Source organism: Prionailurus bengalensis, chromosome F2 (assembly GCF_016509475.1).
Source record: "Prionailurus bengalensis isolate Pbe53 chromosome F2, Fcat_Pben_1.1_paternal_pri, whole genome shotgun sequence".
NCBI classification, from domain to species: domain Eukaryota; kingdom Metazoa; phylum Chordata; class Mammalia; order Carnivora; family Felidae; genus Prionailurus; species Prionailurus bengalensis.
The window spans coordinates 53,835,499-53,907,587 of NC_057353.1; positions in this window are offsets into that span (position 1 = coordinate 53,835,499).

Genomic DNA, 72,089 nt, shown 5'->3' on the forward strand with positions numbered 1-72,089 from the left:
ATTCCAAGATTCTTAAATCAGTGGCAAAAAGAATTGTTGGCCAAAGTTACTGCCTCCCTTATACAAATGGTCTTTTCAAATTATGTGACTTTCATTTAAAACTGGCTCTATGCAGCCATGATGTTTTCAGTTTGCAATTGTGCAAGACCTGTTTTGTGATTTTTGCCACTGGACCTGGTCTGTTCTTTCTCCTTTCTTGCAACTCTTGTCTTTTCTCTTTGCTAAGGTGATTTGAGAAACATGGAGAGGCTTATAGGTAATTGCACGTTGGTCTTTTTATTTTCAGTTTAACATTGACTCTTTCAAAGATAGATTGGCATGGATTACTGCTTATTGTATAGAATTTCAGTAGTCATTGGACAAACATTATACAGCAGTGTCTATGAGCCAGATATCAAAGATACCTATGTGTTCATATACTCTAGGAGTCATGTCTTATAGAGAAGACATTTAAGCCTGTTAACATTTCCTGATCAGAGTGATGAGTGCCATAATAGTAAGCACAGGGGCCTTCTGAAATACTGAGGGACATCTAATTTCACAGTGAAGGGAGTGGCATACTTTCTGGGTGGGTGACACAATCCTTAGAATAAGAATGAGAGTGTAGTGCTTGGGTGACTCAGCCTGGTTAAGCATCCAACTTTGGCCCAGGTCATGATCTCACAGTTTGTGAGTTCAAGCCCTGTGTCAGGCTCTGTGCTGACAGCTCAGAGCCTGGAGCCTGCTTCATATTCTCTCTCTCTCTCTCTCTCTCTCTCTCTCTCTCTCTGCCCCTTCCCCACTCATGCTCTGTCTCTCTCTCTCTCAAAAATAAATAAACATTAATAAAATGTTTTTAAATGAATAAGAGTGAGAGTTATTCAGGGAAGAGGAGGGAGAAGTAAGACAGACAAGATGGACAAGGCCTTCTGAAGAAGCAGAAGTTTGGGAAACTGCAAGAAATTCTGTGTAGCCCATAACGAGAGTGAAAAGGAGCAAGTCATGAAATGAAGCTGGTGGAGAAAAAAAGAGATGTTAAATTATAAGCATTTACCATTTTTCATCTCCAATCTTCTATGCAATGTGGATACCAAAGATAATAGTTCTTATTTCCTAGGTGAGTGAGAGAGATGGTTATGGCAAGTGAAAGAAGTTAAGGATTGCTTCATATACTAAAAATGATGGATAAACCCATAGGGAGAACAGAGGATTTGGGATATAGGGCCTAGAGTCTCAAATAGTCTGGATGGAGAAAGAAGCATATGGACAAGTTGAGGAGATGATGGAGGAGATAGAGGGAAAGGGAGAAACCAAGAGAGAAAGACATATACACGTACAAATACACATATAACACAGGGACACTGAGAGGCACACAACAGAGTGAGGTAGAGACACTTAAACAAAAGAACATATGTCCATCAGTGAGTGAATGGATAAGGATGTCACACACACACACACACACACACACACACACACACACACACAGAGGAATATTATTTAGTCATGAGAAATAATAAAACACTGCCATTTGCAACAGCATGGATGGACCTTGAGGGCATTATGCTAAGTGAGACAAGTCAGAGTAAGACAAATACTGTATGATCTCACTCATATGTGAAATCTAAAAAAGCTGGACTCGTAGAAAGATGAGAATGGCAGTTACCAAGATCTGGGGGATGGAATAAGTAAGATGCCATCTAAGAGTACAAATTTGCAACTTGTAGATAAGTAAGTCCTGAAGATCTAATGCACAGCGTAGTGATTATAGTCAACAGTACTGTATCACAAATGTCAAAGTTGCTAAGAGACTAGGCCATAAATGTTCTTACCACAAAAAAAGAAATAATGACATAATAGAGGTGTTACCTAATGCTAGGGTGGTAATCTTATTGCAATATATTAATGTATGAAATCAACACGTTAAGCTTACACAATGTTATATGACAATTGTCTTAATTAGAAAAGAAAAGAAAAGAAAAGAAAAGAAAAGAAAAGAAAAGGAAAGAAAAGAATGCACACCAAGAAATATGAGATAGAGGTAATGAGACAACAGAGAAATAGATATAGAGACACATTTAAAAAGACAGATATTAAATAGAGCTATAGAGAGCAAAAGGTGAAGCAGCTACCACAGAAGCTAGAACTTTGGGGCAAGAGGGCTACTTACAGAGGTTTTTAAGGAAGGTTTTTAAGGAAGAGAACCTTTACTGTGTCATGTAATGCTCTTTGTTTCTCCACAGAAAGTTTAGTAAAACTGCCCTACTTATAAACATTTTTAGAATTTGTGTTTTCACTTTAGGATGTATAAACATGGCCAGACTGGCCCCATAGGTGCCCAGTGATGTACCACAGTGGTGAAACAGCGATGGGAACAGGGCAGGCATGTGTGCTGCATTACAGGGTTGGAGTTCCTCACTGTGATTCATGTGGCCAGAATGTGACTTTTCTCTGTTCTGAACCCAGTGATCATGCAGAGAGAGCTCTGAGGAGTCAGGCTGCACCTCAGAAAGACAGTTGGACATCATCTTGACTGGGAAGTCTTCCTAGATGTCAGAGATCTGATTAGATGCCCTCTTCTGTGTTCCTACAGCACCCTGCTTCACCCCATTCATCACAGGCAGAATATAGGTGAACTCTAGTGACATAGTCACATGGGGCTGTATATCCTCATTCTCCACATGTATTTTTCAATAGACAGCATGAAATTTGATATCAGTAGAAACACTGGATTCTGACTTTTTATAGTGAATGGGTACAGTATATGCTGGGAAACAGCCCATTTATTCATGGACATGTTTTTACACATGAATCCTGGAGAATAGCTCAAATGGAGAGAAAGTCTCAATTATTCACCTCAACCAGCCAAGCTGGGACAAATTCTCTGTTATCTTTTTGCTCTTCTAACTTACCAAAGTCAAGTCTTAAAGGTTCAATGCTAATGAATATTATTATTCCCATATTTCCTAGGAGAAACAGCTAGGCTATGTTAAGAGAGACTGCTCAAGGTGAGATTAATAGTAGATGGCAAATAGATGTCCAGATCATAGATTCTCTGTTTATGTCACTGTTATTTCCACTCTACAGTATTACTTCTTACTTCAAGGGAGTTCAATGATTTGGAAGAAGGATATAGATGCCTCAACTAGTTCACATACTTATGACATCTCTGAATTATCAGGAGGTCAGATGGAAATTATAGGTGGTTGGATCCAACTCCACACATTCTTTTCTTGATAAACTACAGATTCTCACTACTACTAATGGTCAAATACCTTGACATTCTTGTTTACTTCCTTATATTAGGCACACCTAACTGTGAGTAGTGAATTACAGTGGACAGGCCAGGTAGAAAGGGTCGAGGACTTGGAAATGGTTTCTCCCACTGTGATAGGAATTTTCTGTGATAGAAAGAGATCCATCTACAGGCAGAAGGATAACTCCAGTTCAGCAAGTGGAACATGGATGTCAGTGAGTGAATTACTCTATAGAAGATAGTAGCTAGGGCGGCAGTCTGCCATCGTGGGAATGAGACAGGAGGAGTCTAATTCTAATTCTTTCAACTAGAGGAATAAGGAGTGTGAAGCAACCATAGCTGAAAACAGGCCCCACACCTTGGTACAAGGGCAAGATATCCTGTTCAAAGAGGACAGTAGAAGACTAAAACAATGCAAGAAAGGTTTCAGTCCCTAAGATTTCTGAGTGCATTAGTAGCCTAGGACCTAACATGTGAGAAGAATGTAAGGGCTTGTCTAGCAGGAAGAATAATGATATCAAGTCAAAAAATGGTGAATGGGGATGCATAAAGCCCATTTACCTAAAGTCTAGATTTGTCCTAGAAAATGTGGTTGGCTAAGTGCGCATATTGGGGTCAAGATATATAACAGAAGAGAAGGAGTGCAGAGTCTAGGAAACAGTAAAGTCTTAATACTTGTTTATTGAATAGATAGCAGTACTATTTTGGAGCATCTGACTCAGCTGCTGATGCAGAGATGTGTAACAAGATGGAAAAGTCACTCTAAAAGATGCTTGGTTCAAAACAATATGCTTGCAGGACAAAAACAATAATGTAAAATGTCTGTTGAAATTTGAAGTATCAGGGTAGTGCTAAGAATATATCATTTGATTAGGACTATGCATAAAGAATAAGTAAACACTTGAATCACTTTCATTTGAAAAACAAAAACAAAAACAAAAAAATGTCTGTTTTTATTGCCTTGCTGTCAAATAGAATACTGTGGAGGAAGAAAAACTCACCACATGATATACCATTAAAATAATAAAAAACATTTTTAGGCACAAGTTTCATTTATTTGGACTGAATGAATTCAGAGTTTCCAGTTGGATGCTCTTCTAAGAAAGAGCCCTTTAATACATCCTTTCAAGGAGCCCCCCATCTTCAAAAACAGATTCCATTTATTATCTATTTAATCAGATGGCAGCATAGGTGTTTACCTACATTTGATCTGGTACACATTATTTGCTTAATACCTAAATCACTGTGTAGAAACCATGGTAACTACAAGCTGAATGTCAGTATACATGTTGGCAATGATCCTTAAAATATTTTAAAAGCATCACAGCCATGAATTAGGTCTAAAGGAACTGATAATTATTTTCTGGAGTGTAGGCTAAATATTAGTCTTGCTGGGTCATCCCTATTACCCACTGTAAGGTGAAGGTTATCGTCAAGTTTAACCACAGCTTTTGGACACAGTAGTGGATGTAGAGGAGAACTTTCTTTTACCTGTTGTATTATATAAAATCAAGTGAATGGACCCTTGTCTGGCCTTCTACTGTGGCTACTTCTATTCTTCATTATCTCAGTGTTGAAAGGTGGGAGATTGGACAACAGAAGGAGGTGAATTATATAGACTTTACAGGACATATTGTGGTCACATCCTATCTCTTGGCTCAGATTTAAAGGCATCACAGTTTTGAAGATCCAGTGGCTTAAAACCAGCAACCAACTGAACTGAATACTACCTAAACACTGCATTATATTTACCACATCATGCAGCATTATAAATAATTCAGCACAAGTGGCACTTCTAGTGCAAATGAACTTAGGCCATTTTGTAGCATTAACTCTGATGATTTTGTTCACATTTATTTTCTAATCCAATCTTGGCTCATCTATAATGGATTTCTTAGGTCACCCATTTAGAATAGCCAGGTTTATTCTGCACTCACACAGAAACAATGGCTAGCTTAAGTTGATAGTTGTAAAGAGAGATCTAATTTCCCAGTATGGATAGATTTTTTTTAGGTGCAATACAGAGGATCTCTGCTTTTCAAAGTAGCCAGTGCCACTGTGGCTGGAATCTGGTTGGTCTAGATTAGAAAGATATTTGTGTCCTGGAGTGCTGAGTACAAGTCCTGTCTGTGTGACAATTCTACTTCTTTGAGAAGGCAAGCAAGACTTACCAGTCTCTCAGGGTGCAGACAGGATAAATTAACATAATATTGTCAAGCATTTTTGGTCAAGATAGACTATTATAGTAAAATGATATATTTTCCTTTATGATGTTTGATGAGCAGCTATAACCATAGATTTTCTAAGGAAAACTGTCCTCTAAGAAGGTAGTTTCAGGCAACCGTGCTGTGTAACATGCAACCCTGTGGCATATGATTGGTTGCCCCCAGGTGATAAGACTCAATAGGCAACTGAACCAAGGTTAGCCAATACATACCATGAACAGCAGCCCATAATGTGATGTTATCCAAAAGTTCTGTTCCTAAAAGGATGAAAGGTTATTAGTTGTGCCCATTAGATTACTTCTCTTAGGACTTTGCACTGCCAAATATAAAAAGAATAAACCAGAGGGTATCAGGAAGAGAAATAGAGAACAAGAAGAATACAGAGAATAGCTGAGTCAGTTGAAAAGTATATATTTAGACTGAAAACCCCTGGGCTTTTGCTGCTACAGCTGCCTTAGATTCTGCATGACTCTCATTCTAACCCCTATGATCTCTATCCCAGTTTCTGCTCTTCCTGATATCTGGCTTTTCAGTCTCCTTTGTCTTCTAGGAAGAAACTCTAAAGATAAAAAAAGGGACTTGTTTACTTATTTCCATATAATAAAATCCCTATTACATAACATCAATTTAAGTTAGTATCTGTCCTTATGGCAATGACAATGATAAAAGTAAAGTAAATAGAGGCTGTGAACAGAGAAGTTCTGAAAAATGTTTTAAATTGGAGTCACTTTCTGCTGTCCTGTCTAATAAGGAGAACAAATGGTGTGCCTAGATTTTAAGCCACAGTAGCAAGTATCTCAGTGTTAATAGGGTCAGGACTCTCATTCTGTAGTTCTGAAATTTTGAATTTTGTCTGCTACCCGCCCCCCCCCTCCGCCCCTGCAGAGTACAAACCTCAGTTTGGTTTCAGTCTTTTAAATAGGGGAGTGTGTGCTGGTTGTTTCCCTGTTTGCTCTCAGATTATTCTCCTGCCTTTTTCTTTTTCTGTGTTATACAGCAAGAAACTACATTTCCCAGACTTCTTTGCCAACTAGCTTCAGATAGGTTGGAGAGCAGAAGGAAGGCTGAAGCTAGAGTAGCTGTCCCTTTCTTGGTCAGCGGCGGATGGAACTCCAGCAACACCCTCATTTGCTCTAGCTGCCACCAAACAGGTCTGCCCTCTGTGGTACAGACTCCTGGCAGGTCTGGTAAGCCTTCTGTTCTTCCAGCTTTCATTGGGTGACACTGGATTCTGGGCTCTAGGAAGACCACGCCTCCCCTTCTCTCCCACCCTAGGGGCCACAGAGGCTTCTTGCTGTTGCTCAACTCTCTCTTTTATTTATAGCTTACTTGATATTCCTTTACATCTGTTTTGATTCCTTTACATCTGTTCTCTTACTACTATAACCAGTTTCCTGACCTGGATCAGTTGTTTAACGGAGCATCCATCCATATCTGTAAAGTGGAGAAAATAAGACCCAGTGCAAAATGTTGTTGAAGGAATCCTATACTGTCCCACAGTGCTCTCAAGTGGCTATATGGGACTGACTAAACACTGAAAGATCCAGGCTTCTGAGGTAGAATCTATTTTGTTAATACACAGCAGTTAATTCTTCAGCGCTATGGACCAGCCCCAGGCTAATGAGTACCTACAGTTTAAAAACAGTGGATGTGATTAAATTAAGCCATTTTGCAGAAAGGAAGCATGAGTTGGTCCTCAAGGAGAGGTATATGTAGGTGACTGGATACTTCCTATCACAATGACTCTGAATATATGGCCTAGCACATTACCATATTAAAGTTTACAAGAATGTCAAAGGAAAAAAGAAACAATTAACTTTTTCTACATGGCAGAAAACTTGGCTACCCCAGCAGTTTTACACTGTACAACTTTAGCTCCTGGAGGGAAATTATGTCATCTTCTTATTGATCTACAAGTCTAAACACCCCAGACAAAAGACTGTGTTGACCACTTGCTGATCAATAAGCCATGGCTGGGGCTAGTAGGTATGACTCATGCTGTATTGAGGAGGCAGCTCCTAAGGAAACATTTGGAAAGAGTGGGAAGGCCAGCCAGTTCCTAGAGAAGGGAAAGGGATACTGGAACAGGAAATTTCATAAGTGTTCATTAAAAAGTATGGATGAGGTAAACAATAGAGTCTGCAAGTATAAAGATAATGACCTAGCCTAGTAGAGTACACAAATTGGGGAAAAAAAAGAAGGTGGTGTTGCAGCAGAAATAGAATTTTCAGTGAATGGCAGATAGAGAAGAGGAAGAGTCAAAGACAACCAGAAGGTTTAAAATCTGAGTGATGGGAGCTCCTGGGTGGCTCAGTGGGTTAAGTGTATGACTTTGGCTCAGGTCATGATCTTACGGCTCTTGGGTTTGAGCCCCGTGTGGGGCTCAGTGGTGACAGTTCAGAGCCTGGAGTCTGCTTCAGATTGTGTCTCCCTCTCTCTCTCTCTCTGCCCCTCCCCCACTTGTGCATGTGTGGGTGCGTGCTCTCTCTGTGTCTCTCAAAAATGAATAAACATTAAGAAAAAGAAGAATCCCTTTCTTTGGAAAAAAAGTTAAAATCTGAGTGATGAAAGGAAATTTTGCTTAAACACTTATGTAGTATTTATGACATGCCTAGAACTATTTTTAGGTACTTTATAGAAATTAACTGATTTAATTCTTTTTTTTTCTGATTTAATTCTTAATAACAACCTACTGTGGTAAGGAAAAAAAGGCGCAAGGAGGTTAAGCAACTTGTCCAAGACCACAGTTAGGTGGCAGAGTAGGACTTCAGACCTAGCAGGCCTGTTATAGAGTAACAAAACAGCAGTGGCAGTCAGACTTATATGCCAAACCATCCAGGGGCTGAGACACAGCTTCTGATGATTGCTGCCATAGAAGATAGAACAAGCATCTTTTCATGACTCATTTACCTTGAATGGGTTACAGGTCCATTCCTGAATGGGTCATTGTAACCAGTATGATAGGCTATATACATGATTAGCTAATATATATCAGGACTGGGACAATCCTACATAAGCAACAAGGACTGACAAGGGATGAGAAGGAATTCCCACAAAATAAAAATTTAGTTGCTATTGATAGACGATGAGGAAATAGAGGTTGGTGACAAAAATAACAAATGTAATACCACAAAAAAGGAAACAAAGTAGAGGATTTTACTCTTAGAAGGGACAATAGAAGCTACTGAATCAGAAGAAGAGGAAATAAGAGAGTACAGGATGGACAAGAAAAAAAATGAAAGCATGATTTGGGGTCTTGCTGAATTTGCTGGGGAGATTTCACCAGGGCCAAGTGTTCTCCACTGCGATTGTTGGACCAAGACAGAAAAACCCTGATCTATCACTGTTCTGTGGCCCTGTTTTTTACCTCTGTGTTGTTGACTTGGAGGACATACAAGTTGACCCTGAAGGTGAACCCTGTATCTCTTATGTTGAAACGTCTTTTCCTTCTGGCTGTCTTTTTATCAGTGCTGTGTTTAAGTGGATTTATTTTTACCTCCATGCTTCCTTTCATCCTCACTTTGAGCAGGAAATCAAGAAGTAGGATTTTCATAGATAATTTAATCCCATATCTTTATTTCAACTTAAAAAGAGCAACTCTTCTACCAGAGTGACTTTATCAAGGTTAAACAAAGATAATGTGAGAAAAGACCTCTATTTAACTGTTTGCGAATTTTTGCCCCTCATCTCTATTCTTTGAGGTGTGGTCAATCTTAGTTCAGCCTCAACATAGTTATTCTTTTGGGTGGAAAGTGTTGAAGCCAAGATCTGAACCTTGAGAGGAGAGGAAATATATAATACATAAACATTAACATGCTGTGGCTCATATGTCTCTCAAAAATATGTGGTTGTACAAAAGGGCCCTTTCATTCAACAGAACAAGTAAATAAGGAAGAAAAGTTACTTGTGGATTTTAATTAGAATGGCCATTGAATACTAAGTAATTTTTGCTGAGTCACTCTTTTTAGAGAAATAAGAACTTCAAAGATCATGGAAGTATCTCCCTGCTACACTGATACACAGATTTCTAGATTACTGTTAAGTGGCAGCTGACTTACTGGTTGGGCAGTGCTTAAACTGGAGAGGAACCACTTACTGAATTGTCTCATTTCCACAATAATCTGATTATGATAAAGAAAATATCAATTTATAGTCTGGTAAATCTCATAGGTACAGTTTAATAGTTTCATTCATTTCCCCTTTATATGCATAATTTATAAAAGTAACATTCCTAGATGTCATTCATCTTTGGAATGAACAGTGTGGAGTATACTCCTCCTTTGCTTCCTCCTCACTACCCCCCAGATTTCAGCATATGTACATTCCCCTCTTTAAATTGAAAGAAATTACATGTTGAGTACCTCCTCCCATAATACTAAGAAGCAGAGCAACACTGTCATCTGCTTCATTTTATGGACACTAGTGATTTTCCTGTAGAGGGATAACTGTTGATTAAATATTTTCCATGCTCCTTCCACATTTCCTGGTTCTGCAGCTCTTGTTTCCCTGACTTAAAGCAAAAATATTGCTTGGTTAAGACACCATGCTCTATTTCAAATCAGTTTGCCACCAACATTTAGTTATTGGGATATCATTTAAAATACAGTCTACTCATATTTAAGTATTACTCATATGACCAAAAACAAATCAGGACACCTTCTTAGTCAGTTCATTAATTTAATAAATGGATTTTTAAAGAGCTCTTTATAATTGTACTGCTTTTAGAAATATAATCTCTAAGCTTATATATAGCTATTATTTAATAAATTTATCAAAGCATGTACAAATGCATAAAAGCATATTTATATATCTACAACGTTTATTTACATTTACCAGCTGGAGGAATTATAACGTCTGCCAATCGCCGTATTGGCAGCAGTCATTGGTGGATCTTATTAGAGAAACTGTACCATTTTCAAAACATACCATAGCAAAACAAACAACAATAGCATCAACTCTTACCATTGGTACCACTACAACACACATTACTGACTTTATGAGGTAAGCCTGACAGCTACATTTATTCTCATCTTAAAGGAGGAACCTGAAGCTGAGCATATTTCAGTGACTTATTCAAGGTCAGAGGACATACCCAAGGCAGAAGCAGGGAATGAAATAAGGTTTTCTGACTTGCAAGAATACATACTTTGGTATCTGGTATTTTGTCATATTGATATCTAATCTATCAAGAAAATTTGCATTGGTATTAAAAAATCCACCATGAGCCTTGTTGGATCCTGATACTAACAAATTATAGAAGAAAAAAAAGAAAGAAAATTTGCCTCTCATCAAAGTAAAATCAATAAACACATTTATACTAATATCTCACATTAAAATATTTTCACATCAATAGTGAGAATCCAAACTTCTTGGTCATTATGGCTGGCTTTCCTTATCCTCCAAAACTTTATGATTTTACTTGGTGTTAAAGCACTGGGGAAGCATGTTTGGATATCAATCAATAGTCTACCATAATTGAACTGCTATTACAACATTAATCCAGTTTACATTACCACTTCAGGTCTGGAACTCTGCTGTTTATGTGTTATCCTTGGGTACAAAGCATTATCTTTTATGACCTAGGAATCTCAGTGTCTACAATCCTGGCTCCTTAGACACATGATGCAACCATTCCCTTCTAAAGTCTTGCCACCTTCTGAGGTTGCTGTCACAGAGCATATGTGGATACTGCTCAGACGGCTCACAGATCTCCTTCCCTTTTCAGGCTCTTCAGCTTATTAAATTGTACCACCTCTCCCTTCTTCCTAGACTTCCTGGACCTCAAAGTATCATTTCCTCTCTGCTTCTCGACCTTGCCAAAATCTCTGGAGGCCGGGGTACAAAAGACTGATATTTTGCTTGAGGAGGGGCTCTAGGGAGGACACACACATGTTATCCTGCCAAACACATTACTATAAAAAGGTAATCATCTTTGCTCTTTTTAGTTATTTTAAAAAATCTACTAAGCCCCAAAGCTTTCATCTTCTATTCTGGGCTGAAATACAGAGAAATTTTGGCTGGTGACATTTGTATTGGCCTTGGGAAAGGGTAGAAGGAAAAGATCTATCCACCAGTTCTTGGTAGTAAGTGGAAATTTCTTGTGACTCTGGGCAGACTCTTATTTGGAGCAATAATATATTATTTTTATTTTTCTCATTTTAATAAGGTTAAGTATAAGATTTTCAAAAGCAGAAAGCAGAGGAAAATACACCCATTTGTATGCTTTTCTGTTATCAGCTTATCATATTTATCCACAAAGCAGAAAGAAGTGCCATTTCTCTCCAAAATGAAAGAATGGAACATTCTCCAGAAGAAGTAAGCAGACTCATCTCCTTTTCTCATATCTATTTTTCTTGCACTCAGAAAAAATACTGACATTGAAAGTGTAACTAAGATGTTAACTCTGGATTTGAATAAATTATTTGATCTGTTATCAAAAGTCCTTTCTTTGCTCCATGACAAAATATATTTATACCTTAGTTTCGTTCCAGTTTAAGTTCCTCTCTGAACAAACGGCCAACAACTATTGTCATTCTGGTGCTGTGTTCAACATTTACTGGAGTCAGAAGCACTGTCTGCTTCTGGAATGGTTTACCCTGCAAGGTCTTCATGCAGTTTAATCCAGTATCAAGCATTCTGTAGCACAATATATGGGAGCTTTAGATCATTAACATAATTTTTATTCTGAGTCTTCCACATGCTGCAGTGCCGTGTGGTTGTGGCTGAATCTTAATGCACCCTATGATATCACTTCCCCATTTTAAAAACAAATAAAGATCATAATGATTTATTTTGATACTTTAAGCTTAATTCCCTTCACTTACTTTCTTAACACCCCACAAGACTTTTAATAAAACTGGTTCATCTTCTGAAAACAAATTAAGAATCCTTGAAAAAAAAAAGAATCCTTGAAAATAGTTCTATCTAACAAAGAGTAAAGTACAACTTTCCTATACTTTTGTGGAAGGTCTCTAGATACAGAAATATATGAAAGATGGATAAATTCAGTGGTTTGTGAGATGTCACCAGAAAACTCATTCTGTGTTCACTCTGGCATTAAGATCCAGAAAAATAGGAGAAAATACTACTTGAGAAGAAAATGCATTTTAGATTAAAGGAAAAAGAGGGGAAAATGAAATGTAATAAAATAATCATACTGTAATGAACTTACAAACCTTTACGCCCTATTTAAACTTTAGAATCCTCACAAGATCTGGATCAAAGTCTCAGAGAAGGATAAATGGTGTTCATTAATTATTAAGAAGAACACTGGAAAAATTAAGAGAATATTGTACCTATGCTTAATGATATGATGTTTTTAAAGGGATTGTGCAGTCAGAATTCTAAGATAAAACATTTCCTCAGTCTTGTCAGAGATATCTTTTTTGAGCCAGGAAAGAACGCTCGGACTTGATAGGGTTCCATAGATGTTGTGTTTGAATATGGTTACAAACTATATGACTGAATCGTTAACAGAAACAGATGATGGCCAGTTCTTATTCTTGGAAGTATTTTCTTTTATATTTGGCTAGGAGTTATCCAATTGGTATTAAAAAAATTTTTTTAATGTTTGTTATTTATTTTTGAGGGAGAGAGAGAGTGCACAAGCAGAGAAGGAGCAGAGAAAGAGGGAGACACAGAATCCGAAACAGGCTCCAGGCACTAAGCTGTCAGCACAGAGCCTGGCACAGAGCTTGAACCCAGGAACCATGAGATCATGACCTGAGCCGAAGTCAGACGCTTAACTGACAGAGCCACCCAGGTCCCCTATCTAATTGTTTTTAAAAGGCACCTCTGACTGGGCTTAGGGCAGAGCCAAAGGTTAAACACTAGCTCAGGGTCACACAATATCTTGGTTTTCTGACTGTCATGCAAACAGGGTTCCCACTTCGCTACTTTGACCCCTGAGCTGTACCACCTTGTTGGCAGGCTGAGAAGATCTACCTGGGCCCAAAGCAATCATCCTGTTCCTGTTTGTGGTTGGATGGAAGATGTTCACTTGGCTAATGATCCCTGTGACCCAAAGAAAAGCAGGTGAAGACTGAGGTTAATGCAATATTGAAGTGTTAAGAGGCTTTTTCACAACTCAGGAAACTCTCTTAGCTGAGCTATTTCTCCTGAAATGTTGAGTCCTGTTTTCCGTGGCATGGTGCAGCTGATGTTGTCACTCTGTGGTCAGAAGCAGGAAAGCTGGTGGGGTGGAGAGAGATTAGTGGTCTGAAAATATGTAATTGGTATTGCATGGCAGCAGGGAGTTGACAGCCCTCAGGGACCGCAAACAGGAGAGGACCAACAGCTCAAGTGAATTAAAACAAACTGTGATTTTGAAAAAAAGTAAGGGAGAAACGTCACTGAGTATTTAAGAATTTGATAAATTATGGATGAATTCTGTATTGCCCTCCTTAGAAGGTAAAGTGTTAAATGAGATTATATGTGAGGATGTTAGTATGGTGCCAGGATCATAGCTATTAATCAATTAAAAACCTGGTAGTTTTTATTATTATTGTGTATGGGGGAGCAGGTCGGTATATCTTAATCTTAGAAGCAGTATTATTTCATTGGAATTTCCCCCCATTTGCACTAGAGAATTTTGATCCTCGATTCATATCCTGTACCTGACATTGTGGGTGGAAAAACTCCACTCATGAATTTGGAGAGGGCAGGCACACTGCTACGGCAGTTGCCATCCAACTGACTGTGGTTAGTTTGTATAATTGAAGCCAAGCAAAGCTAAGGCAATGCTGGTACATGGATCCTTCTGTTAGACTAAATAAAGAACAATGAGACCATTTTTATGGGGGGAGGAGAAAAAAAGTGTTTTTAACAGTAGGGAATGGCTTGAGTCTAGGAACCTTAGGCTGTGTCTAAATGTTACCAAATATTGAGGAAAAACTGCAAAAATCTACATAGTCACCCAGATGTTTCCAGAAATCCAGTCTTTGATTTCATTGTAGATGAAATCAGGGGAAGATTAGATTTTTTTTTTCCTGGCATTGTGAGACACAGCCTCAGCATCTTTCTGGTTGGCTTGTAGGTCTCTCTATTTAGAACTATGTCATGGATTCATCCTGGACCAGCACAGCTGCTTTCGGGATGTCAGTCGACTGTTAGGGCCACTCTTCAATCTATAAAGGATTGTTTATTTTGTGCAAAGTTTGCACAGGGATGTAGCCCAGCTGGAGGTCTGGTTCATTGAAATGAGCCAGGCAAGTTTGGTATGTTGGTGGCTTCAAGTCACAGAATTAAAATTTTCAAAGCAATTACATTTACCTTTCCTTCCTGTACTCGACTCTATCTCAAGGAAATCAACCCATGAAGATCTTTCTGAAGTCCAAAAAAGTTAAGTCAGTTCAAATCTGTAAAAGTGTCATCTTGAGCATCTGGGATTTTAGCAAGAACAGTTCTTTGCTCAGGACAAGATGATAGAGAATGATCAGTATAGGTGTAGGCTTAATACAACACTCTCCACAAAGCAAATCTTTTAAATGTTGGCTGTTGAGTGAATGAATTGAAATATTTTAAATAGAGGTGGTTTTGACATGAAGACCAAGATTTAATTAAACGCAACTTTTCAACTTCATTTTTCTTATGTAGAGGAAACTACATGGTTCCTCAACCATAAAATAAAAATTATAATCTATAAGAATTTTGTGAAGATCAAATCAGATATTTATAAAGAGCTATACCTGACTCGTAGTGAGTGCTCAATAAGTATTGGTTCTCTCTCAAGTTGTTCTTTTAACCCTCTCCTTAAGCATGACTTTAATTCCAGGCATAAATGCTTAGCATGCAAAGGAATAAAAGAAAAATTCTGAGATACATCCTTTGGAGGTTCAATTCTAGTGATCCATTTCATATTTGTCTTCTATGATTATGTCACTGGATGGATTATACAGCAATGAGCAATGCATTCATTCAGAGGAGTATTGTCAATATTTGATCAATTTATGGTGATGAGTATAATGCATAAGGATTTTAACAAGTTCATCAAAACTCATGGGATATTTACACAGTATTACAAAATCTACCTGTGAAGTTGTTTTTGAAAAAAAAATTGTGCGTAGGATCCTTCTCATTCCATGAAAGGAATGCCAGAAAACTAATGTTATGGCTGACCCCAGAAACTATAGCATTTGGAGAATTCACCAGTCTACCTGAAAATCCTATGAGGCTGTCTTTGTTATCCTCAAACACAGATCAAAGAAGTATACTCCAGAGTAAAACTATTCTGTCATACTCAGTACCTATCTCATAGTCAGTACACATTTGGAGTATTAATTTCCACTGGAAATACTAGTTCCTACCTTTATTATCACATGACTTCAGAACATTGAGCCTAGGGAGTGGTAAGCTGCTGTGTAGTTCTACACTGGAAGAGTCTAGGAACTGTGAAAGGAAGCAAATCTTTAGGTCAGTGAAAGCTGAATGTAGCTATTCCTCACTATGGCAGGGAATGTAGTCAACAGAGAGAACATAGCCAGAGCGTAGTCAGCTTAGTGAGACAGCCAAGCAACAGGAATAGGTATTTCATAGAGAACGTTTAAACTTTTTTAAAAAAATTTTTGATGTTTATTTATTTTTGAGAGAGAGAGAGAGAGAGCAGGGGAGGGGCCGAGAGAGAGGGAGACACAGAATCGGAAGTAGGCTCCAAGCTCTGAGCTGTCAGCACAGAGCCCAGTTTGGGGCTTGAACTCACGAACCATGAGATCATGACCTGGGCCAAAGTCGGATGCTTAACCGACTGAGCCACCCAGGCGCCCCTTACAGAGAACATTTAGAGGGAACCCAAACTCACAAGCAACCAAATGATAAAGACTACTTCAAACAGATTTCAAGTAAACTCTCAGCATGACACAATCCCAGGCCAGATTGTATGGGACAAAAAGCAAACATTGTGAGAGATACAGAAAAATCAACAACATAGGGACGACTTCTTGGCTCAGTCAGTTAAGCCTCCAACTCTTGATTTCACTTCAGGTTATGATCTCCCAGTCATGGGATTGAGCCCCACATTGAGCTCCATGCTGAGCATGGAGCCTGCTTGATATTCGCTCTCTCCCTCTCTCTCTCTGCACTTGCCCCACTCATATATAAAGAGCTTAATGTGGGCTGAGAATGTATCTTATTTATTTATGTGAATATACCCAACATCAAACATGTGGTATCGTTGGTGCTCCATGAATTTGTTAAACAGTGGTGTGTTTGTGTGTTTCTCTGCATGTTAGTAGAGAAGGGAGTGTGGCCCAAGATACATAGTACATCATAGTGGGAACAACTATCCTTAACTTTTCATCTTGCCTGTCTTAACCCATTAGTCTTCACTGTGGCTCCAGGAACATAATACTAATTGTCATGGATTTTATACATCTGGGTGATAAGACCAATTAGTGAGAAGTAATACTATCAAAGAGACAAAGATCAAAAATTCTGAAGATTCAACCTCATGTGTGTCACAGGGCTTAATACTCCATGGAAATTATTCAGAAATTTCTGTAATTGAACCATAATGGCTAAGATTAGGCCTTATCTGTAGACTGTTATGATAATTAATTATGGGACCACATCTATGAGAGAAGTTAACAGTTTAACATGTCATATGAACCAAAGCAATTAGTAGTTGTAAAGATTGAACTCGGTTCCACATGGGCAGGGCCAAACTGCATGACTCTGGAGGGGCACCATTCACATTGTCATCTATGTGAATTATGCTCCATAGAATTGTACAGCAGACAAGGGAAGTTATGCGTGCAACCCCCAAGGGAAGGTGGAGTCAGATGTGTAGAAGATACTATCAGTGCCCAACCTATATCACTCAAATGTTTCCATTTGCTCTACTGGACTTCCAGCTTCCAGATACACCCAGAGACATGTCCTCTCCAATACCTTGTCCCCCATTGTGAAAAGTGGCATGCTGGGAGCACTGGGTCAATACCCACAGAATAGTTCTTGACCAATGAATCCAGAAGTTGGGGTGTGTGTGTGTGTGTGTGTGTGTGTGTGTGTGTGTGTGTGCATGCACCCACACAAATACACACACACACACACACACACACACAAATATCATGTATTGATTGCCCTCAATTTATTGTGTCACCTTCCCACTTTCCTTTCATTATCACCTGTACTTGCCAAATAAATTACTTCAACTTGACTTCTTAGAATCTTTTGGGAGATCTGAAACTGAAACAAAGTATAACCTAGAACTGCTTAAAAATTTCTAGCATGTGGTTTACAATTCTGGTTGCTTTAGAGAAGTCTTCTTCCTTGTCTACTGCAGTTAGAGTAGTGGCCCTGAACAGCTGTCAGGGTAGATTGGACATTCCTACAAAATATAACATGAAATCTGTGGCTACCATCTATGCCCATTGAATAAACAATTGAAAATCCTAATTAGAGGGCCCTAATGAGTCTCAAAGCATCCAAATGAATTTTGTTTTTGTTACTACCCAATGTTGTACGCCCTTTAAAGAAATTGTGGTCACAATTTTATTCTTTTTCCAGAGTACATGGAAGAGAAATGGAAAAAAATAAAAATAAAAACAAATCTTTTCTGTTATCCATTTAGGGAGGGAGCTAAATGGTAGAAAAATTTAAATTTAGAAGTGACACAGAATCTCAGAGGATGTGACACAGCAGTTAAAAATACATTAGGAAATGATGAGTATACTTTCACTTAGACCAATGAGACATAGATCCAGGCCAATGAGACATAGATCCAGGCCAATGCTATCCACAGTTGTTAAAAGATACTCATTCCAGAGAATGTCACTTATTTGGAAATGAATGAAAACATGTCATATTGAATATAGTTTAGTATGGGGAATTATGATCAGGAGGCAATATTATTCATATTAATTATATTGTAGTATAGTAACAAAATAGTTTGAAAGAAGAAAGAAAACCACACAGGATAGGCAGACAAAATGATAGACTACGTCTTTTTAAAAAGGAGATACAAATTGTGAAAGACTCATGTAAAAGGTGGGGGAATGTTGAATGTGAAATATTGAAAAGGGAGGATACTCGAAAGGAGAATTATCACAGAGGAGAAGGGAAGAATATCAGGATTGTATAGCAGAAATGGGATGTGGGAAGTCAGTAAATTAGGAGAACATATACAGGATACCAAACCCTTTGTAGGAATACTGTTGGGGACTTTAAATCTGCTCATGACATTCCTTGACTCACAACTTTCTACTGGCTGCCAATCTCCCTCAGAATAAAAGCCAAAAATCCCTCCAGTGGGACCCTACCTGATTTTCCCTCTACTTATCTAACATCTCTATAACTTCCTCTTGTTCACTCATCTCTGTATACAGTGGCCTTCTTTCTGGGCCTCAAACATGCTAAGCACAATCTGTCCTATCTCAGAGTCTTGGCACAGACTCTTGCCTCAGCCATGGGAATATGCACATGGTTCACCCCACTTCTTCAAGTCTTTACTCACATGACACCTTCCCAATGAGGCCATCTATGATCATCCAGTTTAAAATTTCTATCCTTCTCCTGACCACCTTACTCTGTTTTTCTAAAATATTAATTTTCACCTTTTAACAAAATGCATCATATACTTACATATTATGTTTATCTTTTATTTAACTCTTTCCCCTTCCCTTCAACTAGAATGTAAGCATGTTGAGGGTTGGAATTTTATCTAAGTTTCTTTTTTCATCGATATATCTCAATCTGAATGAATGAATGAATAATGTCTTGTTGCTTGCTCTGCTAACACCTGCATCTGGCACAAAGTAGTTATTGAATAACTGAATGAAGGAAGCAATGAACCTTTGTGGGCTTGACCAGAAAAATCTTCTAAGTGTCGAAGTAAAATTTCAAATTAACGTTGACTTTGGTCACAAACACTCAAATGTAAATCAAAATATTATTCAAAGAACAATTGATTGTATTTTTTTAGCCACTGGAATTTATACTTCAATCTTTAGGTGTGAAGCATCTCATCATAAATCTCTTAAATCCAACATCTCACTTCGTAAGCTAAAAGATATGAATTTTATTTAGGTATCATTTGTGAGATAAATACAGTTTCTGGGATACAGTTTATAATATGGCCTAGGGTGATCCAGCCTGTAAGGAAGAGAATATAATCTAGTTTCTCTTCTTTCCATCTCAGTGATTCCAAATAATTAGTCACTCAATCAGTATTTTTGCAAAATTTTGCAAAATTAAACACAGTGTATAAATACTGACCTTAACAAAAACATAAAAACATAATATAAGAATATTAAACTTCTTAAATAAAAATTCTTTTTAAATAAAAAAATTAACATAACATACATTATGCATATTAGTGAGCTAGAAGTATGTTATAAAATATTGTATAAAAATACTTGAAAATGGAGTAGCTTAAATTTAATGTGAAAAAATTGATTTTTGACTGAAGTGAGTTTCAAAACAACCTTGGTATTTTGACCTTTTATGAAACAAATGAATCATGCACAATCTGACCAGATGACGTTTTTCCAGAAATGGTTCAAACTCTAGCCATGTTTCCACCAGTACCTCGTGGCAGGAGGAATATTGACAAGTAATGACAGTTACTTTGACTTCTTGTTTTTGCCACAAAATCCATCTTTCTGTACTGATCAGCATTTTATTTATAGTTGGGCATGAGATCAAGTGTAGCTAATTGGCTTTGGAGCCATGAGATTGGATCAGCCTAGGTCTTCCCAGATCCTTTTTAATAAGACTTGCATTTAAGGATACATTCATATAGATGAGTTGTGACAAGCTACAGTGATCCAAATTTTGACATTTTATTTTTACTGTATCACCAGTGTTCAGTGTCCAAATTCAATATAACCTTGAAAGAGATCACCATAGGTAGTATTTCCATATACAGATCAAGTAGGAAGCCAGTTTTTATGCTGCCTTTCTCCTGGAGAGGTTATTACTTAACAGAGATGTCTATTTTACTTCCAGAACAAAACACTAGACTATAAGATGCATTTATGTCTTCTTTATGTTTTTTAAAGAAGGACTATAACTTTTCAGAACTTTTTTTTTTAATTTTTTTTTTCAACGTTTATTTATTTTTGGGACAGAGAGAGACAGAGCATGAACGGGGGAGGGGCAGAGAGAAAGGGAGACACAGAATCGGAAACAGGCTCCAGGCTCTGAGCCATCAGCCCAGAGCCTGATGTGGGGCTCGAACTCACAGACCGCGAGATCGTGACCTGGCTGAAGTCGGAAGCTTAACCGACTGCGCCACCCAGGCGCCCCTCTTTTCAGAACTTTTAATCACACAGGAGAAATTCTTTTTTCCCCCAGTTTTATTGAGAAGTAATTAACATACATCGCTGTATAAGTTTAAGGTGTGCAGCAAGATATATTGGCTTACACATATTGTGAAATGATTACCACAATAGTTTAGTTAATATCCACCATCTCATATAGAAATAATAAAAAGAAAAGAAAAAAAAAAACTTCTCCTTGTGATGAGAACTGTTGGCTGTACAATCTTAACAATTTTCTACATATTGTATAGCAACATTAACTATAGTAATCACATTTTACATTACATCCCTAATACTTATCTACCTTATAACTGGAGGTTTGTATCTTTTGACTACATCCCTTCAGTTTTCCTCCCCCCACCGTCAACCTCTGGTAACCACAAGTCTGATCTCAGTCTATGCGTTTGGTTTCCTTTTTTAGATTCCACATATAAGTGAGATAATACAGTGTCTTTCTCTGGTTTATCTCATTCAGCATAATGCCTTCAAAGTCCACCCATGTTTCCACAAATAGTGGGATTTCTTCATTTTAATGGCTGAATAATGTTCGTGTGTGTGTGTGTGTGTATGTGTGTGTGTGTGTGTGTATTATCACTTCTTCATCTATTCATTCATAGATGGACACTTACGTTGTTTTCATGTCTTGGTTATTGTAAATAATGCTATGAACATGGGGGTGCAGATATCTTTTTGAGTTAATGTTTTCACTTCCTTTGGATATATTCCCTAAAGTGAAATTGCTGGATCGTATAGTAGTTCTATTTTTAGTTTTTTTGAGGAACCTCCACACTACTTTCCATAGTGGCTGTATCAATTTACAATCCCATCAACAGTGCACGAGGGTTCCCTTTACTCCACATCCATGTCAGCATTTGTCATCTCTTGGGTGTTTGAAGATGACCATTATGATAGGTGTGGGATGGTATCTCATTGTGGTTTTAATTTGCACTGATGACTAGTGAGTTTGAGCATCTTCTCATATACCTGTTGGCCATTCCTGTATCTTCTTTGAAAAAAGGTCTATTCGGGGCTCCTGGGTGGCGCAGTCGGTTAAGCGACCGACTTCAGCCAGGTCACGATCTCGCGGTCCGGGAGTTCGAGCCCCGTGTCGGGCTCTGGGCTGGTGGCTCCGAGCCTGGAGCCTGTTTCCGATTCTGTGTCTCCCTCTCTCTCTGCCCCTCCCCCGTTCATGCTCTGTCTCTCTCTGTCCCAAACATAAATAAACGTTGAAAAAAAAAAAAAAGAAAAAAAAAAAAGAAAAAAGGTCTATTCAAGTCCTTTTCTCATTTTCTAATTGGATTATGGGTTGTGGTTTTGTTGTTGTTGTTTTGTTTTTGTTTTGCTATTGAGCTCTATGAATTCTTTGTATATTTTGGATACTAACCTCTTATCAGATAAATGGTTCCAAGTGTTTTTTTCCCATTTCATAGTTTGTCTTTCATCTTGGTTTATGGTTTCTTTTGCTGCACAGATGTTTTTTAGTTAGATGTAATCCTACTTGTTTATTTTGTTGTTGCTTGTGCTTTAGGTGTGATTTTCAAAAAATCGCTACCAAGACCCATATCAAGGAGCTTTATTTCTTATGTTTTCTCCTACAAGTTTTGTGATTTTAAGTTTTACATTTAAGTCTTTAATTCATTTTGAGTTAATTTTTGTGACTGGTGTGAGAGAGATTCTTATAGAATATTAAGAATGAAAATGACAAAAACAATAGATTTCAGTTGTACAAAAATATATAATATAGACAATTTTGGCTTTTAGATAACTTCATTTTATATTAGCATGTCAATTAAAATATCTGGGAATGTTATCCTATGCTGTTGCTGCTACTGCTGATGTTGTTATTATTATCATCATCATCATGTCCAGTTTTCTTAGATTCTCTTAAGCAAAAGAAGATGACAATTATTGTTAACTCTGCCTATAGACCATATAAGCCAATTTATGGGATTACTCAAAGAAAAGAGAGCCCAGCATCTCACAGGAGGAGTTGAAAGTCACACTCAAAGAAATGTGGTCTTAAGCCCAATGACAAATTGTGAAGAGGCTGGGATAAGGCAAGGGGGGAGGGTGATGAGTGGTCAACCATGTCACTACTAATTGCAAAACCAATGATGGAGACCATGAATGCAGAAGACATTTCAAGGCAATAAAAACTTGTTCAAAAAGTAATGTGATAGAGTCTGTCTAATATAAAACCCCAGCAGCTCATGACACTGGAGAAATATTTTCTGTAGAACTGAAGAAGGTGATTTAGAAAGGAACTTTTATTTTTTTTAACTTTAAAAAATTTATTCTTTTTGAGAGAGAGAGAGCATAAGCAGGGGAGGGGCAGAGAGAGAGAGAGAGAGAGAGAGAGAGAGAGAGAGAGAGAGAGAGAGAATCCCGAGCAGACTCCATGCTATTATCACAGAGCCTGATGAGGGGCTCAAACCCATGAACCAGGAGATCATGACCTGAGCTGAAACCAAAAGTCAGACACTTAACCGATTGAGCCACCCAGGCACCCCTAGAAAAGAACTTTCAAACAAAACAAGTATTTAAGACTTTTTAAAAGTAAATATGTTGTAGAATTTATGTTGGCTATGTTTTAAAACTATTCAATACAATTTAATATTTCTTCTTAAAGTTATATTTTCTATAGCACTTTGAGCATGCCAATCACTGTTTTGCCACCTATAATACTTTTAGGTATACAGCTCCTGAATTTACAGAGGTATTTCTATAAAATTTATAGAAAAAAAGAAATATTGCAAAATGTTAACAGTGTTTATGGGTGGAGAGATCATAAGTAATTTTTATTTTATTTTATGTTCCTTTCTATATATTTCAAATTTTCTTACATGTCCACTTATTATTTTCATAATCAGGAAAAAATACTGTTAAAATTAATTGGAATGTTCTGGGAGACCAAGAGAACAGATCACTTGGTTAGTTGGTAGAATTTTAATAATGTGGATTAGTTATTACTTAAACTCATTTATGTGCTCATATGTTGACAGTCTTTGCCTGTGGTTTTTGTTTGCATGTTTTAGGAGTTTCTTAATTGACCAACAGACATATCTCAGGGCTAGAAATGACCAGGAATAGTTTCACTTGGTTGATGGGAAAAGGCAAATGGCTAAAACCACTAAAATGATTACATCACCCATGCTGATTCGTTAGAAGAATAGAAGAATAGAGAGAGGAATGGAATGAGAGAACACATTCCATTGGCTAGGCCATGTGACTAGTCATCAAACCTTTGTAGACATAATCTTTCCAAATCCCTCTAATATACTCTTCTTCCATTCATTCCCAAAGCAATAAATGGCATCCATTCTCTTAAATTCTCCAGCTAGAAATCTAAAAAATCATTCTTGATGCATTCTTTTCCTTCATTCCTTAAATCAAAGTCTTTTTGTTCTTACATCAAAGTTGTCACTAACCATCAACTAACAAATAGATAAATAAAAAGTAATATATCTATGCACTGGAATATTATTCATCTGTAAAAAGGAACAAACTACTGATACATGCTACAACATGCAAACATGCTAAGTAAAAGAAGCTGGATGCAAAAGGCCACTTATTATATGATTCCCTTAATTGGAAATATCCAAAATAGGCAAATCCATAGAGACAGAAAGCAAATAAGTTGTTGCCATGAGCCGGGAAGAGGAGGGAATGCAGAGTTAATTAGTTTGCTAGGGCTGCTGTAGCAAAAAACCACAGACTGGATGGCTTAAACTGGATGACAGACGTCTATTCTGTGACAGTTCTGGAGGCTGTAAGTCTGAGATTAAGCTATTGGCAGTGTTGATTTCTTCTGAGTCTTGTCTCTTTGACTTGTGGATGGACATTTTCTCCCTCTGTCTTCATATAGTTTCTCTTCTGTGCCTGTGTACATGTTCTAATCTACTCTTCTTATAAGGAAACCAGTCAGATTGGATTATGGCCCATTCATATGACCTCATTTTACCTTAATTTCCTCTTTAAAGGCCGTGTCTCCAAATAGTCATATTCTGAGATACGTAGAGTTAGGACTTCAACATATAAATTTTTGGTGGGCAGGGGTGGGGGGTGTGGTGGTCCAGCCCATAAAGAGGGATGACTGCTTAAAGTATGAGTCTTTCTTTTAGGGTGATGAAAATGTCCTGGAATTAGATAGTGGTGGTGGTTGCATACATTGTGAATGTACTAAATAACATTGAATTGCACAGTTAAAATGGTTAAAATGGTAAATTTTGTGTTGTGTGTGTCTTACCACAATAAAAAAAGTCATCACCTAGTCATACTGATTTCATCTTGTAAAATGCCTCAAGTCAGTATATATTTACCATCTCTGCCACCCTAGCCCAAGCCAGCTTTATTTCTTGCATGATAAATGTCAACGATTTCAAACTACTCTTCTTGTTTCCACCCTTGCTCTGCTCCAATTTATTCTCTGCCCTGAAGCCAGCTGCGTCTTTTGGAAATGTGGATTCAATTATGTCACTCCCCAGATTAAAACATTTCAGTGATTTCTCATTTTATTTAGAATCAAATCCAAAATTTCTGGTTGTGGCTACAGGCCCATTATGCTCAGGTCTTTGTCTACATCTCAGCTTTGTTTCTCCCCCACTGCCTAATTTGCTCTAATCTCAGCCAGTCATCTTTTAACTTTTATCAAGCCAAGATCACTCTTATCTCCAGGCTTTTACATATGCTACTCCTTTCACCCCCACTGCGCTGTCTTCATTCTTTGCCTACCTAACATCTATCATCATTTTTGTCTTAAATGTCACTTCCTCAGAGAGATTTTTCTCTGATTTTCTTTTCCATCGAAATTACTCTTTTTCATAGCACCCTATTTCTTTCTTCAAAGTACATGGGACAATTAAAAATTACCTATTAATGTATGTTTATCTGTCTCTTCTACCAGATTGTAAGCCCTGTGAAAATAGGAACCATGTGTTTTTATTTAACTGCTATATCCTCAGCACATCACATTGCATCCAGTATATAGTAGACATTGAATATTTTTCATTCAAAACTATTATTTGATAAATAAATTAAAAAATTAATAGTGTTAGACTAGAACATTTCAAAAGCTTTTTCCACCAAATGATAATATGGGTTGTAATTAAATTTCTTTCCCTTAATTTCAGTATTGCTTTTCAGAAGCTCGTATAAACTGACGGACTTTCACTTAAATAATCTCACAGTGTTCTGGTGTGGCTCTCAAAAACTCTAGTAAGGCACACAGTAAGGTCCAACTCCTGAAATAGGAGCAGGACTCAATAAACAGATAGGAGGACATAGTAGATTTAATCAATGAAGTGAGAAATTAGTCTTTTGTTTTCTTTGATACATGTATAAAAGGAAAAAAAGAATTTAAAATAATGTGAAAGAAGGAAAACATAGCTATAGATAGGAAATGTCAAGAAATATTGATAGGATGCACTCATAACTTTTGCTCAAAAAGAATAATAAAAACAAAGAAAACGAATGGTTAAGAAAGTATAAATTACTTTAAATGACTTGAGAAGAGGTAAAAGTTGAATACATCAATAACCATATTAAAAATCTATCCCTATAGGGGCGCCTGGGTGGCTCAGTCGGTTGGGCGTCCGACTTCAGTTCAGGTTATGATCTCACAGTCCATGAGTTCGAGCCCCGCATCAGGCTCTGTGCTGACAGCTCAGAGCCTGGAGCCATCTTCGGATTCTGTGTCTCCCTCTCTCTCTGCCCCTCCCCTGCTCATGCTCTGTCTCTTTCTGTCTCAAAAATTAAAAAAAATAATAAAAACATTAAAAAAATTTTTAAAAAGAAAAAAAAATCTATCCCTATAAAAGAGACTAGCTCAAAAGTAATTCATAAGCCAATCCTACTTAACTTTGAAAGAAAAGAAAATTACTGTTTAATAATCTTTACAAAGCATTTAAAATGTTGAAAACTTCAAAACTCATTTAACTAAGCTGCATAACTCTGAAAAAAAGAAAACCATAGATTAATCTCCTTTACAAACATAACTTAAATATCTTAATTAAATATTAATAAATAAAAAGCAGTATTTTTTTCAGAGTATAATATAAATGCCCAAACATGATTATTCTAGAGGTGTAATAATGCTTTAGCATTGGGAAATCTACTTATATAATTCAACTGGATTAACAGATTTGGAGAACATTATATAGTTATCTTATTAGAAAAGACATTTCTTTTTTTTTTTTTTTTTTTTAAAGTTTTTATTTTTTTATTTTATTTTATTTTATTTATTTATTTATTTATTTTTTCTGAAATTTATTGACAAATTGGTTTCCATACAACACCCAGTGCTCATCCCAAAAGGTGCCCTCCTCAATACCCATCACCCACCCTCTCCTCCCTCCCACCCCCCATCAACCCTCAGTTTGTTCTCAGTTTTTAACAGTCTCTTATGCTTTGGCTCTCTCCCATTCTAACCTCTTTTTTTTTTTTTTTTCCTTCCCCTCCCCCATGGGTTCCTGTTAAGTTTCTCAGGATCCACATAAGAGTGAGACCATATGGTATCTGTCTTTCTCTGTATGGCTTATTTCACTTAGCATCACACTCTCCAGTTCCATCCACGTTGCTACAAAAGGCCATATTTCATTTTTTCTCATTGCCATGTAATATTCCATTGTGTATATAAACCACAATTTCTTTATCCATTCATCAGTTGATGGACATTTAGGCTCTTTCCATAATTTGGCTATTGTTGAGAGTGCTGCTATGAACATTGGGGTACAAGTGGCCCTATGCATCAGTGCTCCTGTATCCCTTGGGTAAATTCCTAGCAGTGCTATTGCTGGGTCATAGGGTAGGTCTATTTTTAATTTTCTGAGGAACCTCCACACTGCTTTCCAGAGCGGCTGCACCAATTTGCATTCCCACCAACAGTGCAAGAGGGTTCCCGTTTCTCCACATCCTCTCCAGCATCTATAGTCTCCTGATTTGTTCATTTTGGCCACTCTGACTGGCGTGAGGTGATACCTGAGTGTGGTTTTGATTTGTATTTCCCTGATAAGGAGCGACGCTGAACATCTTTTCATGTGTCTGTTGGCCATCCGGATGTCTTCTTTAGAGAAGTGTCTATTCATGTTTTCTGCCCATTTCTTCACTGGGTTATTTGTTTTTCGGGTGTGGAGTTTGGTGAGCTCTTTATAGATTTTGGATACTAGCCCTTTGTCCGATATGTCATTTGCGAATATCTTTTCCCATTCCGTTGGTTGCCTTTGAGTTTTGTTGGTTGTTTCCTTTGCTGTGCAGAAGCTTTTTATCTTCATAAGGTCCCAGTAATTCACTTTTGCTTTTAATTCCCTTGCCTTTGGGGATGTGTCGAGTAAGAGATTGCTACGGCTGAGGTCAGAGAGGTCTTTTCCTGCTTTCTCCTCTAAGGTTTTGATGGTTTCCTGTCTCACATTTAGGTCCTTTATCCATTTTGAGTTTATTTTTGTGAATGGTGTGAGAAAGTGGTCTAGTTTCAACCTTCTGCATGTTGCTGTCCAGTTCTCCCAGCACCATTTGTTAAAGAGGCTGTCTTTTTTCCATTGGATGTTCTTTCCTGCTTTGTCAAAGATGAGTTGGCCATACGTTTGTGGGTCTAGTTCTGGGGTTTCTATTCTATTCCATTGGTCTATGTGTCTGTTTTGGTGCCAATACCATGCTGTCTTGATGATGACAGCTTTGTAGTAGAGGCTAAAGTCTGGGATTGTGATGCCTCCTGCTTTGGTCTTCTTCTTCAAAATTCCTTTGGCTATTCGGGGCCTTTTGTGGTTCCATATGAATTTTAGGATGGCTTGTTCTAGTTTCGAGAAGAATGCTGGTGCAATTTTGATTGGGATTGCATTGAATGTGTAGATAGCTTTGGGTAGTATTGACATTTTGACAATATTTATTTTTCCAATCCATGAGCAGGGAATGTCTTTCCATTTCTTTACATCTTCTTCAATTTCCTTCAGAAGCTTTCTATAGTTTTCAGCATACAGATCCTTTACATCTTTGGTTAGATTTATTCCTAGGTATTTTATGCTTCTTGGTGCAATTGTGAATGGGATCAGTTTCTTTATTTGTCTTTCTGTTGCTTCATTGTTAGTGTATAAGAATGCAACTGATTTCTGTACATTGATTTTGTATCCTGCAACTTTGCTGAATTCCTGTATCAGTTCTAGCAGACTTTTGGTGGAGTCTATCGGATTTTCCATGTATAATATCATGTCATCTGCAAAAAGCGAAAGCTTGACTTCATCTTTGCCAATTTGGATGCCTTTGATTTCCTTTTGTTGTCTGATTGCTGATGCTAGAACTTCCAGCACTATGTTAAACAGCAGCGGTGAGAGTGGGCATCCTTGTCGTGTTCCTGATCTCAGGGAAAAAGCTTTCAGTTTTTCCCCGTTGAGGATGATGTTAGCTGTGGGCTTTTCATAAATGGCTTTTATGATTTTTAAGTATGTTCCTTCTATCCCGACTTTCTCAAGGGTTTTTATTAAGAAAGGGTGCTGGATTTTGTCGAAGGCCTTTTCTGCATCGATTGACAGGATCATATGGTTCTTCTCTCTTTTTTTGTTAATGTGATGTATCACGTTGATTGATTTGCGAATGTTGAACCAGCCCTGCATCCCAGGAATGAATCCCACTTGATCATGGTGAATAATTCTTTTTATATGCCGTTGAATTCAATTTGCTAGTACCTTATTGAGAATTTTTGCATCCATATTCATCAGGGATATTGGCCTGTAGTTCTCTTTTTTTACTGGGTCTCTGTCTGGTTTAGGAATCAAAGTAATACTGGCTTCATAGAATGAGTCTGGCAGTTTTCCTTCCCTTTCTATTTCTTGGAATAGCTTGAGAAGGATAGGTATTATCTCTGCTTTAAACGTCTGGTAGAACTCCCCTGGGAAGCCATCTGGTCCTGGACTCTTATTTGTTGGGAGATTTTTGATAACCGATTCAATTTCTTCGCTGGTTATGGGTCTGTTCAAGCTTTCTATTTCCTCCTGATTGAGTTTTGGAAGCGTGTGGGTGTTCAGGAATTTGTCCATTTCTTCCAGGTTGTCCAATTTGTTGGCATATAATTTTTCATAGTATTCCCTGATAATTGTTTGTATCTCTGAGGGATTGGTTGTAATAATTCCATTTTCATTCATGATTTTATCTATTTGGGTCATCTCCCTTTTCTTTTTGAGAAGCCTGGCTAGAGGTTTGTCAATTTTGTTTATTTTTTCAAAAAACCAACTCTTGGTTTCGTTGATCTGCTCTACAGTTTTTTTAGTTTCTATATTGTTTATTTCTGCTCTGATCTTTATTATTTCTCTTCTTCTGCTGGGCTTAGGCTGCCTTTGCTGTTCTGCTTCTAGTTCCTTTAGGTGTGCTGTTAGATTTTGTATTTGGGATTTTTCTTGTTTCTTGAGATAGGCCTGGATTGCAATGTATTTTCCTCTCAGGACTGCCTTTGCTGCGTCCCAAAGCGTTTGGATTGTTGTATTTTCATTTTCGTTTGTTTCCATATATTTTTTAATTTCTTCTCTAATTGCCTGGTTGACCCACTCATTCGTTAGTAGGGTGTTCTTTAACCTCCATGCTTTTGGAGGTTTTCCAGACTTTTTCCTGTGGTTGATTTCAAGCTTCATGGCATTGTGGTCTGAAAGTAAGCATGGTATAATTTCAATTCTTGTAAACTTATGAAGGGCTGTTTTGTGACCCAGTATATGATCTATCTTGGAGAATGTTCCATGTGCACTCGAGAAGAAAGTATATTCTGTTGCTTTGAGATGCACAGTTCTAAATATATCTGTCAAGTCCATCTCATCCAATGTCTCATTCAGGGCCCTTGTTTCTTTATTGACCGTGTGTCTAGATGATCTATCCATTTCTGTAAGTGGTGTATTAAAGTCCCCTGCAATTACCACATTCTTATCAATAAGGTTGCTTATGTTTATGAGTAATTGTTTTATATATTTGGGGGCTCCGGTATTCGGTGCATAGACATTGATAATTGTTAGCTCTTCCTGATGGATAGACCCTGTAACTATTATATAATGTCCTTCTTCATCTCTTGTTACAGCCTTTAATTTAAAGTCTAGTTTGTCTGATATAAGTATGGCTACTCTAGAAAAGACATTTCTGATGAATCAATACAATTCTTCATAAAGTCAAATTAGGAATAGACAGGTTCTTTCTTAGTTTAATTTTTAAAAATAAATCTGTCAGAAAAACTTAGCAAATATCATAAAGGTGAAACGTTAAAAGCATGTCCCCTGAAGTCTTGACCAAAATAAGGATGTTTAGAACTATTAAGACTAGAACTAGAAGTCCTAACCAATGCAACAGGCAAGAAAAGAAAATGAGTTAGAAGTACTGAAACAAGAGACTCAAACTTGTATTATTTGTAAAAATAAAATTGGTAGAGAGAAGGAACAGAACGGTAATTTTAGTAAAATAGGTTGATACAATGTCAACATATAAAAATCAATCTCTATTCTATATACAAGTAAAAAACTAATTAGGAAAACAAAGAAAGAGGCACCTGGGTGGCTCAGTTGGTTAGGTGTCCAGACTTTTGATTTCATCTCAGGTCATGACCTCACAGTTGGTGGGATCCAGCCTTGAGTCAGTCTCTGCACTGATGGTGCAGAGCCTGCTTGGGATTTTCTCTCACCCTCTCTCTCTGCCCCCTCCCCTACTCCCTCTTATTAAAAAAAAAATTTTTTATCTTTAAAAAAAAAGAATCCAACTCAATGGTGATAAAAATTATTAAAGTATCCATAAGTAAACTTAGCAGAGTGCATAAGACATTTATAGGGAAAATTACATAACTTTACTCAAGTGTATATAATAAAGCCTGAGTAAAGAAGCCTCAGGAAGAGAAAACTCAGTTTTGTAAAGATGTTAATTAAACCTAAATAAATAAGTAAATTACATACAATAATGAATTAAATCTTAATAAGATTTTTTTAAATGAAGTTACAAGTGTCTTTTAAAATTCATCTGAAAGAGAAAACATGCAAGCATATCTGAAAAAGAAAAATTGAGAAAGATAAACAATGAGAGTGTAAGTTGGGAGGGATGGTCATTCCTTTGTTTTTTATTTTTCCTTAAAGAAGAGAACATTTCTACACCTCCTTGGAGGGAGATATTATTGGAGTAAATACTCCAAGAAAACTGGGTTTGGGATGCTGGCGTTCTCTTCCTTGAACTGGTTGAGTAATTGCTTTGCAGATCTCACTCTCCCCACAGTTAGACCCTAAGAACTAGATTTGTAGGGAAGAAATGGAGTCTCACTTTGGCCCCAAGCTAAACTATATCCTTTTACACAATATATCAGAAGTTCTATATTTTTGGGAGATTATTGGACACTATTCAGCCAGTGCAAACCTCATGCTGTACGTTTTCTTTCTTACTGTACTCTAAGCGCCTATTGTCAATTTTTGAGGAATCTAGAGAAAAGGATGATGAGTAATCACCAATCTTAAATCTCCGAGAAGGAAGTTGTCTTATAGGAATCTCAAAATGAACGAAAAGGCAAAGACACCTGTTAATTTAAGATACAATTAGGATTTCTAATAATGAGAAAATGATAGTGAGGTAATCAGCTCTCCTTTTGTTTCAAAAAGTTAAATCTGTACCTCACGGCAAACTTAAAATAACTTTTGGATAATTAATCCAATACAACTACAAAGCCTACAGACTTCTTTTTTTTTTTAACTATTAATATTTTATTTTATTTATTTATTTTTTTAATGAAATTTATTGACAAATTGGTTTCCATACAACACCCAGTGCTCATCCCAAAAGGTGCCCTCCTCAATACCCATCACCCACCCTCTCCTCCCTCCCACCCCCCATCAACCCTCAGTTTGTTCTCAGTTTTTAACAGTCTCTTATGCTTTGGCTCGCTCCCATTCTAACCTCTTTTTTTTTTTTTTCCTTCCCCTCCCCCATGGGTTCCTGTTAAGTTTCTCAGGATCCACATAAGAGTGAAACCATATGGTATCTGTCTTTCTCTGTATGGCTTATTTCACTTAGCATCACACTCTCCAGTTCCATCCACGTTGCTACAAAAGGCCATATTTCATTTTTTCTCATTGCCATGTAATATTCCATTGTGTATATAAACCACAATTTCTTTATCCATTCATCAGTTGATGGACATTTAGGCTCTTTCCATAATTTGGCTATTGTTGAGAGTGCTGCTATGAACATTGGGGTACAAGTGGCCCTATGCATCAGTGCTCCTGTATCCCTTGGATAAATTCCTAGCAGTGCTATTGCTGGGTCATAGGGTAGGTCTATTTTTAATTTTCTGAGGAACCTCCACACTGCTTTCCAGAGCGGCTGCACCAATTTGCATTCCCACCAACAGTGCAAGAGGGTTCCCGTTTCTCCACATCCTCTCCAGCATCTATAGTCTCCTGATTTGTTCATTTTGGCCACTCTGACTGGCGTGAGGTGATACCTGAGTGTGGTTTTGATTTGTATTTCCCTGATAAGGAGCGACGCTGAACATCTTTTCATGTGTCTGTTGGCCATCCGGATGTCTTCTTTAGAGAAGTGTCTATTCATGTTTTCTGCCCATTTCTTCACTGGGTTATTTGTTTTTCGGGTGTGGAGTTTGGTGAGCTCTTTATAGATTTTGGATACTAGCCCTTTGTCCGATATGTCATTTGCGAATATCTTTTCCCATTCCGTTGGTTGCCTTTGAGTTTTGTTGGTTGTTTCCTTTGCTGTGCAGAAGCTTTTTATCTTCATAAGGTCCCAGTAATTCACTTTTGCTTTTAATTCCCTTGCCTTTGGGGATGTGTCGAGTAAGAGATTGCTACGGCTGAGGTCAGAGAGGTCTTTTCCTGCTTTCTCCTCTAAGGTTTTGATGGTTTCCTGTCTCACATTTAGGTCCTTTATCCATTTTGAGTTTATTTTTGTGAATGGTGTGAGAAAGTGGTCTAGTTTCAACCTTCTGCATGTTGCTGTCCAGTTCTCCCAGCACCATTTGTTAAAGAGGCTTTTTTCCATTGGATGTTCTTTCCTGCTTTGTCAAAGATGAGTTGGCCATACGTTTGTGGGTCTAGTTCTGGGGTTTCTATTCTATTCCATTGGTCTATGTGTCTGTTTTGGTGCCAATACCATGCTGTCTTGATGATGACAGCTTTGTAGTAGAGGCTAAAGTCTGGGATTGTGATGCCTCCTGCTTTGGTCTTCTTCTTCAAAATTCCTTTGGCTATTCGGGGCCTTTTGTGGTTCCATATGACTTTTAGGATTGCTTGTTCTAGTTTCGAGAAGAATGCTGGTGCAATTTTGATTGGGATTGCATTGAATGTGTAGATAGCTTTGGGTAGTATTGACATTTTGACAATATTTATTTTTCCAATCCATGAGCAGGGAATGTCTTTCCATTTCTTTACATCTTCTTCAATTTCCTTCATAAGCTTTCTATAGTTTTCAGCATACAGATCCTTTACATCTTTGGTTAGATTTATTCCTAGGTATTTTATGCTTCTTGGTGCAATTGTGAATGGGATCAGTTTCTTTATTTGTCTTTCTGTTGCTTCATTGTTAGTGTATAAGAATGCAACTGATTTCTGTACATTGATTTTGTATCCTGCAACTTTGCTGAATTCCTGTATCAGTTCTAGCAGACTTTTGGTGGAGTCTATCGGATTTTCCATGTATAATATCATGTCATCTGCAAAAAGCGAAAGCTTGACTTCATCTTTGCCAATTTGGATGCCTTTGATTTCCTTTTGTTGTCTGATTGCTGATGCTAGAACTTCCAGCACTATGTTAAACAGCAGCGGTGAGAGTGGGCATCCTTGTCGTGTTCCTGATCTCAGGGAAAAAGCTCTCAGTTTTTCCCCGTTGAGGATGATGTTAGCTGTGGGCTTTTCATAAATGGCTTTTATGATCTTTAAGTATGTTCCTTCTATCCCGACTTTCTCAAGGGTTTTTATTAAGAAAGGGTGCTGGATTTTGTCGAAGGCCTTTTCTGCATCGATTGACAGGATCATATGGTTCTTCTCTTTTTTTTTGTTAATGTGATGTATCACGTTGATTGATTTGCGAATGTTGAACCAGCCCTGCATCCCAGGAATGAATCCCACTTGATCATGGTGAATAATTCTTTTTATATGCCGTTGAATTCAATTTGCTAGTACCTTATTGAGAATTTTTGCATCCATATTCATCAGGGATATTGGCCTGTAGTTCTCTTTTTTTACTGGGTCTCTGTCTGGTTTAGGAATCAAAGTAATACTGGCTTCATAGAATGAGTCTGGAAGTTTTCCTTCCCTTTCTATTTCTTGGAATAGCTTGAGAAGGATAGGTATTATCTGTGCTTTAAACGTCTGGTAGAACTCCCCTGGGAAGCCATCTGGTCCTGGACTCTTATTTGTTGGGAGATTTTTGATAACCGGTTCAATTTCTTCACTGGTTATGGGTCTGTTCAAGCTTTCTATTTCCTCCTGATTGAGTTTTGGAAGAGTGTGGGTGTTCAGGAATTTGTCCATTTCTTCCAGGTTGTCCAATTTGTTGGCATATAATTTTTCATAGTATTCCCTGATAATTGTTTGTATCTCTGAGGGATTGGTTGTAATAATTCCATTTTCATTCATGATTTTATCTATTTGGGTCATCTCCCTTTTCTTTTTGAGAAGCCTGGCTAGAGGTTTGTCAATTTTGTTTATTTTTTCAAAAAACCAACTCTTGGTTTCGTTGATCTGCTCTACAGTTTTTTTAGTTTCTATATTGTTTATTTCTGCTCTGATCTTTATTATTTCTCTTCTTCTGCTGGGCTTAGGCTGCCTTTGCTGTTCTGCCTCTAGTTCCTTTAGGTGTGCTGTTAGATTTTGTATTTGGGATTTTTCTTGTTTCTTGAGATAGGCCTGGATTGCAATGTATTTTCCTCTCAGGACTGCCTTTGCTGCGTCCCAAAGCGTTTGGATTGTTGTATTTTCATTTTCGTTTGTTTCCATATATTTTTTAATTTCTTCTCTAATTGTCTGGTTGACCCACTCATTCGTTAGTAGGGTGTTCTTTAACCTCCATGCTTTTGGAGGTTTTCCAGACTTTTTTCTGTGGTTGATTTCAAGCTTCATAGCATTGTGGTCTGAAAGTAAGCATGGTATAATTTCAATTCTTGTAAACTTATGAAGGGCTGTTTTGTGACCCAGTATATGATCTATCTTGGAGAATGTTCCATGTGCACTCGAGAAGAAAGTATATTCTGTTGCTTTGGGATGCACAGTTCTAAATATATCTGTCAAGTCCATCTCATCCAATGTCTCATTCAGGGCCCTTGTTTCTTTATTGACCGTGTGTCTAGATGATCTATCCATTTCTGTAAGTGGTGTATTAAAGTCCCCTGCAATTACCACATTCTTATCAATAAGGTTGCTTATGTTTATGAGTAATTGTTTTATATATTTGGGGGCTCCTGTATTCGGTGCATAAACATTTATAATTGTTAGCTCTTCCTGATGGATAGACTCTGTAACTATTATATCATGTCCTTCTTCATCTCTTGTTACAGCCTTTAATTTAAAGTCTAGTTTGTCTGATATAAGTATGGCTACTCCAGCTTTCTTTTGGCTTCCAGTCGCATGATAAATAGTTCTCCATCCCCTCACTCTCAATCTAAAGGTGTCCTCAGGTCTAAAATGAGTCTCTTGTAGACAGCAAATAGATGGGTCTTGTTTTTTTATCCATTCTGATACCCTATGTCTTTTGGTTGGCGCATTTAATCCATTTACATTCAGTGTTATTATAGAAAGATACGGGTTTAGAGTCATTGTGATGTCTGTATGTTTTATGCTTATAGTGATGTCTCTGGGACTTTGTCTCACAGAGTCCCCCTTAGGATCTCTTGTGGGGCTGGTTTAGTGGTGACAAATTCCTTCAGTTTTTGTTTGTTTGGGAAGACCTTTATCTCTCCTTCTATTCTAAATGACAGACTTGCTGGATAGAGGATTCTTGGCCGCATATTTTTTCTGTCTAGCACCCTGAAAATCTCGTGCCAATTCTTTCTGGCCTGCCAAGTTTCAAAAGAGAGATCAGTCACGAGTCTTATAGGTCTCCCTTTATATGTGAGGGGACGTTTACCCCTCGCTGCTTTCAGAATTTTCTCTTTATCCTTGTATTTTGCCAGTTTCACTATGATATGTCATGCAGAAGGTCGATTCAAGTTACGTCTGAAGGGAGTTCTCTGTGCCTCTTGGATTTCAATGCCTTTTTCCTTCCCCAGTTCAGGGAAGTTCTCAGCTATTATTTCTTCAAGTACCCCTTCAGCACCTTTCCCTCTCTCTTCCTCCTCTGGGATACCAATTATGCGTATATTATTTCTTTTTAGTGTATCACTTAATTCTCTAATTTTCCCCTCATACTCCTGGATTTTTTTATCTCTCTTTTTCTCAGCTTCCTCTTTTTCCATAACTTTATCTTCTAGTTCACCTATTCTCTCCTCTGCCTCTTCAAGCCGAGCTGTGGTGGTTTCCATTTTGTTATGCATTTCGTTTAAAGCGTTTTTCAGCTCCTCGTGACTGTTCCTTAGTCCCTTGATCTCTGTAGCAAGAGATTCTCTGCTGTCCTGTATACTGTTTTCAAGCCCAGCGATTAATTTTATGACTATTATTCCAAATTCACTTTCTGTTATGTTATTTAAGTCCTTTTTGATCAGCTCATTAGCTGTTGTTATTTCCTGGAGATTCTTCTGAGGGGAATTCTTCCGCTTGGTCATTTTGGATAGTCCCTGGCATGGTGAGGACCTGCAGGGCACTTCCCCTGTGCTGTGGTGTATAACTGGAGTTGGTGGGCGGGGCCGCAGTCTGACCTGATGTCTGCCCCCAGCCCACCGCTGGGGCCACAGTCAGACTGGTGTGTGCCTTCTCTTCCCCTCTCCTAGGGGCGGGATTCACTGTGGGGTGGTGTGGCTCGTCTGGGCTACTTGCACCCTGCCAGGCTTGTGATGCTGGGGATCTGGCGTATTAGCTGGGGTGGGTAGGCAAGGTGCACGGGGACAGGAGGGGCAGGCTTAGATCGCTTCTCCTTAGGTGATCCACTTCAGGAGGGGCCCTGTGGCAGCGGGAGGGAGTCAGATCCGCTGCCGGAGGTTTGGCTCCGCAGAAGCGCAGAGTTGGGTGTTTGCGCGGAGCGAGCAAGTTCCCTGGCAGGAACCAGTTCCCTTTGGGATTTCGGCTGGGGGATGGGCGGGGGAGATGGCGCTGGCGAGCGCCTTTGTTCCCCACCAAACTGAGCTCTGTTGTCAGGGGGCTCAGCAGCTCTCCCTCCCTTTGTCCTCCAGCCTTCCCGCTTTCCGAGCAGAGCTGTTAACTTATGACCTCCCAGACTCTAAGACGCGCTTGTTGTGGGAACACAGTCCGTCAGGCTTTTGCAAGCCAGACTCGGGGGCTCTGCTTGGCCGGCGAGCCGCCCCTCCGCCCCGGCTCCCTCCTGCCAGTCCGTGGAGCGCGCACCGCCTCGCCGCCCTTCCTACCCTCTTCCGTGGGCCTCTCGTCTGCGTTTGGCTCCGGCGACTCCGTTCTACTAATCCTCTGGCGGTTTTCTGGGTTATTTAGGCAGGTGTAGATGGAATCTAAGTGATCAGCAGGACGTGCGGTGAGCCCAGCGTCCTCCTAAGCCGCCATCTTGCCGCAACTCCAGACTTCTTAAAGGAATGTACAGGAAATTATTTTGACGATCATGGAGTTGAGGGGACCTATGAAAGACATTAAACCTCAAACCCGTAAAAAACATTAACAGTTTTTATTTTATAAATAAAAACAATGAGATAATGACACCAAATTTAAATGCAATAGCAAACTGGCAGAAAATGTTTGCAACAGATATGGCAGAGAAAGAACCATCAAGAGGTTCCGACAGTCAATAAGGAAATGCAAATAACCTAATAAGATAAATAAACAATAGTTACAAACTGTCAATTCTTAGAAAAAATACAAATGACCAGCATACATCTGAAAATACACTTAAACTCATCAGATTTCAAGAAAATTCAGGGGCGCCTGGGTGGCGCAGTCGGTTAAGCGTCCGACTTCAGCCAGGTCACCATCTCGCGGTCTGTGAGTTCGAGCCCCGCGTCAGGCTCTGGGCTGATGGCTCGGAGCCTGGAGCCTGTTTCCGATTCTGTGTCTCCCTCTCTCTCTGCCCCTCCCCTGTTCTTGCTCTGTCTCTCTCTGTCCCAAAAATAAATAAACGTTGAAAAAAAAATTTTTAAAAAAAAAAGAAAATTCAAAGTGGCAATTTTCCCCCATCAGATTAGCAAAATTTGAAAAAGACTAGTATGCAAACTAATGCTCTCATGAACCATTGGTCAGTATTTAACTTGGTTCAGTCTTTCTCAGGTCAATTTGATTATTTTTTTTTAAGATTTACATATTCTTTAGCCAACAATTAATTCTTTCTTTAAAATTCCATGTTTAATGTCCTTGTTCTCTCCTGCAGATGTTCTTGCTAGATCTCCACCCTTCAATGTGTGATATCAAAACTCACATGCTCAGTTTCAGCCAGGAATACTTCCAAAGCTACAACTCAGTTTCTCCCCACCTGTTCAGCTGTAGTCTCTCAACCACACACCCAGGTGGCTGGGTTAAATTTCAGCCCCATTGTGTGACAGAATCAGAACCCTCTTCTAAGACCATGTAGGCAAAAGGTGAAAAATTCAACTACCTGCTGGATTTCAGAAAGTAAAAGAAATGAATAAAGCAGGGAGAGTAGAAGTATATATGCTAGTGGTAGGCTTTGGAAAGCAAACTACAGTGCATGTACTCTGGCCAAAGTAATCCATATTTATATATGAAATATCCAGACTTTTAAGTAGTTCACTAATTTTAGTTGGTTCACAAAAATAGTTCACTGAAAGTTTAGTAGGTTCACTAAAATATAATTTGTGGAGGGCAAAGGAAACATAATTTGACTCATGAGCAATTTCTTGATAAGCCTCCAATCTAGCTGTGGCTACCAGTCCAATGTTAACTTGATTCACGATTAGTTTCCCCTGGTGGCATATAGTGCCCTGACTGGCCCACACACCCTAGGTGAAGCCATCACAATTCACTGGAGGCTCTAGAAGTACTGATCTTCCAAAAATAAAGGGTCTTGTTAGGTCACCTTTCCCAAAGCTCCTTGGCTTCTCTGCAGATAGATAAACCTCTTACCAGTGACAATTCTGTATACCAAGAGGATGGTGTGGGACTGAACAGTATTTAATTAAACCACTGAAGGTCCTGGTGATCTTCCCACAAACAAGGGTGACTGCTCATCCTTTTATTACAAAGTCACTCAAGTGACTCAACCAGAACATAAATCTGCTACAACTCTATTCTCTCTTCCCCCAGAAAGAGACGCATCTGGTATATCACACATTGAAAAATTAATGTTCTGTATACTAATTCCCCAACCACATGATGGCTAGTACAAAAGCTGTACATTTAGAGTGTTAGATAAACAACAAACACAAAATGTGTTCTGCTTACAGAGAAAGAGTTAAGGGATCACAACCTCTAATTTAAAGACCAAGGTTACTTTATCCAGTTCAGAGAGTAGGCACTGTTTTCATAGAGTAATGAATCACATTTTTTCTGCCCCACAGAATTCTAATGCTGTCAAGAATGGTAAGATAGATGATCCTATTTAAAATTATATTTTACAAAGCAAAACAGATATAACTCAGTAACTGTGCATCTAATTGACTTAATTGCCTCATTTATCACATGACTTAAGTGAGCTGATGTTTTCTACTCTGCTTCACCCATGTAATTCTTGTAATGTAAGAGCTGAGACATGGTGCCAGGCATGAGCGAGAAATCCTCTCTCCTGAGAAAAGATATCATTGAAGTGATGTTGGCTTTGGGTTCCAGTTTATTGAAAAATCAATGTCCATTTGTGCGACCAACACATATGGCTTTCTTCCAGGCTGATGATGGCTTTGGGAGGCTGGCTATCACCTAATGAAGTCAGATCAGCTTACCCAACACCCAAGTTACAGTTGGCAAAGTGACTTTGTCATTAAAATCCAGTTTATCATTCCTGTTGGTGTTTTTCTTCCCATCTCACCCCCTCCTATCTATTTCTCCTGAAGCCACAGTATTGTTTTTCTCTCTGTAGATAACAGACCAATGGCTCCAGTTTTAACATTTAAAAGGGACTCTGTATGATGTTTGGTGCTCAAAGGATAAACAACTTTTTCATATGTATGTGTCTGTCATTAAAGGCAGAAAAACACATATATAAGTAGATAGTCCAACTCAGACTTGACTCAAAATAGACATTTTTACAACTCAGAGCCAGATTTGTAACGGGCTCCATTGAAATTCATCAGGTTAGCTGTCTTGGGTAAATCAACAAAGCTAAGTTTGTTTAATGTGTTGATACATTCCAATAAACAGAGTCCAGCTAACATTTTACATGAGGCTTTTAAAAAAATAATTACCAGTAAAGTAATACCATTTCTCCATTATTAAATGGAGTGGCAGTCTAAATTGCAATGCTGTTTTTTCCCCCAGTGTTCTTTTTCCCTGGAGAATACCCCCAGAGTGATAGTCACTGGCATCAGAAGCTGGTAAGGCAGTGGGTTTTTTTTTCCTTCTGAATCTGCCAAAAGCAACAAATAATTCTGTTAGGAAGTGCCAGCTCCATCACTAAGCATGGTCACTAGATTCTTACTTGGGTCTATTCTGTGAAGACCTCCCTCTCTATTAGTTAGGAATGTTTTGATTACAGGTAACAAAACTGGCTGATGTTAGGGGAAAAGAAGAAAAAGAAAAATTTATATATATAAATATGCAAGGATGGCACAGAATCAATGGGAAGATAAAGAACCAGCATAAGACTGGATATGAACCAAAGCATTTTATGCCAAGAGGGAAGAGGCCAAGGTCTTTCAGCCTAAACAGGCTGGTCTAGAGCTGCTGCTACATGCAGGACACCATGGCTGCTGCTGCTGCTATGAAAGAATCTAAATGTCTTTTGTCCCTTGCTAAAAATCACACTCCCATGCTGGAGCCTCTGGTTGATTGGGCCTCGCAAAAAACTTGTAGTCAAAATAAGATATTAGAAACAAGAGAATATATAGTCATTTGTGCTTAGCATTCCTAAAGACAACAAACATTTAAAAGTCTGCAATGACTATAGCATGTCTGAACTGGCAAGTGGTATAAACTGGAAGTGATCAAGGATATTTTGAAGGATTCAAGTTCACTGCAATTTTGACCATGAAGAAATGCCATCTACTGAGAGAGAGAGAGAGAGAGAGAGAGAGAGAGAGAGAGTCATGTTAAGAATTTTATGTAAATAAACATGTTCCTGTAGGAGGCATAATAAATAGGGAACCAAAAGATATGGGAATAAGCTAGTTAGGAAGTAGAGTCTCCAATAAAAATCTCAAGGTTAGGGGTATAAAATTGGTGTACAGAAATCGGTTGCATTTTTATACACCAATAATGAAGCAACAGAAAGAGAAATAAAGAAACTTATCCCATTTACAATTCCTAGGAATTATAAAATATCTAGGAATAAACATAACCAAAGATGTAAAAGATCTGTATGCTGAAAATTATAGAAAGCTTATGAAGGAAATTGAAGAAGACACAAAGAAATAGAAAAACATTCCATGCTCATGGATTGGAAGAATAAATATTGATAAAATGCCAATACTACCCAAAGCAATCTACACATTCAATGCAATCCCAATCAAAATTGCACTGACATTCTCAAAGCTAGAACAATTAATTCTAAAATTTGTATGGAACTACAAAAGACCCCGATCAGCCACAGTAATAGTGAAGAAGAAAACCAAAGTGGGAGGCATCACAATCCCAGACTTTAGCCTCTACTGCAAAGCTTTAATCATCAAGACAGTATGGTACTGGCACAAAAACAGACACATAGCCAATTGAATAGAATAGAGAACCCAGAATTGGACCCACAAATGTATGGCCAACTAATCTTTGACAAAGCGGGAGAGAGCATCCAGTGGAAACAAGACAGTCTCTTTAGCAAATGGTGCTGGGAGAAATGGAAAGCAACATGCAGAAGAATGAAAGTGGACCATTTCTTACACCATACACAAAAACAAACTCAAAATGGATGAAAGACCTAAATGTGAGGCAGGAAACCATCAAAACCTTAGAGGAGAAAGCAGACAACAACTTCTTTGACCTCAGCCGCAGCAATTTCTTGCTTGACACATCTACAAAGGCAAGGGAACTAAAAGCAAAAATGAACTATGGGGACCTCACCAAGATTAAAAACTTCTGCCCTGCAAAAGAAACAATCAACAAAACTGAAAGGCAACAGACGGGATGGGAAAAGATATTTGCAAATGACATATCGGATAAAGGATTAGTATCCAAAATCTATAAAGAACTTACCAAACTCAACACACAAAAAAACAAATAATCCAGTGAAGAAATGGGCAGAAGACATGAATGGACACTTTTCCAAAGAAGACATCAAGATGGCCAACAGACACATGAAAAGATGCTCAATGTCACTCATAATCAGGGAAATACAAATCAAAGCCACACTGAGATATCACCTCACACCGGTCAGAATGGCTAAAATTAACAACTCAGGAAACTACAGATGCTGGCAAAGATGTGGAGAAATGGGAACCCTGTTGCACTGTTGGTGGGAATGCAAACTGGTGCAGCTGCTCTAGAAAACAGTGTGGAGGTTCCTCAAAAAATTAAAAATAGAACTATCCTACAACCCAGCAATAGCACTACTAGGAATTTACCCAAGGGATACAGAAGTTCTAAGGCATAGGAGCACATGTACCCCAATGTTTATGGCAGCGCTTTCAACAATAGCCAAATTATGGAAAGATCCTAAATGTCCATCAACTAATGAATAGATAAAGAAGATATGATTTATATATACAATGGAATACTACTTAGAAATGAGAAAGAATGAAATCATGCCATTTGCAGCAACGAGGATGGAACTGGAAGGTATTAAGCCAAATGAAATAAGTCAGTCAGAGAAGGACAGATATCATATGTTTTCACTCATATGTGGATCTTGAGAAACTTAACAGATGACCAGGCAGTGGGGGGGAGGGGGTGCGGGGGGGGGGGAAGGGAAGGGGAAAAATAGTTACAAAGAGAGAGGGAGGGAGGCAAACCATAAGAGACTCTTAAATACAGACAACAAACTGAGGGTGGACAGGGGGGTGGGGAGAGGGAAAATGCTTGATGGGCATTGAGGAGGGCACTTGTTGGGATGAGCACTGCGTGTTGTATGTAAGCCAATTTGACAATAAATTCTATTTTAAAAATCTCAGGGTTAGGATGAAATATAAATAGAACATAAATTCATAGTGTTCTGCAATTGTAAGGCATATCAACAAATGATTTTAGGATACACACATGCATGTGTGCACGCACACACACACAATTTCTGTACTCCTCTTGCATAGTATTTTATTGGACAAATAACAAAACTCCCGTGTAGTCCTTGGTTAAGGCAATATGTTTGATTCCGGTCAACAGATTTATTTTAAAAGCCTTCAAGTGGGAGAAGTGAAAGGAATCTGCATTTATTGAGTGTTCATGGTGTTTTAAGCATCTTTCCATATCATATTACTTAATCCTTACAACATGTCTCCAACATAAGTATGAGCTGCTCAACTTAATGATAATAATGATTAAATTTGGGGAATGTATGAGCTTTGCTCAAGGTCACATATAGCAAAAACGATACACATGTACTCATAGTCCTTGTGTTTCATCTCCCACTCCTCAGTCTGACTTGTGACCCTATCACTTCAGTAAAACAACTCTAACAAAGTTTATCAGCAATTTCCATGTGACTAAATTCATTGGATACTTTTCAGTTCTCACCTTACATCATTCCAGCAGCATCTCACACATTGTACAATTCTCTCCTTCTGGAAACACTCTTATCTAAGTCACCTTTGCTGCTATATCAAAATGCCATAAACTTTATGTTTTAAACAACAGAAATTTATTTTCTCACAATTATGGAAGCTGGAATTTCAAGATCAAGGTGCCCACAGATTTGGTGCCTGGTGAGGACCTACTTTCTGGCTTTCAGAGGGCTACCTTCTTGCTGTGTGCCCAAATGATCTGTTCTTTAGGGGAACAAGAAGAGAGAGAAGGCTCTTGTGTTTCTTCTTCCTCTTATATGGGCACAAATTCCATCATGGGGACTCTACCCTCATGACCTCATCCAAACCTCATTACCTCCTTGCCTTCAAATAACATCGTGTTGGGGATTAGGATTTCAACATATTAATTTTTGAAGGTGTCATAAGTAAGAGATGAATCACTGGGTTCTACCCCTGAAGCCAAGACTACACTGTATGTTAACTAACTTGAATTAAAAAAAAGTAATAGTTGGGGCACCTGGGTGGCTCAGTTGTTTGAACATCTGACTTTGGCTCAGGTCATGATCTCATGGTTCATGGGTTTGAGACCCACGTTGGGCTCTGTGCTGACAGCTCAGAGCCTGAAGCCTGCTTCAGATTCTGTGTCTCCCTCTCTCTCTGCCCCTCCCCTGCTCTCACTCTGTCTCTCTCAAAAGTAAATAAATAGGAAAAAACATTTAAAAAAAAGTAATAGTACTTCAAAATACTAAACTGAACTTATAACCTGCTCCCCCACAAAAAATATCTCTCCAACATACATACATACATACATACATACATACTTGATCTTTTCTAGAATACTGTGTTACAAGGAATGGCACCACCATGAATTACACTGCAATTTTCATTTATTGGCATAATTAGTGTCTGTTAGTTTATAATCAGTCAGCCAAGATATTAATTGTGCAACTACTATCTGTTCCAGTACTATTCTAAACTCTGGGCAAACAGTGGTGACCAAAACAGGCAGAGTCCCTATGTTAAGAATTATATGATCTAGTGAGGTGATACATAAAATAAAAAAAAAACAGGGAAAGACGTTAAGGTGTGATTGGAAGAGCTGCTATAGCTAGGGAAGCCCATTCTTTAAAAAAAATTTTTAATGTTTACTTTTGAGAGAGAGAGACAGAGTATGAGCAGGGGAACGGCAGAGAGAGAGAGACACACACACACACACAGAGAATCTGAAGCAGGCTCCAGGCTCCGAGCTGTCAGCACAGAGCCTGATGCAGGGCTCAAACTCACAAACCATGAGATCATGACTTAAGCCAAAGTCAGATGCTTAACTGACTGAGCCACCCAGGCACCCCTAGGGAAGCCCATTCTGAAAAGATACCAAATGATTTGAGACTTGAACAATGGAAAAAGGGAAGCCACATGGCATTGTTGAGGAAGAGGAATCAAGTAGAAGGAGCAGCAACTATAAAGGTCTTGAGATGCAGTTGAGTTTTACATGTTCTAGAACCCAAATGCAAGCCAGTATGGCTGGACCGTAGTGCAAGAGAAGGATAGTGGAGGGAGGGAGGTTAGAAAGTTCTGCAAGACAATGACATTCAGATCAGATCTCTGGAGTAACAAAGAAGTAAAACAATGACAACAAAAAGCTAGGTTAACAGTTGAAGAAAAAGTTACACTTATAAGAAGTTAGATAGTGGTTTGTCATTGTACCTCCTGAAACATAAGGAATAGAAAACAGGCCTGGCATATTCTCAATCTTGATATCTACTTTCATACTGTCCCCCTTTTAGGGGAAGTTTAGAGGCAGATGTGATGGACTTTATTCCATGTCTCTAAAATCACCCCATGGTGAATGGACAAAAACTGATGAGTTCAGAAAATTGTGAGAAGACTGGGAATTTTGGCTAAAATGTTTCTTGTATACAAAGGATTGAACATAGAAATTCTATTGACATCTAATTACTGGCATGTGCAGGCTGATAAGTGTTACCAAATGCCTTCCTAAATAAGTATAGGGTGGTGTGGAAAGAACTGTTTCTCTGTTGGTTAAATGGTGAAAGCAGTAACCTATTAAGAGAATTATTCTCAGAGACTGAATGCTAATTGATTTTATGTGCATGTCAAGAAGCCAATCAATGACAGGCTTGCTGCAAAATAGCAGAGCAAAGAAAAATATACAAAGCAGATTGTAGTCAAATGTGGAAAGCATCTGACCTTATCACTGAAAAGATCTAGTTTAATGAACATTTTACCAGTTTGACATCCATAAACTGCATAAAATCCATGATCTGGAATCTCTTGAATTTCACTCTGAATAATTGTAGATACATGTAAATTTGTTTAATAAAGGAAAACAACTTTATAACTTCAAAACCCTAAAAAAATTTCTATTGAAATGAAATTTATATAATATAAAATTAGCTATTTTAAAGTGTATAATTGTTGGCATTTGTACGTTGTGCAAAAATCATTGTCTAGTTTTGAACTATATAGTTCCAAAAAGTGGAAACAACCCAAATGTCCACTAACAGATGAATGAATAAACAAAATCTGATATATCCTTACAAATGAATATTACTCAGCCATAAAAAGTGAAGTACTGATACATGCTACAATGTGGATGAACCTAGAAAACATGCTAAGTGAGAAAAAAAAAGACCAAATAGGTAACATTATATGGTTCCATTTATACAAACTTTCCAGTTTAGGTAAATCCATAGAAACTTTATAATTTGTGATATGATGAGTGATGGCTGACTTCTCCTCTAAGCACTGTAAACCTTTATGAATGTTGGGACTATACCTTATTCATCTGTTTCCTCAGCCCAAAACATAGTTCTTGGCACATAGAAAACCTTCTGTATCAGTCAAGGTTCTTATAGAAGTAGAACCACCAGGATATATATGTGTATAATATTTACAGTATTTATCATAAGGACTTGACCTTCCATGGTTAATAGAGGCAGAAGAACTAGTCTATGTGATGTTTAGTTTCTAAGTCTAGCGCTGGAACCAGATGTCCATGTGCAGGTAGTTGGGAATGCAAGATGGTTAAGGACTGGGGGAAAAATACAAACTGGAAACTGTGAGTTTGAACTGGAACCCTTGAGAATGAGCGAATGAACTGGAACCTCTACATGTTCCTTATCACCTCCAAGTTTACAGTTTTAATGATGAAGGTTTTCTTCAGAAGCTAGTGCCTGCCCCATTGTCACAGACCTAAACACAAACCTGGACCAGGAGTTGGAGAACTTAGAGCAGGAGATGTGGTAGGGTCTCGAGGAGTTACTGCTGCCACCCTCCAGCCAGAAAGCCAGGAGGTTAGCTCCAATAGCAGGAGCTGCAGAAGTGCCCTGTACTGCACCAGCCTTCTCAGCACTAGAAGACAGCTGGGCTTCACTTGTATCTTCCATGTCTGCACCTGAACTAATCCCATGAAGGAAAGGTGGATTCTGGGAAATGTACTTCAAGCTTGGTTAAATTGATGTAATGCCTACAATTACCAGGAATGCTTCTGGAAAAATGAGTAAACAAATGCAAGATACAATGCTCTAGCAAGCATTTCTGTAATTTCCTTGCCTGCAGAGTATATGAGAAATATTTTTCAAGTACCCATATAGACGAGAAAATCGATTGAGCACTCTGCTAGCATTGTTGTTTTATTATATCTTCACAACAACCCTATGACATAATCACAATTTTTATTACACAATTAATTTTTTTTAATTTAATGATACAGGTATTATTACAAAGATCAAGCAAAAGAAGCACAAATTGTTAACAATAGGTACTTAGCCTCAGTAGCAAATAACTGACCTAGAAAACCAGATTTAGATCTATCCCATTATAAAGCCCATGTACTGTCCATTATATTGCCCTGTGCTCCACAGTCCCACCTTGATTTTCTCCATTTTATGTATAGTGAAGTTTTCTGCTGCTTTCTCCTCTTTTCCTTCTTCCTCCTTTTCAAGAAAAAAAAAAAACTATCTTTTTCTTCCCGTGTAGCTGCTATTTTGGACAGCTGAGTTGTATAATGTATACTTGTTCAATGGTGCCTGTCAGAGATATTATGAGATTCAGCATCAGAAAATGACAGAATTCTTTCCTTTTTTTCTCTTAGGAGTGAATTATTCTCTCCCTCCTGGTCTCTTTGCTGTGCCCTCTGCTGTTAAACCCACTTCCATGCTCTCAGTGATCTTCCATAAAACCATGAGCACGTCAAATTCTGAGATATTCTTCTCATCTGTTTGTGGGTGAGTCTCACAGGTCTCCAAAAAGTGTGCTGTTTTGCAATAACATAATACTCAATATTATCACAAAAAGACTTACTATATAATTAGCAGATTAAAGAATTGTGTGTATTATCTGCCTAAGATCAAGCACAAAAGTGTTAATGACTGTTTTGGGGTACTTACCATGAGCACGGTCTGAGATAAGAGTTTTATATGAATTATCTAATTAATCTAAATGACCACTCAATGAAAGGGTTAATTATATGTTGATTAAAAAAATTTTTTTAATGTTTATGTATCTTTGAGAGACAGAGAGAGACAGAGCGCAAGCAGGGGAAGGGCAGAAAGAGAGGGAGGCACAGAATCCGAAGCGCTCCAGGCTCTGAGCTGTCAGCAGAGCCTAATGTGGGGCTCAAACCCACAAACATTAGATCATGACCTGAGCCAAAGTCGGACGCCTAACCGACTGAGTTTTAAATGAAAAAATCTGAGGCTTAGAGAAATTTAAAAATTTGCTCAAAGATATAGATAAGTAAATTATCAGGTCCATTTGATCTGAAAGCCCTTGGTCTTAATTATCATGAAATTTCATTTAAAACTCCTTACCAAATTCTTCCTATTTTATCTAACAAATATCCATTGAGTGCTTACTAGATGTTCCAGTATTAATAGCAGGTTAAAATGCCATCACACAGGATAAAATAAGGAATATAGTCACGATCATATTCTTTTGTTCTAATAGCTATCTTCCAAGCCAGTGTATAAAATATGTATTAATATTTGGTAGGTGGAAGCCTTTTTGAAGTGTCTCTCCAGAAAGGCTGGGAATGCAGTAATTTCCCCCAACGACATTAAGATTGTTGCTCTTGTTTTAGTAGGCAGTAGTTAGGTACATCTAACAACTGCAAGTTTAATTGACTGAATTTTTAAAATTCAAGCTTTTGTCTGTGTATTTTATGTACACAAAACAAACTAGGAAAGGATATGTCTTATTTTCATAAATTTTACCTTTTCGTTACAATGCTCTGTGAAGATAGGGATCTAGAGAATAGAAGAACCCAACTTATGGTAACAAATGGTTATGGAGATTTCTGCCGCTACAACACTGGATCCTCTCTCAAGCTGTTTCAGATTGTCCTTTTGCTATTTGTGCTATAGTTTCCTCTCTCCCCTTCATAATGTCCCCCCCCCTCCCCCCGCCGCTTTTCATCTTAGATCTTTAGTGCATCCACAGTGGAAAGGCTGTGAAACTTGACTGGAAGGGGAAATTTCATTAGAGAATATAGAGCACAAGAACACTGGAGACCTGGCCAAAGTGATCTTCTCTAAAGTCTGTCATCTACTTCTTTTCACAGCACATATGGGATTCTTGATTGGAATAGCCAGTGGCTGTCCACTCGGTCTAGTGTTTGCTAAAGCGATTCTTTAACCTAGAGCTTCAGTGAAACAACAATAAGAGTCACAGAGATGATTCCTCCACAACATGGGATCAGAACTATGTCTGGTTTAACTTAAGCTACTTTTGTGAATATTACATTGTATGTGATAGATGGATTCTGACACAAGCTTCATTTCCTCCTTCACTGTGTGAATTAATTTGGCTTGCCATGGCTCAGAGCATAATACTTTGTAATGGTTTGCATTTTGCTTTCTCTCTTTGTACAGAGTCAACTGATCCTCTTTTTTTGTATTTTTGTTTTTGTTTTTATGTGATTACCTGATATCTCTTCTTCTTTTGCAAGTATACTCAAAGTTTACTTTATCAACTGAGTTGTTTAAGGGAAATACTTCCTTCAATATTTCTGAAGATGATCTACTTCCAATTATCCCTCACCCTGGATATCTGTCCTGGGTACCTGGCTTTCATTGTTTTGTTGCTTGTTTTTCATATATATACTTTTTTTTTTCAGAGAGAGAGAGACAGATTGTGAGTGGGAGAGGGGTAGAGCAAAAGGGAGATGCAGAATCCGAAGCGGGTGTTAGGCTCTAAGCTGTTAGCACCGAGCCCAACGCAGGGCTCAAACTCACGAACCATGAGATGATGACCTGAGCTGAAGTTGGACACTTAACTGACTGAGCCACCCAGGCACCCCCACTTGCCTTTCCTTTAAAAACAATGTTTAGGGGCGCCTGGGTGGCGCAGTCGGTTGAGCGTCCGACTTCAGCCAGGTCACGATCTCGCGGTCCGTGAGTTCGAGCCCCGCATCAGGCTCTGGGCTGATGGCTCAGAGCCTGGAGCCTGTTTCCGATTCTGTGTCTCCCTCTCTCTCTGCCCCTCCCCCGTTCATGCTCTGTCTCTCTCTGTCCCAAAAAAAAATAAATAAACGTTGAAAAAAAAATTTAAAAACAATGTTTATGTATTTATTTTGAGAGATAAAGAGAGAGCACTTGCATGCGAGCAAGTGGGGGAGAGGCAGAGAGAGAGGGAGAGACAGAATCCCAAGCAGTCTCTGTGCTGTCAGCGCAGAGCCTGACACAGGGCTTGAACTCACGAACCATGAAATCATGACCTGAACCAAGACAGAGTCAGACACTTAACCAACTGAGCCACCCAGATGCCCTATTTTTGCTTTTTAATCTTGACAGTTCTCTATCTATCTGTGCTGTGGTAATACTTCTCATGTATGAAATGGCTACCATATATAACCTCTTGCTTTCATAGTAATTCTTCAGAGTGGTGTTATCTCTGTTTTACAAATAAAAACCCAAGAATCTGAGAAATTCGACTATTTTTCTAAGGTCATACATCATGATTTAAATCTATGTCTATCTGAATTAAATCTCAGAGTTACTGAAAAGGTATTTTATCCATTTCTCAGTGTAGTGATATTTGAATGGAAGAAAATATGTAATGGTCATAAGGCATGGGGCTCTGCAGTTGGACTGCTTGGGCTCAAACTCTGGTTCCACCTTTATTGTCTAATTAACTTTGAATGAATTACTTGAAATTTCTGAGAAATAGTTTCCTCATCTATAGAATGGACATAATTATATTAGCTAACTTTCTGGGATACTGTGAGGACTAAACATGGTTTCACATAAGATATCATCGTTAAAGGATGGTGGCTGGCATGTGGGAAGAGTTTAGTACATGCTAGCTGCTGTTACTATTATTGTTATTATGTTTCCTAACTGAAAAGTAGTTTACTAAACAGAAACATTGGTGTCATGATGTTTACTGGGAAATAGCAATGAAATTCCCTCATGACTTTAGAAGTTCAGAGGTTTGAGTGTTTAACTATTTTATACCCATGGTCACATGGGGCCATATCTGTGCTGGAAGAAAGAAACGATTTTTTTCCTTTAAATTAGTGCTTTCCAAGCTATGGTAATATTACCCCTTTTTTTCTGTCCTGACTCTGTTCTTAAATATGAAGTGGAATATTCACCATTTACCACACAATGCATGAAGTAGCCTCATCCTATAAAACCCTATTCCTGGAAAACAACCTTGGCTTGGCTTTGGTGATTCTAAATGTGAGTATCAGAGTCCAAAATTGACTCCCTGGAAAGGCTGTTCAGACAGCAGTTAACAAATCACCCTCTAACAGGAAGAATTCCCGGACAAGCTGGGCAGGATCAGGGCTCTCACTTCCCATAAATCTCCTACCAGCCATTGCCCTTCTTTCTGGGAATTACCACTATTGTTTTCCATTTTCTCTTAATCCCTTCTTCTGACTTTCCCTCTTCACTTTCTATCCTCATTCCTTCCTTTCTTTTCTTCTCTTAGGGAATTAAAGGAGATATCAAAACCAAGTATAAAACTTACCCCTTGGTATGCCCTGTGTCTGTAATACTGTGTGTGCTGTGTATATTTAAAGTTGGGAATTTAGAACTTCAAGGGGAGGGACGATGTCTAGTCCTGCTCTGGATGATACCTAAAACAGAGCTTCCCACTCTGCCAAGGCCACAGAGTCATTGACAAGGGTCACATTCTCAAAACACACACACACACACACACACACACACACATGCACGCATACATTTGTGGGTGTGAATCTTATTCAGTGCTCCATGGCATTGACCATAATACCTCAGATGTATTTGGGGAAAAATTATATTGAAATAATAATCATAAAAGCAATGAACAATTGGGGCTCCAATTTGGGTTGTAAGAATAATCTCTACAAAAGGATTAGAAAAGAAAGCCCAGGCACCTTGAACAAAACTTTCTCTTCTGCTTTGCTGTAAAACATCTATTAAAGGCATGGTGGTCTTAGTTACTTAAAATATTGAAATTAGTTCAAACTGTCCCTCTCTGAATTTCCTGGTGTTTGCCTATACTGGAACATTCCTCACCTTGGTGAGGTGAGTCAGCTTTTTCCAGTTCTCTAGCTCATTAACTGACTTGTCCCTCTGCCAGTGGTTTCCAAACCACTCACAAGAGTGCGACAAAATTTCACTGGTATGAAGTAAAATGAGAAAAATAAGGATAATGTGAGGACTTTTTTTAGGGCTAAATTTATTTAATTGAAAGGAAGATCATTTACTCTGAAATTATGTAATTTCTATATTTTTGTGACAAAGAGGTCTTTCTTTTATGAAAAGATCTGCAAAAGAGGAAAATTGAGGAATCGTGGCCTTAAACTTTGGGAAATGTGAAATGGAAAAACCACCTTAGGCCACACATGGGGTGCATGTATGTGTGTGTGTTTATAGCCAGGCGCCCACCTCAAGGGATCAAGTAACTGGACAGTTCATAAAGGAGGCTCTGAACAGGGGACCCAGTATGGAGTGTTAGCCCCAGTTAGATGGTTGCTAAAGCAGAGGAGTTACTGAAACAGAAGGGGCAGTTCTTCTGTCATTACAGAAAAACTTTTACTCTTCACATTGCCCTTTTGGGCTGTATTTTCTTCCTCTGATTGGTGTCATTTTTAACCTGATTTCACTTGAATAAAATTGTTCCCTAGGGAAAGCCTTGATGAGCAGGCAACGAATTAGAACAGGAAATGAATGAAAAGAAAAAAAAATGCTCTGATGATATTCCTAGTTATAATGGTACTTTAAATGAATGTCATGGCTCAAGTTTTCTAGAAAACAGAATGCAGGACAAGGCTTGATTGATGATGCTTTTTGTTTGGAAGTGCAATTTCAGGACAGCAAAAAAGAGAGAAAAAAGAAGTGCTTTCACATGCATAGTGCATTTAATCATCTCAACAGAAATAAAGCAAGTAAGTGATCTAATTGAAATTTTGAGAATCTGCTTTTAAATACCATTTTTGGACGTCCTTAGTGTTTCCATGATTAATAAATGAGTGAAGGCACTCAGGCAGGTGAATGGCCGGCCCAGGTCTATGTAGTGGGGGAGTGGCACAGCGGGATTCAGAATCAGGCTGAACTGTTGAGCCGATGGGCCTTCCCCATAACTGCAGACTGGCAGCACACGGCTTCTAGAGGGATCTCTGGGACAAGGATTATTATTCTAGTTTTGAAGAAAAAGGAAATAGATGCATTGGAGAGTTTAGTAATCTGTCTAAAAACAAACTAGCAAATCAAATCCAATTATGAAAAAGAAAGAAAAAAATAACAAAAATCAAATGATCATAGTGGGTTCGGGAAAAGCATTTGACAAAATACAACAGCCATTTATAATTTTTAAAAAAGCACAAAACTCGGAATAGAGGGGAACTTCCTCAACTTGAAAAAGAACATCTGCAAAAACTTCAGCAAACTTCATATTTAATGGCAAGAAACTCAAAGATTTCCCACTAAGATTTGGAATAGGCAAGGATGTCCCTTCTTACCAGTTCCTTTTAACATTGTATTAGAAGTCCTAGCTAATGCATGAAGACAAAAAAGAAAATAAAAGGTATACAGATTGAGAAGGAAGAAACAAATACTTTATTTGCAAATGACATGATTGTCCATGTAGTAAATACAAAAGAATCAACAAAAATACTTTGAACTAATAAACTATTGTAGCAAGGTTGCAGGATTAACAAAGTTAATCTACAAAAGTCAATTGCTTTCTTGTATGCCAGCAATTAGCAAGTGGAATTTGAAATTACAAACACAGTAACATTTATATCATCATCCCTTCCCCAATGAAATACTTAGGTATTAGCCTAACAAAATACGTATAAGATTTGTAATGAAGAAGACTACAAAACTCTGAAGAGAGAAATCAAAGAATAATGAAATAAATGGGCAGTTACTTCACATTCATTGATAGAAAGACAATATCATCAAGATGTCTGTTCTTCCTAACTTGATCTATAGATTCAATGCAATCTGAATGAAAAACACAGGAAATTGTTTTGTGGACAAATCAATTTAAAGTTTCTATGGAGAGGCAAAAGACCCAAAACAGCCAACACGATATTGGCAGAGAAAAAAAAAAGTTGGAGGAATGACACTATCCAACTTCAATATTTATTGTAAAGCTACCTGAATCAAGATAGTGTGGTATGGGTCAAAGAATAAACAGAGTAATGGAACAGAATGGAGAGCCCAGAAATAGGCCCACACAGATATAGAGGACTGATCTTTGACAAAGGAGCAAAGACAATAAAATAGAACAAGCATGGTCTTTTCAACAAATGGCACTAAAACAACTGAACATCTCTTTGTAAAAAAACTGAGCCAAGACACAGACTTTACAGCCTTTACAAAAATTAACTTAAAATGGATGGTAGACATAAATGTAAAACACAAAACTATAAAATTCCTAGAACAATAGGAGAAAATATATATGATCTTGGGTTTGGCCATCACTTTTTAGATGCAACACTAAAGATGAGATCCATGAAAGAACTAATTGATAATTCAGTTTTTCCGTAAACCTAAAACTGCCATAAAAAATAAAGTCTGTTTAAAACAAGCAAGCAAACAAACAAACAAACAAACCTGCAACAGACAAAGAGTGGATGGGGATGAGGTTTAAAAAAAAAAAAGAAAAGAAAAAGAGTAGCAGACCCCTAGAGAGAGAGCACTGAATGGGAACCTGACCTTGGAGAATTGCTTCTAGACCCTGCTTTCCAATTAGTTAGCATTACCTTGGGAAAGTAGCAACTTCCCTAGGCTGCATTTCCTCTTAAGAAAGTAAGCATGTAGAATAGGTGATCTCTAAGCCTCTTTTAACCCTCCCACATGCTCAGTTTTGGAACAAAGTAATCGAGGATACTCTTGGGGGGCTCATGTAGGTGCTAGGAGTCCTGAGGAACTCAATGAGTCCTCTTGCCCCAAATTATTACCTTCTTTACCTGGTGTGTCCAATAGTAGTGACTCACTTTTTGTGTTATAAAGTCTATCTCTCTGCATATAGTAAAAGCAAATCCGGGGTGCCTGTGTGGCTCAGTCAGTTAAGCATTTAACTTCAGATCAGGTCATGATCTCACAGCTCCTGAGTTGAAGCCCTGCATAGGGCTCTGTGTGGCTCAGAGCCCGGAATCTGCTTTGGATTCTGTGTCTCCCTCTCTCTGCCCCTCCCCTGCTTGCGCTTCTCTCTCTCTCTCTCTCTCTCTCTCTCTCTCTCTCTCTCTCTCAAAAATAAACAGTAAAAAAAAAATAATAATAAAAAGCAGATTAATCCCTGCTTTGTAATACAACTACCCTTAAGAATTATATCTTCAGGCATAGGTTAGTTAGTGTGCATTTTGTCAGGGCAAATCCAGTATGTATCAGAGCAAAATCTAGTATGTATCAGGTGTTCAATATATTTGTTAAGTAAATGGGTGGATGAATCAATAATTTAAAGGAGAGGGGTGCAGAGGTGAGTAGAGCTGTAGGTGCACAGAATTGTTTAGGGTCATGGAAAGAGGCATGAGCCCTAGAACACGGAATATATGGAGAGAAGCCTCAGAGATAATTTTGCCTGCTTCACACTTATGCTTGAGACTTGCCCTGGGAACCCATTCCATCCCCAGTTTTCATCAGTCATTCATTTATTAAAGGGATGCCTGAGTGGCTCAGTGGGTTAAGCAGCTGACTCTTCTCAGCTTGATCTCAGGCTGTGAGTTCAAACCCCATGTTGGGCTCCACCTGGGGCGTGAAGCCTACATAAAGGGGGCAGGGGGGAAGAGTGAAAAATAAGAGTGAGAAAAATAGAAATCAAGATATAATCATTAATATTGACATTTCTTAAGTAACTACTATGTGCCAGAAACTGCACTCAGCATCAGGGATTCAATGGTGAGTGTATATACCTCTTCATAGAGTTATTTGACTGGTTCCTCACTTAATGCCCACACAGCAGAGTGGCTACCAGGCTTCCACCCACTTTCCTACTCTTGATACTCTTACACACCGACACAAAACTTAAGAAAGATTTTAAATGTTTTGTTCATCCAACTTCCCAAGTTTTACTGTTTTGAAGGCTAGCTGAAGTAAAAAAATTTTTGTTGGTTTTCCTACTGTGAATAAATGCTGCCCCCTTCTGGAATATTAGCAGAAGTGTAGAAGACTGACTTCTGGCCAGGAAAGCTTTATAGTTCAAGAAAAGTCAGGGGTAGGAAGGGGTTTAGTTAAATTTCGTTGTTTTATCAATGGGGAGTTTGGTGCTTGGGAAAGTCAACTTGCTTGTTTTTATCTTGTGTAAGGAGAGAGTGACAACAGAGAATGAAAGAGGGGACTGAAACTTATGCTTTCAGACTTAGTTCATTGTACCTCTTTTCAAGTTTACTAGACTGGGGATGGTTGTTGATATTTTTGTTTCTCCTCCATGTGTATTTATCCATCTGTTTCTCCTCCATTTTCCCTCACATTCAGTCATGCTTCATCTCTCTCATACTACCCTTTCCATAGTGTGGTGACAGACAGACTCATTTTGAGGACTCAGCACATGTTAAGAGCTATCTCAGTCAGGCTGTCTGTGTATCTGTGTGTCTTCTGAATTTTGTCCATCTGACTGTCATATATCTTCTATAGGTTTCTGGATGAGGGAGTTTAAATCCCACTCCCTATTCCTGAATTTAAGTCTACAGGAACAAACCTCACATTGTCTTCTCCTCCATTTAGATAGTCATTCAGCAAATATGTGTTGCCTACCCACTGTAAATTAGTTCAAAGTAAAAATATCTACTCAGTGATCCCTGAAGTTCAAGGAAATAAACATCTTATGTAATATATGAGACCAAATAGTATATGTCAAATAAATCATTCAAAAACACTACTTATAATAAAATTGTGATAGTATTTAATTTCCATCTACTTCCGTAGTTGATATCCACATATTTATGCAGCTTAAATTTATAAGGATTTTTAAAGCCCTTCACTCTACTGAGGATCCATCTTAACTTGTGTAGCAAATTCTGTAGGCTGTCCAGTAAAGAAAAAGCCAAGATAAAACTAGAAAAAGGCCTAAAAGTGGGAGTGGAAATCAATGAACTTATGCTTGCAAGTGTTCTGAGCATGAAGGTTCTTTATCTGTGTAACCAATGCCTGGAATTCTGTTTTAGTGTATTACAGAGGAATGCAAATTTAACGAAGAGAAAATTGATTAGAAGAGAAAGAAAGGTACCTAATTCCTGAGTGGATATTGGGAAAGTTGTTTAATCCCTCCAAGATCCACATAGAGGGCTACTTCTAGCCCATATGGTGTCTTTGGGCACAATGGAAAAGGCACACCCTTTGGGCCAGTGTAGCCCCACAGACACTAAACTTGGTGAACAGAACATGAGCTGGATCTCAGCCCTCTCTTGCCCCTTAGTCTGGTCTCCTTGTGTCATGAGTATCTGCCCCAATATATCTGATGCTCTGGCCAGATACTTCAACAGTAAAATGGAACTTGCAACTGTTTTGTGCTCTTCACAAGGTTGCTGCAGGGATCTCATGAAAAAGAAGTATACATGTATGTACACATGTATATGTACATACATACACACATGCATGCATGCATACATTACATAAGCTGTATTATACAGAATCTAATGTTCTGTGTTTGGAAGGGAGGTTATTATATCAATAATCACAGATACTCTCATTAGAGATGCTCAGAAGAGAAGAGCTTGTAGTTGCTAATGAGACATCTGTTATAAATGTCATCTAGAAAGGCCTGAGGATGCCCATGTTCTGTAAAGCACAACATAGATTTCTTGGAAGCCTTCTCTTGTTTGTACCAAAATTCCAAACGGCAAAGCCAGTCTTCATAGAGCATTCTGAATCCTGTAGCGTGAATTCACACAGGTGGCTACTGTCAGAGGACTGTGCTGGCAGCTGATGGCAGCAGGTTCTGAGAGCCATCCCTGATCACACCAGAGGCACCAGCTCTCTCATCTCTCTTTTGTATTCCTTCACTTCTCAGGCCCCTGTTATTTCTTCTAGAAGAATTAGCTCAGTGTGCATGTTTCAAAAATATTTCCAATAATTAGGCTTTTAGTTTTATGGTTCAGTTTAATTTAGGAAAACAAATCACCAAGGTAAAGAAAGTAATTTTTCACTCCTTGGCCAAAGCCAAAGTATATACTAATTTTATACCTTCTCTCTCTCTCTCTCTCTCTCTCACACACACACACACACACACACAAACACACACACACACACACACACACTCACATACACACACTCAAACACCACTAAGTATGCTTCCACCTTAGGCTCTTTGACCCTTCAGTGTTTCTGCCTGGAATGCTCTCTGCATATCCAGATGAATAACCTCTACCCTCCTCTAAGTCTTTGTGGCTTGTTTAATGATGCTGATGTGCAATGAATATCGATTGAATTAAATTGAACACTGAAGTGGTGGGAATTGTTGACCTGAACGTTTATTTTGAACTTAATAGTTTTTTGAAAATTACTTGAAAATGTTTCTCTATAATTATGTCCTCTATTTAAGTCTGATGTTTATTATATTTCATTTTTCATATGTAGCTTAAATGAGCTTATCAGTATTTTTTCCAAATACTTATGCTGACCAAAAATCTGGCAGACAAACCAGCTCCTATGCTTGCTTGGTATTAACTTGTGGAGTTACCAGGTGTGAGCCTGCATGCACATGTACACATGTGCATGTGTGTGCATGTGTGTGTGTGTGTGTGTGTGTGTGTGTGTGTGTATAGGAATACCTGAAATTCTTGGAGGAATCCAAGTCACTAGAAGATGAAATAGGCAAATGGGGCAATAGATGGATAGACAGTGACCTTGATCTAGAGACTTTGGGCAGCTGTTCCTCTTACAGCCTTGAAGTACTGCTTTCTCGTGTACTTTATACTCTTTAATTATCCCCTGATTCCAACCTTCTCCAAAGAGATTTTCAAAATTACTTGGACTGGCCAAATCATGGTGGAAATCATGTTTTGAAAAGACAAACACATGAATATTTTAGCACTAAGTTTAAAGTTCACATAATCTTTCAAGTTTTTAGTAAACCATAATCTGGTTTCAAAGCCTATAGCTACATTCTAGGATATCTACATTTTTAAGACAAACTGCTTTCTTATTTGATTTTTTTCTTAATGATATAGTTTCATGACTATGAGTCTAATCATATTATCTGGATTATATCCCAGATTTACCATTTACCAGAAGTGTGGCTTTAGGAAAGTCATATAACTTCTCTGGGTCTCAGGTTTTCATCTGTGATTTTTTTTTTTTAGTTCAAGCGTTTAATCATGATCCAAGATGTTGGGGGTACTTTGGGACAGTAGCAGGAACAAAGCAAGGCCCAAATTACTCTGCTCCTGAGGCTCAAATGCTGTGCAGGATCCCAGGACAGGGTAGGCAACAGGTTCCTATCCCCCATTCAGAGGAGGACACAATGGGGCACGAGTCTCACTCCAGCCCTCCTCACAATGGAGAATGTCTTTCTAGGCTGCCTCGGAATACCCAGCCCTGCCTACCTGGAGAATACAATAGAGAATGACTGATATGTTAGAGCCTAGTGATCCTGGAAGGCAGGAAAAAGGGACCAGCTTGGTAGAGCTGGTCAATACCAGAAAGTATAACGGGATTACTTCCTAGAGTTACTGACAAGTGTTGATGAGATTGCATTTTAAAGTGCTTCATGAAGTAAACACTTAATAAATATTATTTATAATTATATAATAGGATACGATGTGTTTGATGTGTCCTTAAGTATTTCCTCTGCAGTTTTCCTTTGCTTTACTTTTCTACCTAGAAGCATCACATGGCAATTCTGTTGAAACTGCTTCCTTTGTAGATCATTAGAGAAGGGTTGTAGAGACCATGATGTTGATATCAGTAGACTGCCAGATTCTTAACATGTGATAAGAGCGGGAGATTGTGGTGAACTATGCCGGAATCTTAGTGTATTCTTTAAAACCAGACCAAATCTTGTCACCACATGCTGCAACTCTCTGCGTTTTGGAACTGCATATGACTCTTGGTGGCCTTGTAATTCATTTTCTTCCTCTAATTTGCTGGTTTTCCTTTTCCAAATATCAAGTATTCAAGGTGAAGGGAGAAATAAAATTTATTTGGTACCTACTCTATGCTGGAAATTGGGTTCATCCCAACCCTTTCTATCTCCATTTTTACAAATGTTGAGGTTAAGAGGTTAAATTATTTATTCAAAGTTGTACAGTTATTAAGTGGTCAGTTAGAGATTCCATTCCTGATCTCTCTTCCTCTCCCCCACTCTTTGCAAATTAAAAAGCTGCCCCTTTAAAGGGCCCAAAGAGTATTTTACTCTCAATGCCAAGATGACTCTTACTCCTACTCCAAGCACTTTCTGTTGTCTTCTACTTATCATAACCCTACTTATTTTTCAGGTGTTGTCACAATACTATGTTCTCCATCTCCCTTATCATGCTGCAAAGTCATTGTCTTGCAAGATGTAGAACATCTAACACCGTGCAATGCAACATATTAGGAGCATGTGTTATTATATGGCTAACACTGTTTTAGGCACTGATCAAAAGGGAGTAAGACATGCAAAACAAGCAAGATTTCGTCCAGATGAAAGAAGTCTTCTTCAAAGTTACCTATGGCCACTACTCATTTGATTTATAATAAAAATAGATAGACAAAAGAAAGAAAAAAATCAAGCCATTTATTTAGCATCAGTTTTGTGACTGTGCATATATTGCCCTACGATGGGTGCTGTGCATATATTGACTCTGGCAAGTTGTATAACTAAAGTAGCAGAAACACACGAAAAAGGGACCAAATTCATAATTGTGCCCATCTGGGTGCTGCATGGTCTAGGGAGTTAAGTGCTAGACAGATGCAAGCAAATACACTCATTAGTGAAGTGAGTCTCACATCAAATGAAAAGAGATAGCAAACAGGAGGTACATACATGAATTGTATGCAAAGTTTTGAGAATATCCTATTTATTTACTCAGAGAAGGTGCAGTCTCTTCAAGCATGTCCACAATTACCTTTCATTTTTTCTTAATAAGTTTTTCTTTTCTACCAGGCAACTGCATTTTGATTTGTATGGATCACTCTCTCACTGTCACAAAATGTTAGATAGTTAGAAACTGATCAGGTTTTCCAGTTAGCCACTCAGACTTCTTGAATTCCCATTTTGTGTGGAAGAACACAATCTTGCTGACTTTATAGGTGTATAACAGTAATACCACCTTAGAAAAAGTTCTTTCCTAGGGAGAGACCATGGCAGAAGTCATTGGGAAGGAAAAGACAGGCTAGAAACTAAGGTTCCATTGTCTGGGAGCTTTTTGAAACAGGAAAGTAAAAAGAGAATCAGGAGGGCAAATGTACTTGACCAGGACTTAGGACTCTGCACATGCTCTCCTCCTGGGTACTCTATATTTAGGCTCTAGAACTACTGATCCTGGCTCCACTCTATGAAATAACTCAAGAGCGTGGGTTTTAGAGCTAGAAAGACTTGTTTTAATTGTGAGTTTTCACATTTAAAAGTGTCACATTTCACATGACTTTGAACACTTAATTTTCTAAGCTTCAGCATCCTAATAGTTGAGTATCTGAGATCCTTCTTCCTTTAGGAAGGCCTGGATTGCTATATACTTTCCTCTTATGACTGTCTTTGCTGCGTCTCAGAGGTTTTGGGTTGTGATGTTACCATTTTCATTGACTTCCATATACTTTTTAATTTCCTCTTTAACTGTTTGGTTAGCCCATTCATTCTTTAGTAGGATGTTCTTCAGTCTCCAAGTATTTGTTACCTTTCCAGCTTTTTTCTTGTGGTTGATTTTGAGTTTCATAGCATTGTGGTCTGAAAATATGCACAGTATGATCTCAATCTTTTTGTACTTACTTAGGGCTGATTTGTGTCCCAGTATATGGTCTATTCTGGAGACCGTTCCATGTGCACTGGAGAAGAATGTGTATTCTGCTGTTTTGGGATGAGATGTTCTGAATATATCTGTTAAGTCCATCTGGTCCAGTGTGTCATTCAAAGTCATTGTTTCCTTGTTGATTTTTTGATTAGATGGTCTGTCCATTGCTGTGAGTGGGGTGTTGAAGTCTCCTACTATTACGGTATTAATATCGATGAGTTTCTTTATGTTTGTGATTATATATTTGGGTGTCACCACATTTGGTGCAAAAAATGTTTACAATTGTTAGGTCTTCTTGGTGGGTAGACCCCTTGATTAGGATAAAATGCCCTTTTGTATCTCTTGATACAGTCTTTATTTTAAAGTCTCGATTGTCTGATATAAGTATGGCTATTCTGGCTTTCTTTTGTTGACCGTTAGCATGATAGATGGTTCTCCATTCCCTTATTTTCAATCTGAAGTTGTCTTTAGGTCTAAAGTGGGTCTCTTGTCAACAGTGTATAGATGGATCTTGTTTTCTTATCCATTCTGTTACCCTATGTCTTTTTATTGGAACGTTGAGTCCATTGACATTTAGAATAAGTACTGAAAGATATGAATTTATTGCCATTATGATGCTTGTAGAGTTGGAGTTTCTGGTGGTGTTCTCTGGTCCTTTCTAATCTTTGTTGCTTTTGATATATATATATATATATATATTCATCTTTTCTCCCCTCAGAGAGTCCCCCTTAAAATTTCTTGCAGGGCTGGTTTAGTGGTCAAGAATTCCTTTAATTTTTGTTTCTCTAGGAAAGTTTTTATCTCTCCTTCTATTTTTAATGACAGCCTTGCTGGATAAAGAATTCTTGGCTGCATGTTTTCTGATTCAGCACACTGAATATATCCCGCCACTACTTTCTGGCCTGCCATTTTTCTGTGGATAGGTCTGCTGCAAACCTGATCTGTCGTCCCTTGTAGGTTAAGGACTTTCTCTCCCTTTCTGCTTTCCTGATTCTCTCCTTGCCTGAGTATTTTGTGAATTTGACATGATATGCCTTGCTGATGGTCGGTTTTTGTTGAATCTAATGGGGGTCCTCTGTGCTTCCTGGATTTTGATGTCTGTGTCTTTCCCCAGGTTAAGAAAGCTTTCCACTATGATTTGCTCACATAACCCTTCTACCCCTATTTCTCTCTCTTCCTTTTCTGGGACCCCTATGATTCTGATGTTGTTCCTTGTTAATGAGTCACCGATTTCTCTAATTCTTAAATCATGCTCTTTTGCCTTAATCTTCCTCTTTTTTACTGCTTCATTATTCTCTGTAAATTTGTCCTCTATATCACTGATTCTCTGTTCAGCCTTGTCCATCCTTGCCGCCACTGCATCCATCTGTGATTGAAGCTCAGTTATAGCATTTTTAATTTCATTCTGGCTATTTTTTACTTCTTTAACTCTACAGAGAGGGATTCTAATCTATTTTCAACTCCAGCTAGTATTCTTATTATCATGATTCTAAATTCTGGTTCAGACATCTTGCTTGTACCTGTGTTGGTTAAATCCCTGGCTGTCATTTCTTCGTGCTCTTTCTTTTGGGGTGAATTCCTTTATTTTGTCATTTTGAAGGGAGAAAAGGAATTAATGAGGTAGAAAATTTGAAATTGAAAAGAAAATTAGAAGTAAAAAAATATTAAAATTAAAAATTAAAAAAACACATGCACAAATGGAATAGATGATGCTAGAGCCTAGGTGTGTTTTGGTCTGGGTGTGGAATAGTGGTTTGACAGATTAGAGAAAAGAAAAAAAAGGAGGGGAGGGAGAAGGAAATCATTTGAGAATTTGAAAAAATGAATACACTGAAGTAGACCAAAATGAGATGATGGGGGTAAAATAGAATTTGAAAAAATATACACAAAAGTAAAGAATATAGTAGAAAAAATTAAAGAAAAATATTTGTAATAAAAATTAAAAATAAATATGAACTTTTCATTTTCTGTATTTAAGAAAAAAGAAAAAACATGGAAAAAAGATAAAAAAGAAAAGGAAAAAATCGTTTGCAAATTTGAAAAAGTGAATACACTGTAGTAGACTAAAATAAAATGATGGAAGTAAAATAGAATTTGAAAAATTTACACAAAAGTAAAAAATGTAGTAATAAAAATTAAATAAAAATATTTTTAATAGGAATTGAAAGTAAAAATGAAGTTTTTCTCTTTCTGCATCCAAGAAAAAGAAAAGAAACGAAAAAGAGAAAAAAGAAAGAAAAAAAGGAAATTGTTTGAAAATTTGAAAAGGTGAATACAGTGAAGTAGACTAAAATAAAATGATGGAAGTAAAATAGAATTTGAAAAAATTTATACAAAAGTAAAAAATATAGTAATAAAAGTTAAAGAAAAATATTTTTAATAAAAATTGGAAATAAAAATGAATTTTTTCTCTTTCTGTATTCAAGAAAAAGAAGTGTAAAAGAGAAAAAGGAAGAAAAAAAGAAAGAAAATTGGATAGATGAACCTGCTAACAGATTGAAGTAAGACTGAAATTACTTCGTTTTCCCCTAGAAGTCAGGTTATGTAGCACTTTATAGTCCATAAATTAAGCCAGCAGTGAGACTTGTGTTCTTGAAGAGTGAGGTTGGCCCAGTTGGGCAGGGCTCAGTGTAACAGCTCCGCTCTCCACTAGATGGCGCTACTATCCTACTGGGGTGGATTGTTGCAGTGCTCGTAAGTGTGTATTCGAATGCACGGGAGCGGTGAAAATGGCACCACCCAGCTACCCAGTCTGTTCTCCCGGGTCAACAATCATGCACTCGTCCTCGGTCTTCTGCTTTCACCCACTCCCTGCTTTTTTACTCTCCGTGACCAGGCCCCAGGCAGTAACTCTCTCCCGAGTTTTGTCTCAGATGCGGCTGTTTTCCCCCGGCCCCTTACTTCAGAAGGACTGTGGCTTTGACCCGTTCCACCCCTCTGTGGGAGGGTCTCACTGAGCAATGGCCGAATGAGCAATGGCCGAATGTTGGCTGCACCCAGGAACACTTGCTGCACCCTGCTACTGCCGGTGCCTCGAGACTGCGGCCAGGTGCCAGCCTGCTCCAGAAAAAGTTTGCGAGATAGTGTAGCAGCAGCACCTCAGGGATTATGGAAAATCACAACACACATCTGGCACCAGGCTTCACCCTTAACGAACTTGTTCCAGCACCAGCGAATGTGGTTGTTTTCTGGGGTCTGCTGGGACCAGGTGGCTTCAACAGTTTCTACCAAATGTCCTTCCATCGGTGGAACCGCTTTTCCCGTGTGGCCTGACAACCTCCCAGACCCCACTCTGTTGCTGGGGATTCGCCCTTCCCACCAGAGCACTGCCAGGTATGGAGATGCGGAGTTGCAGACTTTGCTCTCCCCTTGTTTACAGTCTTAATGGAATGTAAACCCTCTCCTTTCTCCTTTCTCCCTTTTTAGTTTAGTCCCTGCAGCTGTTTCTAATTTTCCACTTTCTCTCCAGCTGCTTTTGGGAAGGGGTGCTTTTCCCATATTCTCCCCCTCTCTCCAGTCTCCATCCTCTCTCCGCCCACAAAAGCGGTTTTCTAACTTTAGCAGCTTCTCGCTCCCCCAGTTCACTCTCCATGCCGTGTACCCACTGAATTCTGTGGTTCAAGTTGTGCAGATTGTTGTGTTAATCCTTCAATCAGTTTTCTACGTGTGTAGGATGGTTTAGTGTTGGTCTGGCTGTATTTCACGGACGCGAGACACACAAAAAACTTCCATTCTGTTCCGCCATCTTTAACATCCTAATAGTTGAAATATGGAACAATGCCTGCTTCAAAGAATGCCCTGAAGTTTAGTATATTTAATATTTATGTTTGTCTGCCAGTCACTATATAATATCCAAGAGAAACTGTAAATAAGACAGATAAGGCCCAGAACTCATGTAATTTATTAGAGGAATAATCCTATGTTGAGCAGACATTTAATTAGGATCATGGGAAGTCCTGCAAAGGATGAATGTAGAGCCCAGGTGAGCACAATATGGAAACTATACCTAGACTGGAGAAGTGCATTTAAGCTGAGACCTTGAAGCTTTGCACTGAGAATAGGAAACATGTCTTGGGAAAAGGAAACAGCAAGTGCTAAGACTCTGTGGTATGAAGGACCATGGTGCAATCCAAGACCTGAAAGATGGGCTCAGGTGTGGTAAATAACCTGCTTATGCAACAACTGTATTCCAAGGGCAGTGAGGGCCAGGAGGAGATTTCTACATGAAGGAATGACATGACCTCAACTGCATTTTCTTTTTTCAATAATCTTAAAATTTTGAAATGATCACCAACTTACAGAAAATTTGTAAATATAGGAAATAAACCTGTTTACTTTTTTTTTGGAACCATTTGAGTAATTTGGTGACCCTTTACTCACAAATACATTTAGTATGTATTTTCTACAAACAAGAAATTCTCCTATGTAACCACAATACAACCACCAGTGGTAGAAAATTAATATTGATACATTACCACCAACTAATCCTCAAAACCCAATCAGGTTTCACCAGTTGTCCCAATAATGTCCTTATACGGAAAGTAGCGAAGTCAGAATCCTACTATAGCCTATGACTTAGTTGTCATGTCTCTTTAGATTTCTTCAGTTTGGACAAGAACTTAGTATTTCCTTGAATTTCATGACTTTGAACCTTTTGTAGATTGCAGGCCAATTATTTTATAGAAGTCTTCTCAGTTTAGTTTGTCTAATGTTTCCTTGGCAAGAGTAAACGTGAAGTGATGCTGTAGTCTCATTGTATCCTATCAACTTGTCTCAATTTGTCCCATTACTAAATGGCATTCACTTTGATCACTTTGATTAGAATGATGTCTGCAGGGCTTCTTAACACTAAAGTTACTGTTTCCCCCTTATAATAAATAAATGTTTTACAGGTAATACTTTGAAGCTATATAAATATCTCATTCATCATCAAAATAATAATTGAATTATTTATTAATTTGTACTTTTATTGACTCATAGTTTCCTGCTTTATTCAGTGGGTTATAACTTGTGAACATTCTTATTTAGATGTTCAAGTTGTCTCTCTCCCCAATTTGTTCATGGAACCCTTTCAAGTGAGCTTTTGAATCCTTTTGACATGGCCCCTTCGTTTTTTTTTTTAATTTTTTTTAACGTTTATTTATTTTTGAGACAGAGAGAGACAGAGCATGAACGGGGGAGGGTCAGAAAGAGAGGGAGACACAGAATCGGAAACAGGCTCCAGGCTCTGAGCGGTCAGCACAGATCCTGACGCGGGACTCGAACTCACGAACTGTGAGATCATGACCTGAGCCGAAGTCGGATGCTCAACCGACTGAGCCACCCAGGCGCCCCGGCCCCTTCGTTTTTTGACACTTGCTTGCCTCCTGGAGCAAAGGCACCCCTTGTACTTTTCCTCACCCAGTGCTGAACCTAGGTGATCTCAAGGATCTTGGATACTTTTGGGAAAAAGAACTTGGAAACCAAGATGTGGGCACTGAGAATGCTCGGTATACTACTGGGATGTTACTACTTCAGTCCTCACAGTGGACAGAAGTAGGAGCATATGCATGTGTGCGTGTGCATGTGTGTGTGTGTGTTAATGAATCTTGTGATATTGGATTGGAACTGGAGGTATCAGTGTGGACTCATGATTTAAAAAATATATATGGATTGAGAAATAAATTGTGTGTGTGTGCGTTCATATTCTAGCTTTTTCCTTCTTATATTTGTATCTCCCTTTTCCAATAGTGAGAAAACTGTTTCAAAATATTCTTTACATGTTTATTTGATAAATTTGGGTATGCAACAAATCTCCCATATCCATTGCCATCTCCTGCTGCACAAATTCTTGCCTCCCCCTCTTTGGGCTCTTACACCCAGTGACAATGCAAGGATGCTTACCTCATTGTGCTTTGGGTTCAACTCACAGTGCCAAGCCACCTGTTCAAATGGATGCTCTCCATCCCTACCCTGCTCAGGCTCTGATTTTCAATGCCAGGCTGCTCCCACCAAGTGGAACCTTCCTCATGTTGCTTAGATATTGGCACAACATGACAAGCTGCCCCACCTTTCTCATCCTGTTTGAGCGCTCATTCCCCACTGCAATCTACTCCCTTACTCCCTCTGTGAAACCCTTCTCACCTTGCTCTAGCTTTGACACTCCATGGTGGGGCCTTGAGTCAGAAATATTCCTTTTATGCCAACGTAATAGCAAGGAGGCTAGTGTGCCTTGAATAGAATGAGTGAGGGATATCAAGTGGTGAGGGCCAGATTGTATATGGCCTACAGAGCTATTTTAAAGACTTTGGCTTTTGTTATAAGTGAGACAGGGAACCTTTGGAGGTTTCTAGTGACATGATCTGACATGTTTTAGAAGAATCCATCTGGTGCTGTGCTGTGACTAGATGAAAGAGAGACATGGTTAGAAATAATGTGCAGTGTATTATTACAGTGTATTGGTACAACATGTGGATATACTTTAAATAAAAAAACCTTACATCAGCGTGGGCTCAAATTCTATTATCTACAGTGGTACAGTATTATAAATGTCTGAAAATCATTGTTCACAGTGGCAAGAAAAACCAGCAGCTGAATGGTATTACATGGGAAAAGGGTAGACTTCTTTTGTTCCTAGGTTCAAAGAACTGATTAGTGATAACACCTGCTAGAAACAAAACACCTATGATACACTACTATTTCTACAACACTAATTAGAAAAGAGAAATTTAGGTGGGATTAAGTTGTTGATTGTGTGGGGATGTTCTGTGTAAAGATTTGAAGCAGCAATGCTAGTGTGTGTATAATTTACCTAATGTTGTTCTGTATTCTTATGGACTTCTAAAACAACATTGAGGTGACCCAACATTTAATAATTTGGTATCATTATGAAAATAGTACATTTTCCAATCTTATGAAAACATGTAATTTATATTAGTGTAGTTTATATTCTTTTTAGAAATAATTAGAAAATAAGCAAAAAGGAGAATAAATGAAATGTATCCATTGTAGCATACTACAAAGATAGGTATTGATAACATTTTGTGTACATATTACATCCTTCTAATCATGCATGTGGTGTACCAATAAAAATTACACAAATTATTCATACATATTTTGAATATACAGTAGTATATAGAATGGCAGTTTTTACTTTGCTGCCTTAAGTTTGTCTTCTAACATATTAAAATAATTAAGATGTTTTACTCTGATTCTTATGATAAGGGTTCTATTGAAAAAAAATTTTTTTTTACAGAGACAGCACAAGTGAGGGAGGCATCAGGGTGGGAGGGGGAGAGAGAGAGAGAGAGAGAGAGAGAGAGAGAGAGAGAGAGAAACAGAGCGAGAGGGAGAGTCTTAACCAGGCTCCATGCTTAGTGTGGAACCTGACACAGGGCTCAACATGGGGCTCGATCCTATAACCCTGAGATCATGACTTGAGCTGAAATCAAGAGCTGAATGCTCAACCAACCGAGCCACCCAGATATCCCTAAATATTTAATTTTTAAATTTAATATTTAAGATTAGAGAGAGACACAGACAAACACAGGAACATATATTTTTAAAATATAGGGATCAGCTCTCTAAATTGTTTTATTTTATATTTTACCTAAGTACTAGTATATGATCCTCTATCTATTTTTTGTTAATTAATATACCTTCTCACTAAAATTTTTAGTAGGAATGTAGTATTCTACAATATGATAATTTATTGGGCCAATCTCTTTTGGCAGATCTGTACCGTTTAGGATTTATCTCTATTATAAGAGCACTGTCATTTCTGTTTTTGTTGGTACATCTTTGTGCATTTGCCTAATTGTATTCTTATTCTGGTTCTAATCAAATGGAGGCTATATTTTCCCAAATGTCCTTATTTCTTAAGGAGTGATAAAATAAACTTATTGTTTTTATGTCTAATATATATAGTTTTGTAATATAGTAAAATGTAAAGTATACTTACATTTGAAATATAAAACTGAAATTTCAAAGAAATTTCAAGCTGTTAACAGGCCACTTTAGGGAGCTTCATGGGGAAGGGTAAGTAGAAGGTATGTGGGAATGGGAGGAAAGCACATTTTCTTGCATCATCCAAGTTTCTTTGATGAATAAGTTTGAGAAGTATTTAAGATATAGCTCTAAAAGAATTTCTAGGTCAAATGACATTTACATTTTTATGACTTTTTATCTGTATTGCATATGTTTCCCTAGATAGGTTATACCACTTTGTCCTATCTATAAAAACTGTACCTATATGTTGGGGGTAGTATAATCTTCTAATGATTATGTTATTTAAAGGTATATTTTAGAAAGAAAAACGTCATGGGCACAAATGTCTATTACTGAAGATTTCAACATTTCTCTTTCTTCATCACCATCTTGTTCCATTCATACACAAAACCTCTTCAAAGACTTAGCTAATTTTTGGTGAACAAAATTTTGTTCTTTCTTTGACTCTTTATATAGAGAAGGATTAAGCAGATTTCCAAATCACTCCATGGGGGTGGTCAAACCAGCTGCACCCCCCCCAAAAAACAACTATTTATGGCTATCCAAGTTTATTTTAAAATGAATCATTACATTTTTCATTGACTTTGATTAAGAAGACAAAAAATAAAAAACCTCTCCTACCTTTTCAGACAGCTGTCAGCCCAACTACAGTTTGAAATGAATATTGTTTTGTGAGCATAGCAATGAAAACTACTAAGTATTCAGTACTGTAGGAAATTGTTACATAATGGCCAAAATTCAGTTTTGAATTAGAAAGTACACAAGTGTTACACCTGTTATGAGAAGCCCCCTTTTGTGATTCATTAAGTACCTTTCTCATACCAGTATAACTTTTTATATTTCATGATAATTGGTTTAATTGTATCTGTGGGCATGTACAAATGTTTTTAAGCTTACAATTATGATGTAAAGTCTCATAAATCATGTAGGCTGTAAGCCCTCTGCAAGTAGGACAGAGTCTTATCTTTGTGTCTCTAATGCTTAGCACAATATCTGGCATAAAAAAGAAACCCAATATAAGGTTCTTGAATAGATGAGATGTGGCAAGTAGCCCCGAAATTATGATATAAAGCTAAAATGTCCACTTCAGAGATGATTTTCAAGTCCCCTAATTTAATCAACATTAACTGAATGCATACCATGAGCCGGGTTCTGGAGCTACAGTTGTGAA